The following is a 72,089-nucleotide window of genomic DNA, read 5'->3' as shown; positions in this document are numbered from 1 at the left end:
CCACACTCTCATAAATCCTCCTTTTCTTAAGCTCTTTTCTTGGTAGTTCATTATTGATGATAGGAAAATTTAATTATGATAATATCAAGACCCAGGTGGATAAAGTCTCGAAATTATCAAATATACAAGATTCTCAGAAATTCTTTGGTGAGTTGATCAGCTACTGATAAAAAATAGGAAACTTACAATCTCTGAGTACCAAAGGTCATGTGCTCTGATGCAGCCCTGCAGGCAATGTGGAAGCTTGTAGTATTTCTAGAAAATTGCAACAAAACTTCTATATATTCAGGAAAGCAGCTGTCCTGGGCAAACATAAATAATGAATATGTTGCTCAAAGAAAGACTAGAAAAGTTTAAATTGCAAGAAATGGGGAAACAAAGGCAGAGGAAAAATAATACAACAAGCTGAGTTGAGGCAATGGACAGAGTCATTCACTGAAGGCACATTTTGTTTGTGAATCTTCCCATTTCCATAGAGAAAATTACTTTGGGAAATATTTGTTTCATTTGTTATCAAAGATGCTTTTAAGTTAAAGTGGAAAGATGTCATTTCAGCTTTTAGCCATGTTCTTGAACAGGGTGGTCACATTATGAGTCATTTTCATTCATTGACGGAGTGTGAAGTATGAATATTTAAGGAAGGATTGACAGAGGAGAAGGCGCAAGACAGAGGAGAAGCACTGAGAGAGGAGAAGGCATTGTATTTTTAATTACGTATTTAGTAAAAGGTGCAGAGGGAAAAAAAGACTTGTAAAAGAATCTGAGATAAAAGAAGGTCAAAGAAGGGGCACTTCATCTTTGTCCCGGTGCTCTCTTACTCCTCTTAACTCCGCATAAGATTTTCTTTAGAATGTTCTACTCTGCATTCATAGAGTAGATTGGAACAAGAGGCATAGCCTCCTGAATCCGATTTGTTTACACAATATGTAGTTGCCTAAACTCAAGTATAAGTTGACTTACTGCTATGCAGATTCAGATGTGTGACTTTTTAAAACCTGTGCCTCTTCTCATCATAAAAACTCATTTTAGAATCCAAAAATTAACAATATAAGTGTTACCCATACTTCTAGACACAATTTTCTGTTATATAATACTACCACTGGATTTTAACCTTTTTGAAGGCAATTGTTTTGTCTTGTAATGTTCTATCTCCTTTAACATCTAGTTCAATAGTGGTTAGATGATACTGTCTGCGCTGATACCAATAGAATCCCCTACTGTTTCTCAAAAGCATACTGAGTTGAAAGAGCCATGGAATGTTAGTGAAGAAACCTGAGTTATTGATCTGTCTGAACAATACATTTGTTGAATACAAAATAAGATATTGGGATTATTTTATTTCTAAGTGACTGTTATATGTATACCCATTTTCTGCTCAAGTGATGGAAAAAAATTAGACTATTAGTGGTCAATAGGATGCGGTCTATGCAGAAACTGATATATAGTAATGTACACCTGAAATTACACAATGTTAGAAACCAATATGACATCAATAAAATAATTAAATAAAAAAGGCTTTATCAATTAATATTTCACTTGGAATTTGTGTGCTTTCCTCTCCTCTATAATATTCAAGAATGTACGTAGCTTAGGGAAATAATTATATAAAAATTAAGATTTTTGTTTTCCTTCTAGATAGTATTAATCATTATACTGAGTGGAAATGTAAATGTGATCTATTTAAAGGGGAAATGCCACATCCATAGCATGTCTTGATCACCAAAAGTCTTTGAACAAAATCTTTCATGACATGGGAAAATAGGATAATAGCTTATTGTGAAGTTGAATGCAGCCATAGCTGGTTAAATGGCCAAATACTCATAATATTGATTAATTGAGGAAGGTCTCTAGTGGAATGCCTCAGGACTCTGCATTGAACCAATTCTACATTTCCTGTTGTGGGGGATTGGAATTGGCCACCCCAAGATACGTCTCTTTGGCATGAGGATTATTTTGGGCTGGTTACTTTTAAAAACTGCAGACATGAGAGAAACTCTGAAAAGTAGAATTTACTTATCCTTTGTTAAGAGACATCTACATTTGTAAAGGAAATCTCCATCTCTAAAGGTGTTTCCCTCTCTGTACCAGGAAGAAGGAGGGATGACCTTATCTCTAGAAACTCTTATCAATGTGGAAGGCAAAGACTCAAGTCTGCATAATAACCTTACTCTTGTTTACTGTGCTTTTCTGGTAATCTCCCATAACTGACTCCCCACAGCCTCAACATCCTCCTTTACCTTTAGCTGAGGAGGGTATTGAAGATGAGAACCTCTGCCGCTTTGGCGAGTTACTCAGTTTTTCTGGGTCTCTCCCATGTGTAAACGTTATAAAGCTTTGTTTGATTTTCTCCTGTTATTCTGTCTCATGTGAATTTAATTCATTATCTAGCCAGAAGGACCTAGACTGGGTAGAGGAAATGTCTTCCTCCCCTACACTGTTATCAAGAATTCTCATGAAAATATTTAAAAACTGCATGTCATAACTTGATGTGAGGATAAAGGAATATGTTAGTATCTTGAAGTAAACATTTTTAAACCAGCAGAGATTGTAATAGTGAACTTAAATCAACAAAGGGGGAATTTAAAGAGAGAAATGTTGGGCAACTCCTATGTCTAATTTTGAAGAATCAAATACATAAAGTATAGCAAAAGAATATTTAGCTTTCTAGCATCTTGAAGATAAATAAGACTCAGGGGTTTCTGTTTACAACAAGCTCAACAGAAGTTCAAGACGGCTGGTAGCCAAATACTCCAGTGAAGGATGGGTGAATTTTCTGTCCAGCCACTAGATATGTTTGATTCTGGATCCAGAGAATCCCCCTGGGTTTCAGTATATAGTAACAATTTTAAAGGGATAAGGTCATGTGTTTTTGGTGTCCTATTTCAGAGAGAAAATAATCGAAGTTATCAAATAAAAGTTTACTGTTAATATTTGTGGTAGAACAAAGAACAATAATGGTATATCTAATTTTAGGAATATATATATTTGATGTTACATTTCAAATAAAAATAATTCAATACTTTGTGAAGTAATATTAGGTACAGGGAGCATCTCTAGTGCAATACTATATAGTCAGTTTACCGTGGATTGCATATGGAGACCTGGAAGGGAGTTGATACCATCACATGACTTCACTCTGCACACGTAGAGACATCACTCATGTCTGGTTCTAAATAGTCAAGTAAATCAGGGCTGTTCCTCCATCTGTGCCTTTGCAATTGCGCTTAGAATAAAATCCAAGCTCTGCATGGCCACAAGTCGCTGCCCAGTCTGGACGTGCTTACTTTTGCTACCTTGCTTTGTGCTCTTCTTCTTTTCACAACTCTTTAACCCCAGTGGTCTTGAAGACATCCATGAGTACAACCAGATTCATCTAATGGACCTAAAACAGATTGAAAATACCTGTAATATGTAGCAAGCGTGTACAGAAAGTGCATTTGGAGTAGCACTGATATAGCTTTGTCTAGGAAAGATTAAGAAATTTTATAAATACAACATTTAAGTATTATTTATGCAGCTATTTCCCATAGTCGTGATCATCATCTTTTCCATGGCTTCCTCAAAACCAGGACTTCTAAGTTAACCAGTTTTAACTTTAAAAGGTTTTACATCCTTCTATTGAAAATACAAGAGATCACAAATAATATTTGTTGTATGGATCAGTGAAAAGACAAAATGTTTATTAATTTTTGGTCTATTTTTAGTGAGCATAATAGACCAAACTATAATGTCCACTTCTTTCATTTAAAATAAAATTTTCCAAAATCTCTGGAGTTGGAGGTCTATATAGACTGAAAAGGAGTGTGAGAAGAAAAGAAATTGAAGATATAGTATTGTGGCATGGTTTTGATTAAAGTGAACATTTTCTGAGCTTTGTAGTTAACGAATCTTGCATATGGAAATTACAGTTGTTCTTAATCTGCTTTCAGAAGACTGATGCAAATATTAAAAAGTAATGAACTAACAAGATTGTTTGTTAATGCCACATAAAAGTGCTAATTATACATCATTTCCTGCCTGCAGCTAAACCCAAGAGACATCTTCTAAGAAATTGTTAAATAAGCTTCTTCACTAGAAATGTGAATACAACTGAGTGGCATGATGAATTTACATTTAAGGACCTTGGTGCTATCTCGTCCTTAAAAAAATAAAGAAGAAATAAATACGGGAAAAAATATACCATATTAAATGTATTCAGGTCGCAAAATTATTTTGCTCATGGAAAGTGACTCATTAATATATTTATACTTGATATTCAACATATGTTTTAAAGAGTAGATTTCATGCTGAATTATATTTATATTTGGGGACTTATTATATTGGATGATTGTTGTGAATTTCACTGTTATTACTTTTAATATTTTATTAGTATCAGTCATAGCAGTAACTTTCCAAAATATATTTGAAACACCAGCCTGGTATTTGAGTTTTAGGGTTCTAGCTATATTTATACATTATTCTCATTAAAAATATTCTTTATACAGGTGCCAGAGAAACGCTTCATGGGATTTTTCTTTCTAGAAATATCATTAAAGCAACTGCCTTTTGTCAATTTTATTTTTAATTTATTTTTTCGTATGAATCCATTTTCCATATCTAATGGTAGCTTTTTAGCTGGTAATTTGCAGTTGAGAGCCTGCTGGTCTTTGATCATTTGCCAGGTATGTTGAATGGCAATTATTTTTTAATTCTATCAACATTGAAATTGTGGTTTCTTTGAACTAGGATCATGCTTTTTAAAAATTTTTCAGGCTTATCAGAGATGAAGTTGTTTGGACCCATTGGTTATTAACCTGAAGCACAACTATTGTCTACTGTTTCTACAGACACATTAGAAAACAGCACCCATTCTGGGCAGACCAGTTAGAGAAGTTGCCCCTCCTCAGGTACACTGTTTAGCAAGCAGAGTACAAACTGAATTTCAGTCCTCACCCGTACCCCTTTAGCTAGATACCCTTTTCCAGGGTACAAATTTCATAAGCATATTCTTGGTGGGTCTGCCCTTCGCAGACATTTTAAAGTGTGAGTACCGTAATAAGTTGTAGAAAATAATTTGTGCTCAGTACTCCACAGTCTGGGTTAGGTTATATGCAGTTTTAAATGCTTAAGTCATCCGTGCTTATCTTAACCTCCTGTTTTTAAATTGCTCACATTCAACAGGAAATCGTGTAGAAGGGGAAGATCCTGAGCCAAATATTGTGATAGTCCTAGCTCCTATGTTCCTGCCCAGATCAGAAACATGATTCATCTACATGCCTCTGACATTTTTCTGGCTATAGTTAACACATGCTGGTCCAGGCTGTTAGAATTAAAACTAGAATCATTGTGGTTCAATGGGAAATCAAGAACTCTGAAGTTAAAAAGCATGGATATATAAAAGGGTTGTTAAAGTGAACTTATACCCACCTGTACCATGCTGCTTCAATTGACCTGTCTAGATTTGAACCCTTGCATGCTTAAACCTGGTGGTATAGACCGGATCCCATTTTTTGCTCTGTCTCCTGATGCCTCACCCCATTTGACCAGTCCTAACCCACTAACGCTCAATGTCTTGTAAAAACAAGTGTATAGCCAAATATGAGATCTTGGCTGACACCCCTAATATAGAGTCTTATTTCACCAAGAATCAAGAAACAAAATGTTGCAAAGGCATAGTGCTTCTGAGATTGTCTTACATAAACCTCTGTAACTACTCCCGTCTCACTTGATTTTTTTCTCATTTTCTCTCTCTGAGTACTCATTTATTTAAAATTATGGTTACAAAATATCTATTGCAAAGACTGGCCCAGTGGTGTAGAAATTAAGTTTGCACTCTCTGCTTTGGCAGCCCGGGGTATGCTGGTTCGGATCCCTGGCGCAGACCTATGCACCGCTTGTCAAGCCATGCTGTGGCAGACGTCCTACATATAAAATAGAAGAAGATGGGCCCGGATGTTAGCTCAGGGCTAATCTTCCTCAAAAATAATTATCTATAGCATTCTGTTTTCTATTATGTTATATAACCGTTTCATTGAAATGTAGAGCTGAAAGAGTTTAGAAATCACATTCTATCTCCTTTTTATCACAACACAATTTTCATTACAAAAGTAGAAATGTTTATTATAAAAACTGAAAAATAGGACCGGCCTGGTGGCGCAGCAGTTAAGTGCGCACGTTCTGCTTCTCAGCAGTGCAGGATTAGCCGGCCCGGATCCCGGGTGCAGACGTGGCACCGCTTGGCAAAAGCCATGCTGTGGTAGGCGTCCCACATAGAAAGTAGAGAAAGATGGGCACAGATGTTAGCTCAGGGTCAGTCTTCCTCAGCAAAAAATAGGAGGATTGGCAGTAGTTAGCTCAGGGCTAATCTTCCTCAAGAAAAGAAAAAAACTAAAAAATATAGATAAACAGAAAGAGAATTGGATCATTCTGTCACCTACTTTTGTAACCTTTTTTCATTTAAAATGCATATAAAAATTTTCATCTTAAAAATGATAATTGACTGTCATTGTTCTGATAGTGGCATTATGTTCTATTATTTGAATATACCCTGACTTAATTATACAATTGTCTATTTTGGAATATTTAATTTGCTTCTAATTTTTTGCTGTTATAATGCTAAGATGAGCCTAATTGTAGCTAAAGATTTATCCATATCCATGATTATTTCTTTAGGCTAACTCCAACATGTGCGATTCTTGAATCAAAGAATATTACAATTTTAAGGAATTTGTTTAATATTGGAAATGCTCTCAATAAGTGTACTGATGTTTATATTCCCACAGGTAGTATGTGAGAGCACCCATATGCCAAACCCTCTCTGACAATGGATATAGTTATGTAAAAGAAACTTTACCAATTTGACAGATGAGAAATTGTACTTATTTAAATTTACTCTTATAAACTAATTATTTTATCTTTACTAGCCATTTTTATTTTTTCTATTGTAAATTACCTGTTAATGTCATTTATCCATTTTTTATGAAGATATGCACTTTTTCTATTGGCTCATACATTTTTTATTTATTAATAACATTTAAACCTTTTTTTAGATATGCTACAAATTTTTCCCAAATTTCTCATTTGCTTTTAAATTCTGTTTATGATAATTTTGACCAATAGATCATTTTAATATTTTAGTGTGTTCTGTTATGGTTTCTGACTTTGTTACCATGAGAAGAAAGATCAAGATTATGTAAATGTTCATCTCTTTGACTTACATTTCTTCTAGTGTTTATGAGGATTTTCCTTTTATTATTTACATTCATATCTTTCATACATTTGAAACATATTTTGAAATAAGGTATAACAAGAAGATTCTGAGTCTGCCACAAAGTCACATTTTGTTCTTGGTCAAATCGCTAAATCTGTCAAGTCTCAGTTTCTCCATCTGTAAGTTGAGGACCTATCAGACCAACAGAAGAGGTGGAAATTCTAAACATAGACTCATGAGCATATAAGAACTCAGTCTACGATAAAGGGCATATCTTCTATCACTGAAGGAAAACTAATGTTCTCTTAGGAACCCGTCACTTCCGTAGGTGTTTACTTGGTTTTTATCTTCTATAGCACTCAATGTAGAGCTATTCTTGTAGCACGTGTTCAGTAAATGCACCTTGAATAACTTTAATCTTCAAGCCCATGGATTCCATGTTTTATACTCTGTTCAGTTTGTTTTTTTGTTTTGGCTAGGTGAGACTAAGACTCAAAATAGAACAACATCTTACTGGTTTTCCAATCAAGGGTTGATTGCCCCTTGTAGCCTCCACTGCTGGCTATATTAAAAGGATAACAAGAAAAATAAAGGGGATGACATTTAGCCATTGGAATTGGCATTTTCCTTATATATCTTCACTTCATATTGAATTCCTAAAGGAGAAATGAGCTTTTACACTGTTTTGAAGTGACATGTACATGGATTCATTTGACTGGTGAAGTTAGCAGTGTTAACTAATCATAAACTTAGACAATTTGGGATGTGTATACATTGCAATTGGTTTGCGAAAATGCCTAGCAAGGAAGCAATAAAGTTAAATAAACTCTGAAGAGATTTTTGAAAGCCACATCTTTCTGTTAAATTTGGGATTATCCATGATTTTACTGATAATCTTTGTAAGACTATCTCATAGGTACTTTTTTTTTTTTAATGAAGATTAGCCCTGAGCTAACTACTTCCAATCCTCCTATTTTTGCTGAGGAAGACTGGCCCTGAGCTAACATCCGTGCCCATCGTCCTCTACTTTCTATGTGGGACGCCTACCACAGCATGGCTTTTGCCAAACGGTGCCATGTCTGCACCCGGGATCCGAACCAGTGAACCCCAGGCCACTGGGGGGCGGAACATGCGCACTTAAGCGCTGTGCCACTGGGCCAGCCCCCAATAGGTACTTTTTAAACTATGAAATGTTATTTATATTTGACCGTTTTCCTCCAGATGTGTCTTATTGTTATTATAAGATTTAAAAAAAGATTCTATTTACAGGTAGTCAACTTTTTAGTTAGGACATTAAACTCTGCCTTTAACACATTTAGTGTAGGGTTTATTGCTAATAGCTATTGAGCACCAATGAGGGTTAACACAATGTATAAGCATTTTATACCTAAAGGAGGTATAAATATGCCCCCTGGGGAAAATAATAGATTACTTCATTTCTGGATGAAGTGCGATTAATAAAGCCAGGAACTCCACCTCAGAAAATTATGATTTAGTGGGAGGAGTAAAAGGGAAAAATTAGAAAATAATCAGTCTACCTTACTAGGGAAAGAAAAGATTGGAGTTTAAATTAAAAAAGAGAAAAAAAAATTCTGGGTCTGGTACATTTGAGAACTTGAGAAAATGTTCTTTTGTGAGCCAAATTCATTGCATACCCACTTCACTAATAAAGTGAACCTTGATGATGATGTGTCTGCTTGTCGAGGCCAGTTTGGGAGATTGATGAAACCTAAACCAGAAAGGGCTTCCAGTTTCACGTAGGGGATATGAGATTGGCTGCTATCTAAGGAGAGATGATATTTATAGGAAGGAATGAAGCAGCGGAGATAGATTCATTTTTAGGAAGGATAGTGTTTCTCTAATCACCTCATCCCCACACTCTCAAATGTGTGGCTCCTACACAGACAGAGCCCTTTCTGTTATGAAACACTTCATCTATAACACTTCTTTCTTTTCAAACTACCCCTTTCTATCTTCTCTGTATTACATTCTCCCATATCCAAATTTATTGCTTTTCCCACAGTACTTCTAATTTGCAGCTGCTTCCTGTTCTAAAGTACTTCATCTCTTCTCAGCTGACAGTGGCCCTGCCCTCTCTCTATTTTTAATCCTCTGTCTTTCTCCATCTGTTTTTCTCTTTTTCACATGCACAAACACCATCCATCAACCCCTGTACTCCCTGTATTGCCTTGCCTCTAAGTCAAAACTTTTACAATCAGGATGTTGGATGAACTCACATATAAATGTATATTTTTCCAATTAATTACATGATTAAACAGCCTTAGAGGGATAAAGTCCTTATGGTAGAATCTATGGATTTGTGTGCTTTATATTATCTTATTTTACTCGAGGAAAGGCATTTTCAGAGTTGAATAAAATACGGTCAGTTTACCTCCACAAAACAGTATAAGATACTGGTCCATTCTCAAAAATCAATGACAGAGTCATTTCATGAAAGTAAGATTCACAGATAGGTTCTTTGAGAAATTGAGATACTGAGAAAGCCTTTCTGAGAGGCAGTAAAGCCCCCAAAGGTGGGTGAGAAAGCATATGTCTTTAATCAGCCTTTAGCAAGAGTAGCACCTTCTCAAGCACTTAAGAAAAAGATCCCATGATGAAGCAAAATTTTGAAAAAAATTTCTCCAATCTAGGTTTGATTTGATAAATGTTATATATTTGCATTATTATAAGAAAAAATGAATATTACCGCAGAGAAATAGATGGATTCTTTCACTTAATTTAGTCTCATCACTTGCTCTTTCTGTGGGAATATCACTCAATCCAGTTCATTATAAAGAAGACATGTAAGGTTTTGTGATAGCTATGGAATTAACCTATGACAAGACACCGTATGTTTTATCTGTCTAAAATTAATTTTATCTGTGACTTTGGCCCATTGATATTGAAATAGTCATTTCATATAGTTATGTGTTTAGGGCCTTTCAAAGTCCACAGCTCTGAGTAACACTTGATACTTCAACGCCATTGTTACAGTACAATCTAATAGTTATGGAAGGAAATCTTTCTCCCCCATTATATATATGTTACCTAGTTGTTTAGTGACTGCCACACAATAAACCTCTTGTTGCATGGTAGATGAAGATAGCACTATGATCTCAACCTTAAGACCCCATCGAAAATATATTATTTGGTCCTGCTTAGTGTTTTTATTATAATAATTCTCAGAAGAATAAGATGTAATTTTAATGTCATTCTGGTTCATGAAAGACTATAAATTTTAAAAATTTCATAACTTTGAACTTTAACCTTTTCAGTATGCTGTGGTTTCATTGGCTGCACGTGTACCTCTTCAAGCAGGCTACAGACGTAAACAGTGCAAAATGGAAATGGCTAATGAATCATACTTTGGGACATGGAAAAGGTCAAAGTTGTACAGTTTATTATTATCTTCTAGAGAATATATAGGACATTAAAATTCCGATGCTACAGTCTTGTGACAAAGAATATAATGAGAACTATAAATAATAAACAGTACAACATGAATCTTCTTGTGACAATGATTACAAGTTAGAATAGGAAATACTTAACCCATTCCCATTACCATCAGAAGAAAGGGCTACTTTGTTGATGTTTATCTTCCCCTTTTGCATTTAGGAGTTATTCAAGCCACAGAAAAGAAACAGAAAACGTATGTTCAAGAGTGTTGAATATATGGTGTTATGAGCACTTTCCAAAATGAATATGATGTTGTGGTATAGGATTAATATTGGCTCATATTGCACCAGAATATTTTAAAAATAACAATTTTAAGGCAAATCATCTGTTTAAAAATGGACGTTTTGCTGTCATTGAGGACACTGGCACCTACGATAAGAAAGTAATACAGTATTTCCATACAAAAGCCGTGAATAAACAAAAATATTTACATTTCACTTGCAATTAAGAACAGGATCCTAGGCTTATTTGATATTTGCATTCACTGAAACCTGTTACGTACACACAGAGCTCTACATAAACTAAGGAAAATGTATTTATTCTACACCATAGAGATATAAATAAAGCTTCACTGCCTCAATTTGCTAATAGTTGTTCTTTGTTGCTTACTATAGGCGTTCAGTGTTTAGAAATGACATAGAAAAGAACACATACAGGGTGTTAGGAAAGAGAATAGAGGGTTGAAAAAGAGCAGATTGTGTTGGTGGCACTTTCCTGTTATAGTGAATTTGTAACGGATTGCTGTAATTGTGAGTAAAGTCTTTCTGAGCATTTATTGCAGCTACTTCCTTGGAGAAGGAAAACGCATCCTGTCCTGCTGTCACTTACCACGCCTTTTGGTAACTCTCCAGAGATGCAGCACTGCCATTGACACAACAACTTGATTTCTTGTCAAAATCTCTTTTAACATCTGGCTCAGAAGATATTTTTGACGACTATAAGCATGCCCAGTGCCTCTGTTCATTAAGGCTGAAAATTCAATAAGTGCTTGGTACACTGGGACTAAGCTACCTCATAGTGAGCAGCTGTCAAATGATTTGCTGAATACTTCTGCTCAACCCACCACAGTGAATTGATGAAATTGTACCAGCTTCAGGACATACACAGAGTGAGGGGAATTTTAGCAAGCACTAACCAGATGTTCCTTCTAAGCCTTGCACTGCCACCTGTAAATTTAGAACCATCTATTACGAAACAAATGGAGAAAAAGAAACTTCGTGGATCCATGTGCCCTTTTTGCTGGACTAGCAAAGAACTCTTTATTGGTGCTAAAAACACATTAATGGTTTTGCTTATAGGCTTGATGCCTTTTGGATCTGCAGGTCTGTCAACCTTTAACTGACTGCTCACATTCCCTACATCATCAGTTCTGGGCAGAAAACATGCTCGTTTGAAGACTTGTCCTCGAAACGCATTCCAATTTAGTGGCTGTTCATATACAGTGGCACTGTGTCTTAGGGCACTTTACTATAGAGCGAACTAAGTTGTACAGTGGTCAGAATGGCCAACTTTCCACTCTGCATTATGTGCCCATATCTTTGTCACTTGAATTTGAAAAAGCTCTCATCTGAGCATTTTGATAATCTCTCAGGACTATCATTAGAATGGGATGCTGTAGCACATTGTGAACAGTACAAACACAGCAATATTGGAGAAAATAATTCCACATGAGTAAAATGTTTTTATTCGCGTTTAAAGGTTCTGAGTAGGTAGTGGCCCTTTGTTCAGAGAATGGGTGCAGCCGGCGTGCCCGGTTCACCTTCTCCCTGCACTTTCACTTAGCCAGCCCTGTGTATAATAGGGACTTAGCAACAGTGAAATGTTGAGAGGTGAACACTAGTCCATGCTTCAAGCAATGGTCTAGAACTCTGCTACTTTCTCTGTCCCTTTTCTTTCCTGACCTTTCAGCCTGGTTCTTTCTCCAACTGGTTGTGAGATGTTGGCTCTGTCACTCTCAGTGCAGTCTCACATGGCTACTTTTACTGTTTGTGCATTTTTCTCTATTATCTGGACTTCAGTTTACCTTTATGGACCTTATCTTAATTTACCCATCCTGCTCTGAGCAACCGCTGTAGCCTTAGGTAGGTAGGAATTCTCCACCCTAGCCTTGACCAAGTCTGGCAAGAACCCAAGAGCCCCTCCCCACAGTCAGGCAGCTGCAAGCCAGTAGTAGGAATTCAGCTAAGCTACTTAGAAAACACTGGCACATTACTGCTTTAATTACCTTAAATATAGAAAACAAAATTCAAGGTTTAGACTCCCAGAGTGGCCTTTTAAAAAATAATTTGCAATATTCAAACTTTAAAATCTTTATTGAATCTCCGAGTGTGTAAGGCACGTTAGTGCTAAACAGACTGTACGAGGGTAGGGGGTTTCAGATATAAAACATAAATGAAAAACTTTAACATCTTTCCCCAACCCTTTCTTTTCCTCCTTTTTGGCCATCAGTTGTTCTCTCTGTTTGAGGATGCAGGAGCCGGCATGCCCCAGGAAGGGAAATTGGCAAAATAAGAAGGCAGTGGAGGACCAAAGACGGGGGGAGGAGCAAAAGCGATAGGCATAGCAAGAAATGGATTGAAACTGGGAGGACGAGGAGGTATGAAGCAATGAGCAGTAGCACAAGAAGGTAAACTTGGAGTACTGGAAGACAAGGGAATAGGCCTTGGCCAGTTCTCCACGCAGTGCCGCGGGCCTCCCAGTGGGAAAGAAACATGAGCCAGCCTTTCCTTGCCCGCCAATCTCGGATTTCCTGGAGGCAGCTCCATCATTATCCCCGATCTAACGGTGGGGATGTGTGGAGGGCCTCTTACTTGTGAGCCTCTAGGTGGAAAGAACCGTTGACCTCGTGGCATGGCAGCATGTAGCCTTGCATTATTGCCACCTCTCTCAGTGCCCCCATTGCTGACCCTTGTCCCCCCTATCATTAGTGCTGGAGGGCTGCCAGAGAATTCCTGGGACACATTAATAGAATCCTGTCCCCTCTGCCTCCGGCCTGCCAGCCCCTCAGAGCTATTTACTTCTACTGTTGCTAGGGACTCTTCTGCAACAGCAGGTGGTGGCCCGTATGGGTGTTTGAGAGCTCTCGAGCTGGAACTGTCGACAGGAATGCAGGATCCTGTTCTCTCCGAGGGGCGCTTCAGTTGCTCTCCTGTCAGATCAGCCAGCACATTGAAGGGAGGTCTCAGCGAGACGAGAGGGTGGCCCCAGGACTCTGCATCATCCTTCAGCATGGAGCTCGGACAGTGGAGGGGCAAGTTGGGGTGCAGTTCCTGGTTCCCATGTTCATCTGCAGCTACTACTATGGGTGAAGGGACATGCCCTGCAAGGCTTGCAAAAACAAAAATAGATATGTTAATAAAAATGAAAATACAGTGACCAGAAAATGTCTGAAATATGTGATTGATTGAACTCACTGGAATACACCACTGGAAAAGGGAGAGCCCTATCTCCTCGCATGTGTAGTCAGCAAGCACTTCTTCAGCCCGCTTGCCCCTTGACAGGCGGCATCTTTAGCACCCAGTTTCACTTCGTGATTTCCCTTTGTGTCTGACCTGTGACTCCACCCCATTTCCCATTTTCCCGCTTTCTCAAGGGAGCAAGGAAGCCTTAAAGATTCAGATAGCTTCCTTCAACGCTGCAGTGCGCAAGCACACCATAGAACACACCAGCTCTTTTAGTCCCAGTAGCATCTATGAGCCACTAAGCCCAGCATTCAGATTCTGGCAGGAGCGTTCTGGAAAGTCTTGTGAGGGAAAACATTTGGTATTTTTCTCCACAGATGTCGAAGAAATGTTAGTTGTGTTAACAAACCAATTTGTTTCTCTTTATGAAGCATCATTCAACAATTACACCAAACTTATTAAAATTTTCTTTCATTCAATCCATACCACACCACAGAATATGAATTTCCTAATGTTTAAGCCCCACTATTTAGACTAAGGATTTGCAACTTTTGTTTCAAAATTACATTTAAAAATTGCCACCTTGAGGTCCAATATTCTTAGTCCCTGAGTTTATATCCTTCAAGTTTTGTCTGTCACTCCTTTCTGCACTGCCTCCAACCCACTAGCCCCCATCCCGGTTACACAGGAAAACAATTCAAACTGCCTTTTGCCTTCAAAATTAAACAGTTGTACTCAGTTTTGTACTTACACATTCTCAATACAAGCCATGGAGATATTTGATCAGGAAAGCCTTCCTGAGGTGATGGAGAAAACCAGCTGAATGCCCACGCAGGCCAACTCAGTCTGGAGAAATGACCCCTGCTTCTGCCTTAGAGCAGTGTGGCAACTCGAGTGAAGCCAGGGACCAACTGCTTCTTTCTAGATTTGGAGTTCTCTTTCTGAGGTTACCAGTTGCTAGGGAAGGGAGGGAGAAAAGGAGCAGCGAGGAGGAGGGGATAAATCTGTGACACTGCTTTGAAGCTAAATGTAAGATTCATTTTTTCACAGCGGTAGATTGATGGTAAAGGAATTCGCTACATTAACCCTGTTGCAGGCCACTTGGAAAGACAAATCATTTCAAGAAAATTTTAGATGGATCATGGAGGCACGATCCTTCGTTAAGAGTTATTTCTGAAGTTTTAGTTTGAAAAAGTAGTTGTTGAATCTCCTCTTTGAGTTTGGAAATACAAACTTTGAGCAAAGTACCATGCCTAATCTTGTAATTTAAATTTCCAGTTTTGAGGATGCGTACTATTAAGTTGGTGGGGATCAGAGGTTTGAGGGGCTAAATTGCTTTTTAATCTGAGTCTCTCTTGTGAAGATGAAACAAAATAGCACTATAAAATATCTTCCTAAGGATCATATTGGCTTTGATTTTTTAGCCCCTCAATTTGCAGTTCCTTCTTTCATCCTACCTGTAGGCTTTGTGTGTGTGTGTGTGTGTGTGTTCATATATTTATGTATTTCCGGTGATAGAGCTCTGAAACTTCTCTCTAAGTGGGAGGAGAGAATAAAAGGCATGACAGGTATCATCAATTTACAAATATTAGTTCAGATTTTTCCTTTAACTTTTTTGCATGAGGCACTTCCTGTTCTTCCAGCCTAAATTTCAACCCCCTCCCCCACATTAAGCAAGTATTCTTCCCCAGTTTTTATTTCCTCCCATTGACCTAAGATTAATGCTCTGAAATTACCATGACCGTCCCCTCATCTCAGGTTGTTAATCTTGCTCTAGGATAAAGTCATAAACTTGACCCTCTTCCGTATACTCACCTAAGATTTGTGCTGTGCAGACTAGTCCTTAAAGACCCTAAAATATCTTTCTTTATTCCTAGTATCTGAATATACCACTATATTTCAACAATAATATATATATTTCACTTTTCTTAAGGCAAGATAATAGATTCAAACACCATGTGTTTCAATTTATAGATAAATTGAATGTGTGTGTGTGTGTCCGTGTGCTCGTGTATGTGTGCAATGGATATGTCCAAGATGCTTGACTGGTCACTGCTGGAAAGTAACACAACTCTTGCTAGAAAGGACCTTTTGGGTCTCTAAGTGCACATCTTCCAGCCAGGGTGCCTAGGCTCTGTCTATACCCTACAGTAGTGAGGTTTTTTTCTTTTTTTTTTTCTCTCTCCTCGAAAGATGAAAGTGGCATGCTTCTAACACTTCTCCCAGAGGAATCTATTCACTTGCCTAGCATGGCTCACTGTTAAGGAATCTCTTGATTCCCAAACTTCAGTTTCTACTTTTCTTCAGTTTATTATTTCCTTGTCCTTATGTAAAATAAAACTTATTGGCAATATAATTGTGGTGGAGTGTTGAAGCCCTTTTAACACTTGCCGCATCAGAGGGAAAAAATGCAACTTAATGCCTGCTAGTATCTGGTAAGTCCTGTTTACATAGTTTATGTTTGAGAGCTTACATTTTTGTTTTCTGAATAATGGCAAGGAAGCCCCAGGAAACCTTTTCATGTCTATCAAACTATTGCAATTATTGGCAGCTTTTACCTAGAATGGCTATTTAGCAAAATATCATCTTAATTGGATTACGTGAGAATGAAGTGTAATATATGCACCAAATAGCTGGGCACAGTGACAAATTCAATGGGACCCAAGAATTTTCCAAAACCATAACAGGTATTATAAATTTATGGATACTAGCTCAGGTTTTCCTTCTAATTTGTTTGCTTTTGTGCAATGAATTTTTATTGAATGCCTACTGCATACATTCACTATTTGGTTTATTGTGGACTAAACCAAAAAAATTAAAAAAGCCATCCATAGTGACTTCAAGAAATATTAAAATTTTCTGAGGAGACAAAATAACATCTATAAAAGGATCTAAGAAAGGCATAAAGAAGAATAGACACAGATCATTAGCTGCAAGGTGTAAACTAAGACCACAATGGAAATTCAGAAGACGGAGCTATAATTTTAGGTTAAAGTTCTGTGAAATATTTCATATGGAGTTGGGACTTGAGTTGTATTTTGAAGGATAGATACAATATACATGGGGGGCATTCTGCGTCAAGAATGGGTATAGAGGGGGCTGGCTCAGTGGCGCAGCAGTTAAGTTCACACGTTCTGCTTTGACGGCCCAGGGTTCCCCGGTTCGGACCTAGGCACTGCTTGTCAAGCCATGCCGTGTCAAGCATCCCACATATAGAGTAGAGGAAGATGGGCATGGAAGTTAGCTCAGGGCCAGTCTTCCTCAGCAAAAAGAGGTGGATTGGTGCCAGATGTTAGCTCAGGGCTAATCTTCCTCAAAAAAAAAAAAAAAAAGAATAGGTATAGAGGTAGGAATGCAGGGAAAATTTTGGAATTTTGTAGTTCAGTATTCTAATTCAAACTAAGGCTCATATCAGCAGAAATAGAAATATAAAGAGCCAACTGGACCCTCTAGAGATAGCAAGATCAGCCAGATAGCAAAGTTGTGCTCATCAGGGACTATTTGAAGGGGCTCAGGTTTCATAGTTAAAGGCAAAACTAGAACCATCTCAAAACCTACCTTTTGACAAAAAGCTGATAGGCTACCTCAATTTTCCACTGAACTCTGAAAATTAAGTAATAAAGTGCATGCATTTTGTTTGTTTGTTTGAGTTACTGCTTTGGGGAGGGAAAAATGGGTAATGGAAGTTGAGAATTTGCCAAAAAGTAGCTTAGCTGTAAAAGCAGCTAAGCTATCAATGCCTTTCATTACCCGTGGCCTCTTATTTCATGACACAGCTCCAGATATTACTCACGTATCCTCAAAAGGTTCTGAGAACTTCATTGAAATGCTAAGTGAGGACCATACAAGGATGTATTTACTTTTGCACAGCAATTATAAGGTCATTAAAAATGTGGTTGTACAGCCAAAATCACATTGTTGGGTTTTTTCAAAGAAATTTTGCAGATGTGTAAGTGCAGACAAAGTATCATTTAAAATACATCCTTTCTCTTTTGCTTAGAAAAAGAATCCGGGAGATAGAGACATAAGGATGACTTTCTCTGTTTCCTTCAGGCTAATAAGGAGGTGATGAGGAGATTGTCATGCTGATCTCTGGGGAGACAGTTGTCAAAAGATCCCATCCATTAACTCACTTTCAAAATGTAATGTAGCTATGCCTGTGGAAAGCTCTGCAAGTTTAGGATGTCTAAAAGTACTGCTAGAAGACAGACCAGATATTTTTAGGGGTCTGTTGCTATTTAATTCAGTGTATTAAAAAGCATGAGATTAATGGAAGCGTGATATTATCCCAAAATGGACCAGACAGCACTATTCAGTTGCACAGTATAGGCAGTACTCCTGTCCTCTCTGCCACCAGCTGTCCTGCAAACCCTGCGTGGCAAGTGATGAGGATGAACAGGTGAGAGTGTGGTTATTTCACCACCAGTACTGGCAAAAGCAACTAACAATATATGCCTCATTGCTGGACCTATTTGTATGAGCTTCAATAGACGATTATTGCTTTTCTCAAGTTCTTCGTTCCAGATTTTGTGAAAATTTGTTTGTTTTAAATCAGGTAATTTATGGCAATTACTCCAAAACAAGTTATTTCCTTGTATAAATCAGAAGTTATCATAAGTTCCTTCAACATATATCACTCTAATTTTTCTTGGCCCCCTGAGAATCAGAACTGGAAATTAAGTAGCAGTGGGGCAAGCCAGATGGGAAAAAAGGAAGAAGGAAAAGGAAACTATGAATGCAGAGACTCAGCAAGTGAAGATTAGGCATTTATTTGGTGGTAGCACAGCAAGATGATGAGAACTGAAAATCCCATTCTGGAGCAACTGAGGTTGGTGGCAGAGAAAAGAAGTTAAGCATAGGACAGTACTGGGTGACCAGAACTAATGAACTAATCTTACCATGTGCCTAGTATTACCAATATTAAGATCAAATTAATGTTGAACTCTTGAGCTGCAGACATAGGTTTCCTCATATTATTTCCACGGCTCTAAGATGGAACTGAGCCTATGATTATGGTTAGGTCATTCAGCTCCGGGTTCTGGAGCAATTGGGAGAACATAGAGTTCATTGTGTCTGCGTGTGGATGGGTGGGTGGGTGTGTTGGAGGGGGGTTGAGTTGTCCAGGTGAACTATTAATGTTAACTCTGGAGAATACCTTTCTGAATTAGGAAAATGTATTAATCAAAAAATAAAATTATTGTATTTCATGTTCATATTAGTATATATTATAAAGTAAGATACAAACATGGACTAATAAGTAAAATGAGGAAAGATAAAAAAAACATCAGTTACAGTAGCCCATTAGATCATAACTATAATGGTGTCATATATATGTCTATATTTATGTATATTCACCATGTAAGAATTAATTGCTGGGCAAAGGAGTTGAAGGCATACTTAATTTCTTGAGCACTTTGTTTGAAAAACAAGAAATATTTTAGAATAGTTTCTTCTTGCTTATAATTAAGACATTGTAAATTCATATTGAAAACTTTTTATCAAACTTTATTAAAAATGAATCCTATGTGCCAAGTTGTCAAGACCTTTGGTTCTGGAATCAGAGGAGCACAAACGTGGGTTCAGCTCTCAGCTTTACTACTTCCTAGCTTTGTGACTTTGGGCAGGTTTCTTAACTTCTCTGAATTTCATTCCACTCATTTGTAAAGTGAGATTATGGAGAGACGTATTATAATCATGTGTGAAAAGTGACTGTTACATACCAAGTGATTAAAATGCAATCCCTTTCCTTGTACACATTAGACTTGGTTTTCTCCTATGTAAAATGCGGATGATGACACCTCTCATCTATTTCAGGGCCGTTAGAAAATTAAATGTGATAATTATGTGAAATTGCCTTGCAATCTGTAAATCACTTTAGATTTAGTGGGCTAATATAACTGTGGGTGATATTTCAAGGGCAAGATGATTTTGGGGTACATTTTAAATAGCATGTCGTAGGTGGCCACCTGTTTCACTTACGCCTAAGGCCAGTTTTTAATTTCCTGAATCATCAAGGGAGGGAGGATTAACCACACTATTTTAAAAATCCTGTGGTGTAAAATACTTTAAAATTTTCAATTGGTGCTACATAAATCTCACTCATTGTTGTAGTTAATGCAGTAGCCGTCTTAGAATACAGAGACTGCATTTTTGTATTTGACTATATATTTAATTGGGTTTCAGAATCTCATGTTTCACAGCAGGAATCACTGAAAACTCCTGTGATGATTAGCATGAAAAGCCTGAAAAAGAAAAAGATTGCCTGGCTTCCTAATAGTGAAGATTTGATTGACTGACTCTCTGAACGATTTGTTACTCTAGAAAAAAATAGTCTTTCCTAGTCTAGTCACACTCCCCACAAGTGGGCACCCCTCTCAAGCGGTAAAATAAATAGCTTGCTGGAGAAAGTGTAACATGTTTATAGACTGACTATAATTCAGTGTGCATGAAAATTTGCTGATGAAACTCAAAATTAAAATAATAATGAAGCTCATCCAGAGAGACCATTCTTAATTCTTGTGTGAGTTATGCTGTATGCTTCTATTGCTAACATAAGTGTTTGTTCAAAGATCCTGGATAGTCACAAGTGCGATGGAGTCATCTATTTGCCTTTATTTTTGAAGTATTTTAGATCTTCTACTTCTAGTTTTTAGAGTAATGAATTGACATGTGTGTTTATTTCGGAGAAGAGTTCATCAGAAGAAAAGATCAGACTCTGGAGGACCAGGCAATGGGAAATTGCCTCTTAGAAGATTTCTGGAGGATAATGGAGAAATCTCACTCAGGGAGCAAAGTCTCACCAACCATATGGCAGTATCCAAACCGAAGTGATGAGCCCTTCCAGAGGCACTGGGTCATTCTGCACATGGCCAAACCAGAGCAAGTGGCCGTATGGGCTAGTGCACTATTTCAGGTGACCTATACATTTATTTATATCGGCGGTTCCCAAATTTTATTGAGTAATAGATTCACCTGGGGATCTTATTAAAATAGCGGATTCCTGGGCTCCACCTTCAAGATTCTGAGATTCTCTTTCAGTTGATCTGTAGTGGAGCCCAGTTACCTGTAGTTTAAATGCTTATTGATTCTTATGGGGTGATCTTCCAATCACAAGAGAGAAATACTGACTACTGACTAGATGCATTTACAGCCTTGAAGCCTAGCCTTCTGGGGATGCACCCAGTCTTTTAGTGAGCACTCCTATTCTCTAGATTTAACTCACTGACTAGATACAGGAACACCAGAACATAAAGCACTTTTGACCATACGCCATGCCTCAAGCTCCTTTTTGTTCCATAAACCAACAAATATTGTGATGAGTTTTGAACAGATGTGTTGAGTTATGTTCATCTAGAGCCGCAATTCTGAAAGTGTGATCTGGGCAAAACTGGGGCCCCCAAGATCCTTTTGGAGAGTTCACAAGGTCAAAATATTTCAATGATTATATGAAAACATTATTTGCTTTTTTCACTTTCATTCTCTCGTGAGTGAGTTTTCCAGAGGCTGTGTGATATGTGATGTCATTGCTTTAATGATTAATAGAATATATGCTTGTATATTCCCACATTTTAAAATTTTCTCAATTTTAATTTCTAATATGGCATATTGAGATAGATATAACCCACCTAAACAAAAACTTTTTGGAGTCATCAATAATTTTTAAGAGTGTAAAGTGGTCTTAGACCAAAAAATTTTAGAAGTTACATCTTATTTATCCAAACATAGATTTAAATGTGTATCAGTTAATGTAAATTGATGAAATTGCTCCCAAATCTCAAGGAAATCTCAAAGCTGGTTAAAATATTCAGATTCCTTTTTTTTTTTTTTTTTTTTTTGCTGCCTCTTAAAAATCCTTAGGCTAGAAATGAGTAGTGCAAGACAAGTCAACAATTATTAATTGATTGAATGTCTCCTGCATTCTCAATACTACGTAAGCTACTATTGGTGAGATAAAGATATGTTCTGACTTGAGGAGCTTACATTCATTTGGGGAAAATAAAAGTAAATCATATCAAATAAATGTCTAATTGTGGAATGTTTACATTATTTTCCTTAGAACTTAATCAAAAGCAAAGATTGGTGAGAGTCAAGCAATCTAATCACAGAGGGTTTGCCAGAACAGGTAGAATTACAGCTTAGCTTTGAAGGATGAACAAGATTTGAAGAGGGAAAAACGCCCTCAACTGAAATCTATTCCTAAAAGCTACTACAGATAGAATTTCAGCGGATATTTATTTTCATCCTTGTATCTTTCTACACTGTTTTTTTTTTTAACAAATAACATCATTTTACTAAAAAATAATATAATTTAAAAAAAATTATCTCAGAAATCTAAAGTAACATCCAGACTATTTGGGCCTAAAACACGATGAAACACTTGGCTCAGGGTCTTAGAAATTAAGAAGGAATTGTTTTCCCAGTGGAATTAACACAGATAATTGTCACAGACCTTTTTTTCACCTTTGGCCTTTGGCTATAGCCATATAGAAAACTGTTACCAAGGCCTGGTTTGAAAATCAGATTTTCCCTTTGTTTTCACTCTGTGTAGCCACCTCATTTTTATATGCCTCCGGGTATTTTTTTGTTTGGTTGTTTTCTATCTTTCTTTTTTTTTTTTGGTTCTGTTTCATGTATTTTTAGCTGGTCAGATTATTTCAGATTGAAGACCATCTGCTGAGACTCAAGCGCTCTCTAGAGAGCTTCAGTTAATAGTACATATTGAATGTCCAGTTGCTGGATCGCTTATGCCCAGAGCTTGGTACGACTATTGGGAGCTTTCTCAACTGCTCCAGAGAAGGAACCAATGTCTTTTCTCTATTCAGTGATGACAATGGCTTGCAATTTGCTTTAAGTTCTCTTGATGATCCTTTATATTATATCAGCAGTAAATGAAAGCCATAGTTCCTGTTTTTGCTAAATTCATCACTTTATTTTTATAATGGAGAAAAAAATCACCTACATTACTATGTTTGGGTACATTTGGGTCTGTTGTGAAGGTCCCCAAAAGACTTTCCCAGGGGTCTCTGACTACCCAGTTGAAAGAATATTGTTTCTATGTTTTTACCGTGCACCATAATGCACAATTGTTTGGTTTCCATAAGATTAAAATAATAACAAATTTGGTTTTCTGCCCTCTCCACTCTGTATTGCCAAGAAATTTTCACTGTGATTTCACTGGACTTGAGGAAACAGCAGGGGAAAGAAGTTTTAATTATGCAAATACAAAAAATTATCAAAGAGAGGTGCATACCAGATAGATTTGATGAAAGCTCAGACTGCTTTTCAATATTTACTGCTTGTCACCAAATTAAATTTCAGATTATATTTAGTAAGAGGATTACAACATTTAAACAAATAATAACTTTACACAGCAAAGCCTAATTATATTTGTTTAGTCTTGTGCTTTGGATCACTCACAGGAAAGAGATTTGGAACCGCCAATATAAAGTTCTCAGTATTCATTATATCACACGCTCTATTATTTGCTAACAGAAGCTACATTTTAGATTCCACTACCTTCTAAACATATTTGCAAAGTCATTTTTTCCTATGACTTAGGTGGACTCACAGTTGATGCTACTCAACTTTCTGTTATAAAAAAAAATTACAGTATAAAACTAGCTTAAAGATTTGGGAGAATGTAATATGATTTAAATATAAATTCATTTCATGGCAATTACCTGACAACATACTAGAATAAATGACCATAATAGTGAGGAAATTACAATAACAGAAAAATTGATGGTATAGAATCTTTAAAGTTGAAAGGTGCAAAGAGAACTTATTAAGCAAATGTGCCACTATTTGTCACTTCTGTGAGCTTGCTATGTGCATTGATATAAGCACAAACATATTCCAGATATTTTTCAGATATTTGAAGGGTACAATCTCAGTTTCAGTACCTCACCATTGGTTGGTTTGTTGTTAAGTGTATAAAAAAGTTTTATACACGTTTTATCTAAACTTTAGAACCCAGAAGCAGTGGTGTGAAAAAAAACTTACAAACATCTAGTGTATAGAAAGTTAAACATACTAAAAGAGATTATGATAAGATTATTATTGAACTAAACAATGAGCATCCTAAGAATTCTTCTTTGGGGAATGTGAAATAACGTACGGTATACCAATATTAGGACTATAACCAAATTCTTGAGAGTTGCCATGTGTGTTGATAAAGACCTTCCATGTTTGTAAGTCAGGGAACAAAAATTTAGTGCCAGTTTTGCTGAAAACTTACATTTAACCAAAATGTCTGAAATTGCCCAACCTGACACATATCTATTGAGAAATATTTTGAAAATCATGCCCCTGACCTCTTAAATAGCTCATGCTACATTAAGTACAAGTGAAAGAGTTGGAAATGAACTACTGAGATGGAAGGTGATATTCATTGTAGAGCTTATGCCTTGTTCCACCCCTTCTATTCTAAATATGCACCCAGGGCTGGCCCAGTGGCGCAGTGGTTAAGTGCGTACGTTCCGCTTTTTGATGGCCCCAGGGTTTGCTGGTTCAGATCCTGGGTGCGGACATGGCACCGCATGACAAACCATGCTGTGGTAGGCGTCCCACATATAAAGTAGAGGAAGATGGGCATGGATGTTAGCTCAGGGCCAGTCTTCCTCAGCAAAAAGAGGAGGATTGGCAGTAGTTAGCTCAGGGCTAATCTTCCTCAATAAATAAATAAATAAATAAATATGCACCCATCTTTTGCTCTTTGGTGTGTGAGATCAGGTAGGATCTAGAAGGTAGTGAGAGAAATGGTAAGAAGAAGCACAGAGAAAAACAGGCGCTACTCAGAGAGAAAATGTCAAATACCTAATCTTCTGAAGACTTTGGAGGAAACAAAAAAATAAATGTCTTCTTTGGTATTTCTTGGTAATTCATAAGTGTTTCCACAGTTGTCAGACTTGAAGAGCTGGAGTAAAGAATTCCTTGTTTGGAAGCATGCTTAAACATGGCATCTTCACAGATTTATTTATATTCCTCAAATATTTATTGAAGACAGACTATGAGCCAGGCATTTTTCCTAGTACTGGGACGGTGGACAAGTCTGACAAAGTCCCTGTTTTCCTGAAGCTGGTATGACATGAATATGGATATGATTATGAGTAGGAAGCAGGACCAGGGTAGGTTCCCTCCCATTAACTAAGCTGTGCTGAGAGGGAGCCAGGCAGTTACACACACAGGCTTCCACAGTGAGACTTCTCAATCTATGGGCTTCAAACCCGGGGAGCTTAATGTTGGTGTTGTGAGACAAGGCGTTATTATAGAATCTGGGAAACTGTATGCTCCCCAGCCATTGTTTACACATTAAATAAATACCATACTTTACAAATATATGTACAACTTTTTTAAACATATGCAAATGACATGATTAAGACAACACAAATTCATTTAGAAGTGTCAAATAATCGACCTTAGACTTCATACACTTTATCGGTCAACAATTACTAAGATGTAACTATTATGTGGGATCCCATACAATTTTTAGAAATTAAAAAGTAGTCCTCATTATTAAAAATTTGGGAGCTACTGCTATCAACACCTACGGATATTGTGAGAACAGCTTAGAACATTTGGGCACATGAAGAATTGACACACGTGCCACATCTATATGTCCCCAATCCTAAAGAAATGAATTCTGTGGGATGGAGAATATGAATGTAAAAAAAATCAGAGAAAATTATCCAAAATTGTACCAAAAAAAGGAGTTTTGACAGGGCACAAAGTGTACACAGTGGAGATGAAGAATTAGTTTTGCCTATTAAATGATATTTTTTTCTTTTCTGGATGTTTCTCATTGCGTATATGGATCACTTTATAGACTGAGAAGTAATGATCATTCAGATATAATGAGAATGGGAAAGAATTGAAATTGATCTATTTGAAAGGATTTCACAATGCTTAATTTCTTATTATTTTATTCTGATTAAGCCTTTCATGTTCTTCTAAATTATTTTCCCCTCAGTGAGTTTGAGCTACCCGTCCTTCTCTCTAATCAACCACAATCAATTTCTCAACGTTATGTCATCGTTTGGTGTATCTTGTGAAGTGCAGTATGTGAAAAGTACAGTATATTAATTTGAGTTATGCCCAGAATTGATTAGAACAAATGAACTTGGAGTAGGGGTAGTATGTTCTAGTTCTAGTTATGCCACTAACTCACTTGTGTAAATTTCGAGGAGGCATTTGATCTCTCTAAACTTTAGTTTTCCCAACTGTGAAATGAGGGAATTTAATACAGCGATCTTTCTGGTTGTTTGATTCTAGGAGCAGAACCCAGAATTACTAGGGCTCATTATTAGATGGATTTAGGTATAATGCTCTTCAAACTATGTTCATTGTAGGCCTGATAGCTATTCCAGTAAAGTTTTTATTTAATATAGTCTTTTTATATGGACTTCAGTTCTGTTTGCAGAATAGTAAAATGCTATGGTCTGAATGTTTGTGTCCCCTCCCACCCAAATTTATATGTTGAAAACCTAATGCCCAAGGTGATGGTATTAGGAAGTGGGGCCTTTGGGAGGTGATTAGACCATGAGGGCTCCCTCCTGAATGGGATTCCTGCCCTTATAAAGAGGCTCCGGAGAGCTAGCTCTTCTCTTTTACCATGTGAGAACACAGTGAGAAGCTGGCGATCTACAACCCAGAAGAGGATTTTCACCGGATCCCTATCATGCTGGCGCCCTGATCTTAGGCTTTCAGCTTCCAGAACTGTGAAAGATAAATTTCCACTGTTTATAAGCCTTATAAATAGCACAGTCTGTGCTATTTTGTTATAGCAGACCAAACAGACTAAGACAATAAATTGGTACCGAGAGTGGAGTGCTGCTGTAATAAATATCTAAAAATGTGGAAGCTGCTTTGGAACTGCATAATGGAAACTCTGTAAACTTTTCTAAAGGCTGGAAGTGTTTTGAGGTGCATGCTTGAAAAAGACTACATTGCCATGAAGGGACTGTTAAAAGCAATTCTGGTGAGCACTCAGGAGAAGAGGAGAGCTGTAGAGAAAGCCTCAGTCTTCTTAGAACATACCTAAGTGGTTGTGAACAAAACGTTGGTAGCAATATGGACAATAAAGGCCATTCTGATCAAATCTGAGGCAGAAATGAGGAACATGTTATTGGAAACTGGAGGAAAGGTGACCCTTTTATAACACTGCAAAGTACTTGGCTAAATATATTTATGTCCTAGAGTTTTGTGGAAAGCAGAATTTGTGAAAAATAAAATTGGATATTTGGCTGAGGAAATATCTAAGCAAAATGTTGAGGGTGCAGCTTAGCTTCTCTCTAATAGGAAGGAACGAAGGAAGGTTATTGACCTTCTTAGATTTTACAGGACAGGACCATGGAGCTATTTGGCTGTGAATATGTGCTGTTCTTTAAGACAAGAGAAGAAGGACCCCAAAGGTGATTCGATTCAGAGATCATCAGGGCTGTCTCCTGATTTCCAAAAGGGGGGGCCATCACCTCGATTTCAACAGGCCACATGATCACATGATCCCTGTCCAAAGCCATGGGGGCCACCAGACTCCAGCAGAGCCATGGGGGCGTTGCTACCTCCACTTAGGGTTCTAGTTGTGTGCCCGTGGCTCTCCCAGCCTGGAGTCTAGAACCCCTGAGAACTGCTAAGTGTTCAGCACCCTGCGAAGCTATGGGTGTGAGGAATGCCCCTGCGTCTCTGGAAGGCAGGATTTCCACCCTAGTGGGTCCGGAAGGCAGGGAATCAAGCCAAGGAGAAGTGTTTTTAAGCATTAGGGTTTAGTGTTGTTTGCCCTTTTAGGTTTTGGACTTACCTTAGGCCTGTTACTCCTTTTTTCTTTCCTATTTCTCCCTTTTGGAACTGGAATATCTACCCTTATTCTTATCACACCATTGTGTTTTGGAAGCATATAACTTGTTTGATGTCATATGTTCACAGCTAGAGAGGAATTTGCCTCATAATGAATTGTAGCTTGAGTTTTACCCATATCTGATTCAAATAATATTCAGATGAAGCTTAGAACTTAGACTTTTGAGTTGAAGACATGGGAGAAGATCATGAATTTTGGGTGGCCGGGGTGGAATGCTGTGGTCTGAATGTTTGTGTGCCCCGAAATTCATATGTTGAAAACCTAATGCCCAAGGTGATGGTATTAAGGGGTGGATTCTTTGGAAGGTGATTAGGTCATCATGAATGGGATTGGCACCCTTATAAAAGAGACCCCAGAGAGCTTTTCCTTCCACCATGTGAAGACATAGTGAAAAGTTAGCAGTCTGTAACTGGGAAGAAAGCTTTCATCAGAACCCTGTCATGCTTGGCACCCTGATCTTGCACTTCTAGCCTCCAGAACTCTGAGAAATAAATGTTTATTGTTTATAAGCCACACAGTCCACGGTAGTTTGTTATAGCAGCCTGAGCGGACTAAAACAAAATATATAAAATATGTCACTCTATTATCAAAAGAGAAAAAGCAAAGGGCTAATTAATGTCACAGTCCTAGTTGTTTGAACATAGTCTTCCATCTTCCCCATAATCTTCTCGAATGAAATATTTGATGGATACATTTAAACTAAATACAGTACCTGTGAATAATCTCTTGCCAGTACAAGCTTTAATAGTCCATTCTGATGGATAGAACTTGATTCATGCCAGTAAGTTAATTCTAACTTCATGGATATACTCCTATCTGAATGAACTCAGGCAACAGATTAATATTTCTCTCACAAATGGAAAATCCTCCAGTCTCCACAAACTTAAAGTGTTATTTTACTAGACATCCCACCAAAAAGATGTCTGTCTGCTCCTTGGCAAATTGCTTTCCTATTACTTTGGCTAATATCCTACATGTAAAACAGGCAGCTTAACTCTCTGTCTCTCTTTCTCTCTCTCCCTCTCTCCCTCCCTTCCTCCATTCTTCCCTTCCTCCTTTTCTCCCTTCCCTCCCTTTCTTTCTTTTACATCATGCCTATTTCACTATTGACCTTACACATTTAAGATATACACACTTGTATTTACAGAACCTGAACTTTTGTCCAACTGTGAGCATCAATGACTAGAACGAATGCTTGAGAGATCATCTGACGGTTTTGAGCAAGGTTAATAAATTTGCCACCCCTCTTTCTTTTTACTTTGTTGCTCTTTTATTTCTGAGTATAAGTAATGTTACTCAGATCTAATTTACATACAATAAAATATATCTTCAGTGTTCCATTTGATGTTTTGACTGTTGTATGCATCCATGTAATCACCACCTAAAACGAAATGCAAAAGAACATTTCCATCATCTCAGAAGGTTCTTTTATGTCCCTTTCCAGTCAATTCTCCCTCCACTCAGAGGCAGCTGCTTTCTGATTTTTATCACTATAGAATAGTTTCGACATTCTAAAATGTTATTTAAAAGTACTCATTTAGTATGCAGCCACTTATGCCTGACTTCTTTGTCTTTGAGACTTATCCAGCCACTGCTCATTTCGGTAGTTCATTGCTTTTTATTGCTGAATAGTATCTCGTATGAAAGTAGCAGTTTGTTTATTGATTCTCTTATTGATGAACCTTGGAGTTACTTTCAGTTTGGGGCTATTATTAATAAATGTGTTATGAAGCTTGTTGTACAATGCCTGTGTGTGTATATACGTGCATGTGTTTGTTTCAATGTAGACTTGAAACCACTGCTGGATGGAAAGGAAGTATGACATATCGTGTACAATGCCAACAATAATCAAGCAAAAGTAAAACTACCTATCTTACTTTCAGACAAAACAGACTTCAGTAAAAGAAAAATTATTAGGGATAAAGAGGGAATTGCATAACAATAAAGTGTCAATTTGCCAAAAGCATAGCAATCTTTAATGTGTACACATCTAACAACAGAGCATCAAAATACATGAGGCAAAAGCTCATCGAATTTCAAGAAAAAATAGACAAATCCATTATTATATCTGGAGACTCCAAGAACACTCATTCAGTGATTGATAAATCAAGCAAAACATCAGTAAGTATAGAGTTGACTTGAACAGCACTATCAATCAACTTGATCTTACGGATATGTATAGAATCTCTCATATAAGAACAGCAAAATGAACATTCATTTTAAGATCACAAGGAACATTCACCAAGACAGATCACATTCTGGGCCATAATATTCACTTTAACTAATTTAAGAGACTATAAATTATACAAAGTTCTCAGAGTACAATAGAATTAAACTAGAAATTAATAACAGAAAGGTAAAATATTGCCAAATATGTGGAAATTAAAGAACACATTAATTAAATGGCACATGGGTCAAAGAATAAGTCTCAAGAGAAATTAAAAATAATTTGAACTAAATGAAAATACGACTTACCAAAACCTGTGGTGGGCCAGCCCTATGGCCAAGTGGTTAAGTTCACATGCTCTGCTTCAGCAGCCCAGGAGTTTACTGGTTCAGATCCTGGGCACAGACCCAGCACCGCTCATCAATCCATGCTGTGGCGGAGTCCCAAATAGCAGAACTAGAAGGACCTACAGCTAGAATATACAACTATGTACTGGGGGGTTTTGCAGAGAAGAAGAAGAAAAAAAAAGATTGGCTCAAGGCCAATCTTTTAAAGAAAGAAAAACTTATGGGATGCAGCAAAAGCGGTAATTGGAAATAAACTTATGGCATTGAATGAATATATTAGAAAAGAAGAAGATCTCAGATGAATAACCTCAGCTTCTACCTTAGGAGGCAAGATAAATAAGAACAACTTAAGATGGAAGCAATTAGAAGGAAAAAAATAATAAAAATTAGAGCAGAGATCAATTAAATTGGAAGCAGGAAAACAATAGAGGAAATCCGTAAAACCAAATGCTGGTTCTCTGGAACGATTGATGTAATTGATAAGCCTCTAGCCTGGCTAACCAAGAAAAAGAGAAAGAAGTCACAAAATAGGCATATCAGAAAGCAGAATCATCACTACTACCTTAAAATGATAACACAAAGTGCTATGAACAACTCCATGCCAAGTTTTATAATGTGATGAAATTAAGCTATTCCTTTGCGAAAGACACAAACTACCAACACTCACAAAGAAGAAATAGATAGTCTAAATAGGCATATGTCTATACAAAAGTTGAATCAATAATCTATATATTACCAAAAAGGAAAGCCCCAGTTTCAGATAATTTCATTGAGAAATTCTACCAAATATTATGGAAGAGATAATACCAATTCTCCACACTCTTTTCCAGAGGACAAAAGGAGAAGAAACATTTCCTAACTCACTTGATGTATGAGGCCAGAATTACCCTATGCTAAAACCAGGTAAAGGCATTACATAAAGAAAATGTGTAGACCACAATCTATCATGAACTTAGATGCAAAAATCTTCAACAAACTGATGTGGATTAAGGCTGCCCTAGGTAGAGAAGCCCAAGGTGACTGGCCTACCTGCCGATCTATATGACCCGGTGGATTTTTATGGTATGAATTAGGGCTGCCCCAAGGAGAGAAGCCCAGGGTATCCTCACCTACATGCCGATCTATATGACCAGATTCGTATCTAAAGTTATACGACTGCACAATAACCAGACCCCATCTGCACTGAAATCATGTAATGACTTTTTACATCATCTTTTTTTTTTCCAGTAAAATAAGTCATGTACCCATGCCTTATAAATTTAGCCCTAACCCTCAACTCAGGACAGCAGCAAGAGCTCTGACTACCCATTGGTCCTGTCCCCATGCAGCAGCAGCAGCAGCTCTTCACTGCCCATGGGTCCTGTCCCCACACAGCAGCAGCTCTTTACTGCCCATGTTTCCTGTCCCCATGCTATTCCACACTATTCTCTAAATAAAAGAGCACTACTGCCAGACCTTGAGAGTCCAAGAAATCTTTCTTTCGACTCTTCGGCTCACCGTGCCCACATCAAAACTATTAGGAAATTGAATCCAACCATGTATAAAAATAATTTTACACAATGTCCAAGTGGGATTTATTTGAGTTTTTTGAGTCTATTTAAATATTTGAACACTAATCAATGTAATTCAACACATCAACAAACTTAAGAAGAAGAATCATGTAATCATACAATCAACACAGTAAGAGCATTAGACAAAATCCAACATCCATTCTTGATGAAAAGTCTCAACATGCTAAGAATAGAGAGGAACTTTCTTAATTTGATTTTAAAAAAATAAACCAAAAAACCTACAGCTATCATCGTATTTAATGGTGAGAAACTGATCTCTTGACCCTAAAATTGGGAACAGAGCAAGTATGCCCTATCTCACCACTTGTATTCAACATCATACTAGAATTCCTAGCTAATGCAATAGGCAAGAAAAGAGCAAATAAAGGGAATACATATTGGGAAGGAAGGAGTAAACTGTCTTTTTTCACAGATGACATGAATAAATATATAGAAAACCCCAAAGAACTGACAAAAAAACCTCCCGGAACTATATGTGTGTATAGCAAGGTCACAGTATACAAGGTTAAGATACAAACGAAATTGCTTTTGAGTTATTTTTGCAAAAAAGTATGCCATTAATAAATTGCAATGTGAATTTTTTTAATTACCACTTACAATAGCACCACAAAAAATGAAATGCTTAGGTATAAATCTAATAAATATGTCAAAGATCTATATGCTACAAACTATAGATCTCTAATAAAAGAAATCAAAGATATAAATAAATGAGGAGATATTCTGGTTTATGGATTGGAAGACAATACTGTTAATATGTCTATTCTTCTCAACTTGATCTATGGATTCAAAGCCGTCTAGGTCAAAACCTCAGTAAGCTATTTTTTTAATATCAACAATATGATTCTAAAATTTATATGGAAAGGCAAAGACTTAGACTAGCGAATACAATACAGAAGAAAAACAAATTTGACAGAAAAACTAGCCAATTGCAAGACTTCCTATAGAGTGACAGTAATCAGTCAGTACCAAGACAGTAATCAAAACAGCATGGTATTGGCAAAAGAATAGATTAATGGGTTAGAATAGAGAGCCCAGAAATAGACGTATATAAATAAAGTCAGTTGATTTTTGACAAAAGAGCAAAGGCAATTCAAGGGAGAAAGGTTAGACTTTTTGTTTCGTATTCTTTTATGGATGGTAAGTCAGGCGCGACCACAAGAGGAGAGACTCAGAAAGAAACAGTTTTTTATACTCACAGGTGCTAGAGATAGGAGGCACAGCACACCACACAGGGTCACATGGTAAAGACACCAGAGTGTTCAGGAGGCAGAAGACAGGAGTAAGAGAAAGGTTTAGGCCACAAATTTTATTGGGGTTTTTGCAGGAAAGGCAAAACAGGGCAAGGTAAACAGCGTAGGATTGGCTAGTTTCACCAATTTCCATGGGCTTTGGGCTATAGGTTTGGTCCCTATTTGCCTGGTACCTGGCCCTGAGATGATTAAACAGAGGGATATTGCTCCCTGGGGTATACAGACCAGATAGAGGAGGTATGACATTTTGCTATCTCTACGAACTGGCTAGCCCATGAAGGGCAGTTTCTCCCCAACCTGAAAAGTTGTTCCAAGATGTCAAAACATCATACTATACAGGAAATATACAATACATTTTTAAACAACTGGTGTTGGAAAAATTGGATATCTGTAAGAATGAACCTGGAAACAGACCTACACCTTTCATAAATTTAAATCAAAATGAGGCATAGATGCAGGTATAAAAGAACAAACTACAAAACCCTGAGAAGAAAACATAGGAAAAATGTAGATGAAATTGTGTGTAATGAAGAATTTTTAGATCTAACACAAGAAGCATGATCAAGGAAAAATTGATAAATTGAAATTTATTAAAATTAAAACCCTCTGATTTGCTAAAGATATTTTTAAAGGAATGAAAAGACAAGCCACAGACTAGAAGAAAATATTTGGAAAACATGTCTGATAAAGGACTTGTATCAAAAATTTATAAAGAATAGTTAAAACTCAAAAACAAGAAAATGAACAACCCAATTAAAAAATGGGCAAAAGATCTGAACAGACACCTCACCAAAGAAGATGTACAGATGACAAATAAACACAGGAAAAGATGCTCAACATAATTTCTCATTAAATTATTTCAAATTGTAACAACAGTGTGATACTTCTACACACCTATTAAAATGCCTGAAATTAAAAAAAAAAAATCTGACAACACCAAATGCCAGAAAAGATGTAAAACCACAGAAATTCTTGTTCACTGCTAAGTGGGAATACAAAATGGTACAGCCACTTTGGAGACAGTTTACAGTCTCTTACAAAGCTTAACATAGTCTTAGCATATGATCCAGTAATCATATTCCTAGTTACTTCCCCAACTGACTTGAAAAGTTATCTCCACACAAAAATCTGCAAGTGAAAGTTTATAGAACTTCGTTCATAATCACCAAAACTGGATGTCCTTCAAGAGGTGAATGGATAAACAAACTGTGATAATCCAGGCATTGGAAGATTCAGCAATAAGAATAAATGAACTATTAAACTATAAAAAGTTATGAATGCACTCTAAACATATATTTCTAAGTTAAAGAAACCAGTCTGAGAAGGCTACATACCGTATGATTCCCATTATCTGACATACTATAAAAGGCAAAACTATAGATAGTAAAAATCAGTGCTTACCAGAGGATTGCAGGGCAGTGGGGAGGGTTGAAAAGGTGAAGCACAGGGAATTGCTGAGACTAGAGGAACTATTGGATACAATACTCCAAGTGTGCATACATTACACTGTTCTTTTGTCAAAACCGATTGAACTTCAAAGCACAAAGAGTTAATCTTAATGTATGCAAATTAAAAAACATCTTTTAAAAGGTCAGGGAAATCCAGGATGGAATGCAGAATGTGACAAAACTAGCTAACTATATTACAAACGTATAAAACAACCTCACTGAAGAAGGTGGGGGACTAAGTTGCAGGTCTAAGAAACTTTGGAAATGAGTGGAGTCTGTAAGACTAAAGACAAAAGAAGCTGTAGAGAAACAACAAGCTCTGGTTGATAAAGTTCTTTCCCATGGTGGTATGAGTTAACAATTCTGACATTTTTATACACATACAGGGTAATTGAACAGTTAAGTAAATAGATTGCAAATAGTGGGAGCCAGGCTTGTCACTACTGTAGTAGGAATTTACAGCAAAGCAAGGGAAGGCCAGAATGACTCATATGGTAATTGATTAGTGCAGGAGACATTAGTTTGAACTCACATTTGGCTTACTATAGATACAGAAGTTTACATAGAGAAATATTTTTAGATATTTGTATACACATTGGTTACTATACGCACATGTATTCCCCTACTTTGTTAGCTGAGAGGGCCAAGAAAAAATAACACCCCAATGGCAATGAGTATGGGTAGTGTCCAGATCTTGTTTTCTAATACCATTCTCCAGTAAGGGAACCAGGGCTCCTTGGAGATAAAGCTGAGTTGAGACTGGAACAAGAAATGTATAAGATGAGACGGGAGCATCTTATACTACCAAAAAAAAAAAAAAGAATGTGCCAAAGAGAAAAGAAAAGAAAAACCCACAACAGTGCAACAGTGGGAGTGTGCCAAAGGAACATAGTATTCACCTGAAAGAATTCTCAATGGCTGAAGTTAGAACAATTTAAAGAGCAAATTAAAGTAGTTTGGGGTTATAACCCAAAGTGTAAATTAAATATCCATGAGTCCATGATGATATAAATAAAAGATTCAATAAATAAATAAAAAGGGAGACTGAAGACAAATCTTCCTTGCATAAGAATTCCAAACATTTTATATAGCTACTCCACCTTCAGGGAGGGGGAATCATAACACCCCACTCATTAGGTGTGGGTTGAGCATAGTGACTTTATTCTAAAGAGCACAGTGTGGAAAGGGGGAAAAAGTGGAGAAACCAGGACAGCATTACTTCAACCTAGAGATCAAGGTTTACATCCATAGAGGTGAGCCATGTCAATGGTACGTGCTCTTGAAATGATGTCGTGAAAGTGGTGCTTTGCCTCTTTGTTCTTCTTACACAAGAAGTATATGTATTTCTTTTGGCTACCTCAAACTATTTTAAAAAACCATCACAGATATATACTATTACTATACCATTACTTTATGACACAGTAACATTACATAATGCCATCATGATAGTTTGCATTCTTTCCATCATGGTAATAATAGAAAGATCACAGCTTCAGTTTTAGTTTGCAACAACTTGTTTTGTATTATTTTACCAATTATTTCTCTATTGCATAAAAAGAATGTTAAGAAAGAAGTGTGTTGTAACCTACTACAAAAGCAAATCCAACATTTTCCTAAGCACATGGAAGTCAGTAATTTTGTCAAGTAATATTGAGGCTTAAATATCATCATGCTAATTATAATTTTGTCTTCCTTTTAGCATTTATTAATGCAGGCATACCTCAGAGATATTGCGGGTTCAGTTCTAGACCACTACAATAAAGCAAATATCACAATAAAGCGAGTCACACAAAATTTTTGGTTTTCCAGTGTATATAAAAGTTATGTTTATACTGTACTGTATTCTACTAGGCGTACAATAGCAGTATGTCTAAACAAATACTGCACATACCTTAATTTAAAAAATACTTCATTGCTAAAAAGTGCTAAGGATCATCTGAGCCTTCAGTGAGTTGTAATCTTTTTGCTGGTGGAGGGTCTTGTCTCAGTGTTGATGGCTGCTGACCGATCAGGGTGGTGGTTGCTGAAGGTTGGATTGCCTGTAGCGATTTCCCAAAATAAGAAAACAATGGAGTTTACCAACTTGATCGATTCTTCCTTTCATGAACAATTTATCTGCAGCATGCAATGCTGTTTGATAGTATTTTACCCACAGTAGAACTTCTTTCAAAATTAGAGTCAATCTTCTCAAACCCTGCCACTGCTTTATCAACTAAGTTTATGTAACATTCTAAGTCTTTTGTTGTCACTTTGACAATCTTCTCAGAATCTTCACCAGGAGTAGATTTCACCTCAAGAAATCACTTTCTTTGCTCATCCATAAGAAGCAAATCCTCATCTGTTAAAATTTGATCATGAGATTGCAGCAATTCAGTCACATCTTCAGGCTCCACTTCTAATTCTAGTTCTCTTGCTATTTCTACCACATCTGCAGTTACTTCCTCCACTGTAGTCTTGAACCCCTCAAAATCATCCATGAAGATTGGAATCAACTTTTTCCGAACTCATGTTAATGTTGATATTTTGACCACTTCCTGCGAATCACGAATGTTCTTAATGGCATTTAGAATGGTAAATCCTTTCCAGAAGGTTTTCAATTTACTTTGCCCAGACCCATCAGAGGAATCACTATCTATGGCAGTCGTAGCCTTACAAAATGTATTTCTTAAATAATAAGACTTGACAGTTGAAATTACTCCTTGGTCCATGGGCTGCAGAACAGATGTTGTGTTAGCGGGCATGAAAATGACATTCATCTCATTGTACATCTCCATCAGAGCTCTTGGGTGACAAAGTGCATTGTCAATAAGCAGCAATATCTTGAAAGGAATCATTTTTTCTGAGCAGTAACTTAAAATACTCAGTAAACCATATTGTAAACAGATGTGTTATCATCCAGGCATGGTTCTTCCATTTATAGAGCACAGGCAGAGTAGATTTAGCACAATTCTTAAGAACCCTAGGATTTTCAGAATGGTAAATGAGCAATGGCTTCATCTTAAAGTCACCAGCTTCATTAGCCCCTAATAGGAGAGTCAGCCTGTCTTTTGAAGCTTTGAAGCAGGGCATTGACTTCTCCTCTCTAGTTATGAAAGTCCTAGATGACACCTTCTTTCAATAGAAGGATGTTTTGTCTACACTGAAAATCTGTTGTTTTGTGTAGCCGTCTTCAATAATTATCTTAGCTAGATCTTCTGGATAACTTGCTGCAGCTTCTACATCAGCGCTTCCTGCTTCACCTTGCACATTTATGTTGTGGAGATGGCTTCTTTCCTTAAAGCTCATGAACCAACCTCTGCTAGCTTCAAACTTTTCTTCTGCAGCTTCCACACCTCTCTCAGCCTTCATAGAATTGGAGAAAGTTAGGATCTTTCTCTGGATTAAGCTTTGGCTTAAGGGAACTTTTGTGGCTGGTTTGATCTTCTATCCACATCAATAAAACTTTCTCCATATCAGTAATAAGGCTGTTTCACTTTCTTATCATTCATGCGTTCACTGGAGTAGCACTTTTAATTTCCTTCAAGAACTTTTCCTTTGCATTCACAACTTGGCTAAGTTGTGCTTAGCTTTCAGCTTATCTCAGCTTTCAACATGCCGTCCTCACTAAGCTTGCTCACTTCTAGCTTTTCATTTAAAGTGAGAGACGTGGGACTATTTCTTTCAGTTGAACATTTAGGGTTATTAATTAGCCACTTAGTTAGCTAATTGCAATATTGTTGTGTCTCAAGGAGTAGGGAGGCCCGAGCAGAGGGCAAGAGATGGAAGAACAACCAGTCAGTGGAGCAGTCAGAACACACACATTTATTGAGTTTGCCATCTCATATGGGCAGTTCGCGGTGCCCCAAAACAATTCCAACTGTAACATCAAAGATCACTGTAGGGGAGGAAGACATTTCCTCTTCCCAAATGTGGGTTCGTCTGGCCAGAGAATGAATTAAATTCACATGAGACAGAATAGCAAGAGAAAATTAAACAAAGCTTTATGGGGAACCATGGCCCGGGGCCTTTCTTCCTGAAGGAAGAAAGGGCACCCAAGAAGTGGGGTGCACACAGTGGTTATATACCCCCAAACAGGGTGTTTCACATGTGATTGAAATGTCCCTCCCACAATAGTCACAAGATTGCCCTGTCGGCACAGTGCTTGGTGGACACAGCAGGTAGTGGTCTGCTGTCTCAGAGGGTGTAGCCGGAGGCAAGTCTATTGTCTGGAGGTGGGCGGTCACAGGTGAGCACAGCAATCAGTTCCTAGCCTAAAGAAAGATGCTTAATCCTTAAGAAATGCGAAAGTTGGGAGGGGGAGGGAAGTCAGTTACAGGAGGTTACCAGACTAGCACAATAAAATGCAGATTTAAGTCCTTGCCTTTGGTATTGGTTAAGAGTTTCTAGAGAGAAGGTCATCGCTTTTCTTCTTCCTGGTACAGAGAGGGAGGCACCTTTTACAGATAGAGATTTACCTTAAAAACGTAAACTTGTCCTAACGAAGGGCAAGTTCCATTCCTCAGAGCCTCCTTCCCTGTCCCAGTTTATCAAAAGCAATCAGCCTCAAATAATCCTGATGCCAAAGAGACATATCTTGTGTGGCCAATTCCAGGTCTCCACAGTCCCGCCTTTGAAACTTTTTAAAGTTTCATAGTCCAGAAGCTGAGTGGTAGATTGTTTCTTCTCACTGAACACATTTCTTAGTCCTGTTAATAGATCAGTCCAGTTAAAGTCATTTTAGAAGGTGGCGACACAGGTGGGCTCCCAAAGTTAGGCCTGTATTTTGGAAACAAGCAATCAGGTATTTAATAAGTATTTCTATGGAAATAAAAGAAAAACAAGGTTAATGGTTGAAGCAAATTATAAATTAGTTCCTGAGTCCAGCAGGCAGCCAGTAAAGAAGATTTCTAGATGTCAGAGTCAAAGCATCTCTTGTAGCGTGAAATGTCTCTGATGATGTCATCAGACATTCAGATATCTTTCTGAGTGGCTTACAGCTTACAAAGCAACAGACAGGAATTTTAAGTTTCTATTAAGCTGTTCAGCTTCAGTTTGCAAGGCTTCAGGAAAAAGAGCATGTTCAATTCTCAATGATTCCAAATGAAAATGAGGAAAAGATTGAAAACATTAGTTTGGAGATTTGTAACCAGATATTTCAGTAGAAGAATTCAGGATCCAGTCCAGTTGACAGGTAGTAAAAAAACCTCAAAGACAATTAACAGAACTAGGATCTAATATCCACAAATGTGTATTATAGTTTTTCACTGAAACATAATTCTTCTCTCTAAAATCACCCTCATTTTTACCAAAGATAGCTAAATTAAGACTAATTGGTTTGCAATATAAATTTAGTTTCAAGAAGCTTGGCCCAATTATTTACATAAGTGCAGCAAGAGTAGCAGTTGATCATATAGGCTCTTAAATCTGCTTTGCTGGAATTTTTTATGAGTAATCTCAGATTGAACTGTAAAGGCCTCTCAAGGCCAGGAAAGCCAAGCCAAGGACTTGCCATAAGATTTTGCCTGCAGTACCTACAGATTTGGGTGGATTCCTCTCTTCTTGAGGTCCCCCAAAATATTCTGAGGTTCCTTACATCTGCCAGATAAGCAAGCTTCCTTACTTACCAGGTAAGATTGCCAGAATCTCTATATACAAGGTACCAGGCCTGTATTTCCAAGTGGCTTATTTCCAGAAAGTCAACCTTATTCCTCAAAGGCAGTATTGTCATATCTAAGTCTGTATGTTTCTCTCAAATATGACATTCCATTTGAAGCTTTGGTAAGATAACCAATGTGTCCTGTTATAAGGAGAAGAGATTTTTATTGAACTTATGCAAATAACTATATTGCCACGAAATAACCACACTCACAAAGAGTTTCCAAATTCTGGAGGGATCAGGTAGGGAGAAAAAGATAAATGTTTCAGTGTTACTTACAAAGGTATAATTTCACTAAATTGCTGTAAGTCATAGTTAGCACAAGAAAAAAGAGAAAAAGATTTTCTTGAATCTGAAAAAACAAAGCCAAACATCAAAAAATCAACAATATTTCAAATAAAAGTCATAAAAATTATCATCCTCAGTTCATTCAGTCCTGTATAACAGGTTCTTGATCTTAATCTTCTGTTAGCAGTTTTATGAGGTCATCAGTTTTTCCATTAGATTTCTGTAATTTCTTACCCAGAGTTCAGTTCTATGATCTGAAAGTTTGTCAGAAACCTGTGTTACAGAGTAAGTGTTAGAGTCTTTTCCATGAATCCCTCTGAAGATGAGTCATATTTGCAAAAGCAAAAAGCATCAGAGTAAAACAACTAACCGTAAACAACAAAAGGCTTAAAAATGACAATTGACAGAGAAACTTGGTTATTTCTGTGATATACAACCCCTTATAATAATATTTAGAATTATGGTTGATAGCCAGGACAGATCAGAATTTTAGGAATGTTATATAATTTTCAAACACGTATATCAATAACATTTACCCACATAATACCACCTAAGAAAGATTATCATCACTTATCTGACAATGCTTCCAATGTTATTTAACAGACCAAATAAGCCTAGTTAGTTTAGAATGTTCCACCTTATAGGAAGAGAGCAAATTTCTCTGTGAAGTTCCAGTGGCCCTCTGAAAATCCCCAGAGAAATCCTCTTAATTCATCCAGGTCAAAAGAAAGCCTTTATTCAGGACTTGAATATTTTTGAGGAAGAAGCTTTGTCAAAAATATCAAAAGGTTTTAAAACACTTACTTAAAGTAAACAAGATCAAGAGGTTGCTGATTTTGTCATTGTAAAACAAGGGTCACTGAAACAATGCTTCATTATAGTTAACCAAAGAGACAACAGCAAAAAACCTTAATAGAGAGACCTCTGTCTTTTTCTGAACCTAAGAAATTATTTTAACAAACCAGATTCTGTCTTTTCGGTAGACTTAGAGCAGGCCGAAAGTTCAAGATAATTATCCTTTTGAGAGAGAAAGCCAAAATCTAATTTTTGTACCAGTTTACTTTTTCATATTGAAACCCGTTTACTTAATTAGATTCATTTCAATCTTAGCCAACTTGACCAGGTACAAAACTCTTTTCAGAATTTCTGTAACTTTCTTTTACATTCAGAATTTGTTCCACGCTTTTTTTCTTACTTTCTAGTATATTAGGACAAATTTATCTTTCTTAACCCATCAAACAAAATATTTCCATTCTTTATACCCCTTTACTGAAATATATCTTACTTTCCTTGAATACAGAGCATTTTCCTTATTAATTTCCAGTAGCTTTAATTACATGTTAATTAGAACTTTTAACCCTTAACAGACCCTAATAAAAACTAAAAACTAAGCAATTATGAACTGCGTTTTATATCAGCATTCTAAACACTTTCCCTAATTTCTAGAACAAGCCACTTTACAATAAAACATGAGGCATACTTTCCAATAGACCCAAACACTTTTAGCCTCTTTGCAATAAGAAGCCAAAGGGAGATAAACTTACATTTAATAATTAATGTCTAATATCTTATTTGGAAATAATCTAGATACTCAATGAATTTTATCATTCATTTAAATTAACCTAGCAAAATTTCAAAATTTCGAGTTACCAAAAAGATTTTGGAAGTTATTTTAAATACACATGCCATAAACTATAATTATTGCTAAAAACTGTTATCTATAAACTCTAATTTCATTTATATCTAAACCATTTGTTCCCAATAATGATGTTTAGATTACCCACAAAAACTTTGAGACATTAAACAATTTAGCTATCATTTAAAGCTATTATGCTGACAAATTTCTAACAGACAACGTGAGCCTTTTTTGGCTAGTAAACCCAGGCTGCATGCCTGCATGGTATGCAAATACCGACAACTCTGACAAGAAGACTGTTTTCAATCAAAGGAACAAACTTAAACTTTCATTAACCAAAGATTAATCTATATCATCTTAACTTAAAAGACATTGGGTTAATTTCTATTGCATTTAGAATTTATGTAAGGGCTTACTTTAATCCAATTAAACAGAGCTCTTAGTTTTGGCCATATCACCCGGGGGGAAAAAATATCACACACATATAGACACACACAGACACAGAGTTTCCACAGCTATTGTTTTAAAAATCACTCCATGAATCAGGTACAATACAAAGCTCCCTAGTTATGAATCCGAATTTTATTTTGAGCCTTTTTACTAATATTTGTGGAGAAGACACTCAAGATGCTAGATTTTTTTTCTCGGCAAGGGCACGCTTATGACCTTTCCCCTCTTTTTTGTTTTTTCTTCAGTCTTAGGAATTAGTGATGGGCTAGATAGTAGTTCCTGGAGAGAGGAGATGATAATCCTTTTTGAGATAAAGGAACTGGGTGGAATCCGAACTGCCTCTAGAGCTGTATTTCCAGTCTTGCAAGGATTTTCCAAGGACAGTTGGAAGTTACTGGGTTTAACTTAATGACATTCTAGATTGACCTACCTGTCCAACTACATCACAAAGGCACAGAGAAACTCCTCAAGTTTTCTCCAAGCTGGAGTTTCTGGGGCATAAACCATCTAACTGAAAGCGTTTCCAACTAGTTAAAATGCACCCGGGGGTGAGTCTCTGGGTTGAGGCATTCCTCATGGTGGTAAAGCTGGTGTCCAACTGACAGCAGCCAGAGAAAGGGTGCAAAGGCACCTGACTGCAGGCATCAACATAGTTATAAGATCTAGTCAAATGCCACTTAGCCCAGGGCACTTAGTCCCTGAGCCAGCGCAGGTGAGCCAGGCAGGGAAGTAGGAGGCAAAGGCCTGGAGAACAAAGGAAAAGAGATCAGGCCTCACCCTCATGGCCTCTTCCCCAAGGGTTATCGAGATACAGGTCACACAGCAGTTCCCGTGCTGGGGCACACAACACCATCAGGACAGTTCACAGAATAGATCACAGGTCTCCTATTGTCATAACCAATTCAGTAGGCCACCTAAAATGCTTAACAAGTCAATCGCCAAGAGAGGGCACCCGACGTGGTCGCTGGGGTGATCAGGCCCGGAAACCAGAGTGGGGGCTCCCAGAGGTGGAGCCTTTGACACTTTAAAGATTTCTTTGTTTCTCAGTTGCAAAGCTCAAAAGGAGCCCAAAAATGGTCACTGCCCCCTTTAAGAGAGAGGAAAGAAAAGGTTCCATTACCTTGAAAATCTCCAGAACCTAGGGCAGTGTCCTACTTGTTCTGCCTGTGGGGTTCCTATAGCAAGGGGCGATGGGGGCGTCCCTCTGCATTGCATCCCTTGTACACCTTCCCTATTATTCCTGGCAGTCATAAGTACCAGGTGAATTGTCTCAAAGATAAAAGAACAGAGAAAAACAGTGAGGAATTTTTCTGCTGGTCTGGGGCGCATTCTACCCAATTGCGTCCTGGAGCCATTCTCCCAAGAAGGGGTTCCCATACTCAACCAAAGGTTAGAGTTTGGTACTTTCCTTGAACTGGAGTCCCAGTTGGGACATTCCCCCAGTTCGAGTGGTCAGGAGCCAGAGGGAGGGATCCCAATCCAGCCTTAGGAAAAGAAACCTGTCACGGGAGTCTTGGAGATTGGCGGCTGTCCTAATGACTTAAGTGGCCTATCCGTGCCCATGTAAAATTTGTCTATTAGAGATAGAGTCAGGAAGGAATGGATTAATTCATTCTCCATCACCCTCAGGCTTAAGGTATTGATTCTCTTCATGCCGAATGCCACAATTTGCCCCATAGAGTAGCCATGGGCAGCAAACATGGATTCATACAACTGTCCAAGAAGTTTCCCGAAGGAGCAGTGAATTTAGATCCATCCTTGAAAAAGAGAAAGGCACAAGGAAAACTATAACTTCAGCTCACAAGCTGGTGAAGCAAGCGGGCTCAGCAAGCCAAGGAGTCAAAAGAAAGACTTCCTGGACTCAAGGTCTGGAAGTAGTGCTCCTCTATTCAAATATTGTGGGGACAGGGCCCATGGGCAGTGAAGAGCTGCAGCATGGGGACAGGACCCATGGCCAGGACTTGACAGGTCTTAGTCTTATAATATTGCATAAGGAAGTATTCCCAGTCAGACATTTTAAAACATACTCAAGCAAAGTTGATATAACCTCTTCATAAAGAAAATCAGCTCAAGCATTTCAACCTTGACAATCTTATCAACACTTAGACCTTTATATTTCACCAATTCAATTATAACCTGAGTCAGGGTTTAAACCTAGTCACCATTTTCTGTGTTTCCTTTTTAATTTGGCTTTTTTCATAGATACCAATAAAAATTATGATGAGAGCGCTCACAATTTTTTCCCCAATTTAGAAGTTTTCTGAATTTAAATGATCCATCGTCTGGCCGAATTGACGAATAGGGTCTTAACAGTGACTCAACCAAAGCTTAACCAAGGACAAAGAGGCGTCCCCAAAAGAGATCCAGAAATTCACTCCCCAAAATAGCCTAAGAAAGTAAAGGCAAGCAACAAAGGTTGAGACGACAAAGGCCCCTTATGAAAGCAATTGGGACCTCTTATGACAAACTCCCCAGAGAGCTAACACAGCCGGACAAAGAGAGCCGAGCTCTCAAGACATCTAAATTTTCACGGAACCCCAGTCTACTCGACTGGCCACCAAGATGCGTGCCGGTACATGCATCCACTGATGGCGGAGACCAGAAGGGTCACAAAACCAAGCTCTCAAGACATAGAACAAAACAAAAGGCCCAAACAGGCTTATAGAGATGCCTGTGTCTTCCGACAAACAAAAAGACAGAGACAAGGAAAAGTCTATCTCCGGGAGGAAAAGGATCTACAACCAGTGAGTACTCAAATCCTAGAGTCGCTGAATCCAAGAAGCTAGCCTCACCAACATTTTCTCCTGCTAATCTAAATTTAGAAGAGCAAAAAACTCACCACTCTTGCTTCCATTGGAGCCTGCAGGCGGAGATCCGGGAGACTGATGTGGTAAGAACTCTTACCTCTTGCCGGCTCTTGTCAGGGGTCCGGGATCTCTCGGCCGCAGCAGTCCAGGAGCAAGCAGTGTCCAGCCAGTGAAATTTCATCCTGCCGACTACGCCAAAACTGTAGGGGAGGAGGACATTTCCTCTTCCAAAATGTGGGTTCGTCTGCCCAGAGAATGAATTAAATTCACACGAGACAGAATAGCAAGAGAAAATTATACAAAGCTTTATGAGGAACCATGGCCCGGGGCCTTTCTTCCTGAAGGAAGAAAGGGCACCCAAGAAGTGGGGTGCACATAGTGGTTATATACCCCCAAACAGGGTGTTTCACATGTGATTGAAATGTCCCTCCCACAATAGTCACAAGATTGCCCTGTCGGCACAGTGCTTGGTGGACACAGCAGGTAGTGGTCTGCTGTCTCAGAGGGCGTAGCCAGAGGCAAGTCTATTGTCTGGAGGTGGGCAGTCACAGGTGAGCACAGCAATCAGTTCCTAGCCTAAAGAAAGATGCTTAATCCTTAAGAAATGCGAAAGTTGGGAGGGGGAGGGAAGTCAGTTACAGGAGGTTACCAGACTAGCACAATAAAATGCAGATTTAAGTCCTTGCCTTTGGTATTGGTTAAGAGTTTCTAGAGAGAAGGTCATCCCCTTTCTTCTTCCTGGTACAGAGAGGGAAGCACCTTTTACAGATAGAGATTTACCTTACAAATGTAAATGTGTCCTAAGGAAGGGCAAGTTCCATTCCTCAGAACCTCCTTCCCTGTCCCAGTTTATCAAAAACAATCAGCCTCAAATAATCCTGATGCCAAAGAGACATATCTTGGGGTGGCCAATTCCAGGTCCCCACAATCACTGATCACAGATCACCATATCAAATACAATAATAATGAAAAAGTTTGAGATATTCCAAGAATTACCAAAATTTAACACAGAGACACCAAATGAGCAAATGCTGTTGGAAAAATGGCTCTAATAGACTTGCTTGACACAGGGTTACCATGAACATTCAATGTGTAAAAACTGCAATAACCGTGAAACACAAATAGAGTGAAGCACAATAAAATGAGATATACCTATAAATATTGTTAACTGTTTTAGTTTGAGATGTGAAACATCTTGACTGTGAAGAGAAAATCTGAGGAAAGGAAAAATACCAAAAATACAATCAAATAGAATGTCTTAAAAATACAAAGAATCTCTTCTATCTTACTCTTGGTCCCAGAGGAGCAGCCATATTTGGTAAAGGATGACAAGACTTCAAGTATGAGATGCACAAGAAGGTGGCAGTCAGGAAATAGTCCTATGTCAAGTAGCTGAAAGTAGATGGCAAAGGTGAGCAGATGTTTAGGAATCAACCTGATGGAGAAAAACTGTGCCTTATTCAGACAAAATTGTTTGAGGCACTCTACTTAAAGTTTTCATAAGAAATCTTTTTTTCCCCCAAAGTTTGGTTTAAACATACAAGTGCTATTATAGACATGCGGGCACTTTTAAAGACAGCCTGGACTAGGGTGAGGCAAGTGAGGCAGCTTGGGTGCAAAACTTCAGGAAGTATTTGCTCTCAGGGTCACAAAAGTGGCAAACCTTCACTAAGAATGAGTGTCTCCTTGAATTTGCACCCTACACATCTCATGTGCCTCACTCTAGTCTGGGTCTGGTTTAAAGAATTGACCATTATGGGCTGGATATTATAATTATTATTTAAGTATGTGTATATATGTATATGAAACATGATGGGGTTTGGGGCGGACGGCCCCAACATGCACTACTCTGGTATGTGGATTATTTTGTGCTGAAGATAGTAAAGGCTCAGAGGGCTCAGGAAGAGCATCTGACCTCCCCCACCACAAACTGCCTAAAAGAATTTAACATAGAAGGCCTGTTCCAGGAAGGAGCTCATACCATCTGATAGCTATAGTATGATGGAAAATAGGTGCAATAAAAGGACACCAACAAACCCATTTTTTTGGCCCAGCAAAACCTGTTTAACAAACATTTGTATTCCATCTCTATGTAAATTGTCTTCCGCCCCTTTGAAGTGCCAAATCACCATCCCCAATGTCCTCCTTGTCTGTAGCTGAAGATATTTACACAGGCAGCCTCATCCAGATGGCTGAGTTACTCAGTTTCTCCTGGGTTTCTCCCATCTATACATGCTGGTAAACTTTGCTTGATTTTCTCCTGCTAACCTGCCTCTTTAATTATTTGACAGGCCACAAGAAACTTACGGAAAAGCAGGGAGGAATTCTCCCACTTCTCCAACAAAACATATAGGCAGCATGTAGGAAAAAAAACCTCTAAATATCACATGAAACAAACGGAGAACAACAGTAAATTTACATTTGGATATGGGCAAGCTAAATCTCCACATGGCAGTACTTGATAACAGAGATTCCCTGAGTGAATGGGCATTTTAAACTTATGTATCTTACAATCCTGTGTATTTTATTTCTGTATCAGCTCAGGAATGTGTGTAGAACTTCAAGTGAATTTCTTGTTTTAAGATAGCTGTGAGTTTGTTTACTTTTTAAAAATTTCAAATTAAAATTAATGCATGTATGGATTTTATTTGCTGTCAATAAGGATTGCATTGTTTAGCTATGTCCCCATGAGAAACAGTAATATTACACAGAGAGTGGAGAAATATTTGTATTAGTTTCACTTGAGATGATACTTCTTTATTGGGTAGGCAAAAACTTTGAATCCAAATCTTTTTTGGACATTGCTTACTGACGATTTCAGTCACACCATTTTGTAGGTCTAAGGCTGAGCTTTATAAAAAAAATCATTAAAATTCCAAATGAATGTTAAGAACATTAATTTAAATATTCCTGGTAGAATGGGTATAGAAAATCAAGTAACCTAAAGAAACAAGCAGTTGAACAATAGAAGGAACAGAGAAGTGAAAACTCTTTGTGTGTGTGTCTGTGTGAAAGAGAGACAACCAAGAGACAGAGACAGAGAGAGACAGAGAGAGAATGAATTTAATTTAAATACATTGGTTTCTCTTCCCCTGAAGTCAGAAACCTCTTGTGTTGTAACTTCTTTGGAAGCCCACGTTTCCAAACGTTCTTTCTTCTTTTTCCTGCACGGTATTCATGGATAACTTCAAGCAATATTTAGCCCTTGGAGATCTGGAACTGTTTGTATTTCTGGATTTGTTATTGGTCTGCTGAAAATCGCTCTCATTAGTCTCTTCCTGTTCTTTCAATGCAAATCTTCAATTAGGTGCTAACCCTAATACTATAGCAAATATTCTTATCTGGAAGTGCACTGTGCTTGATATGGCAAGGCTTTGCAAGACTATTTTACTCAGATATGGTTGCCAGTTCAAACACCCAGTTATATTGAATTTTCAGGTAAACTGGTCTCCTTCTGCCCCAACTATTGCAGGGGATGTACTTGTATTAAAAATTATTCTTTGTCTGAAATTCTAATTAAATTGGGTGTGTTTTTTTATATTTTTTTTTTTTTGCTAGGTCCAGCAATCTTACTTCCAGATAAAGGAAAAGGTCATTTATGCAGCATTTATGTACTCGTCCCACTTTCACAAATCTTATTCTATTTAATCCTCATGACAACCCTGTGTTGTATGAATAATCATCCCCATTTAATAAATGAAGAAATAAGCTCAGAGATCTGAACAAGGCCATAAAGCTAATAGCTGGCGCATTCAGGATTCAACTCCTGCACTGATATGAAACATAATAGGCCTTTCCCTCCACAATGCTGTCTCTCCCTCAGCCTTTCCTATATTCCTTGCATAATAGAAAACAGACAAAAGGGAGGTTAGATCTTTTTACCCAGAGTGTTCTAAAATCCTTTTTCCTTGTTTAAAATTTAAATTATAAAAAATGTGAAGCACTCACATAGATAAAGAGAATAGTATAGAGAACTCCCGGGTACTCAACATCCAGCCTCAATAATTACCAACATTTTTTTCAATCTTGTTTCATCTATTCATTGTCTCCTTACTTTTTTCCTAGAGTATTTTCAAGTAAGTCCAAGACATCATGTCATTTAAACTCTTACTTTACTATTTTCACAAACTTGATCCATAATTAGTGGAACAAGCATTCTTACTTATGTTATACTAGCAACATCTTTATTCTTAATTACTCTGTGTTCTTATCTGTCAATTTAATTACTGAATTTAATTTGGGATTAGGTCTCCTTCCTGAAAGTGGTACTCTCTAGCAAAAACTTTACTACAAATAGTTTTGTTTTCTTAGAATTTCATAAATATTCTTAAGCATACAAAGCCACACAAACAATAGGACAGTTACTAAAGAATTGTTTTTACCAAATCATCAAAAATAACAGAAGTGGTTTGGGGCTACCCCAGCACAAAATCTATTGAACATTCTAGGTTTGAAAATAAGTTTCTATTTTGCAAAATGTAGTGAAGTGATTCCTTTTCTTTTACCTTTACAGAAACGAACTCATCAGAGAACTAAATGGTATATGGATTTTGGCCTTAAATGTAATATGGAAGAATTTTACCAACCATAGACAGTTAGCAATAGTGCCGGGAAAAAATATTCTCCATCCTTAGTAGAGCATAATTAGAATGACGTCAAAGTGGAATGGACTTAGCCATCATATAACTCTTGTACTGTATAACCTTCCACGGTGCTTAATCAAAAAAAAAAAAGATGGGGGAGGGGGTAAAATGTACATTTTGCAAAATGCCTAGACATTCTTTAATAAGTTAATGCTGTCATTAATGGCAGCTCTAAGCAAAACTTTTATCTTTTTTTCCTATGGATAAGCACTCTTTGGGGAGATGAATATTGCTACAGTCATATTGTGCTTTCAGTTAATGAGATGTGGGTTCTATTTGTTAGAGTTTTATGGTAATGAAGCTTATAATTTACTGACAAACTGGCTTGCTTTCAAAACATTCTCTTATTGCACTGACTTTTTTTCCATCAGAAACATTGATGTGCTAATTTGTGTGTTTATGGCAGCAGATGTGTACCTTCACTAAAAGGCTGCCAGAGGGAGGGGAGACGACAGGAGAGAAAAGGAAGAAGGGGAGAGGTGTTCAGAGTATCATTTGGTAATAAAATCCATACACAAATGAAAAAGTGGCACAGTTTATTTGAAACATCCATGAGCTCATTAAGTATGTTACCTGAAATATCAAATATTTATCACTAAAATTTGGTTGAGTTACAGATAAGCTAAGTGCCAAATCCCTTTATCCAGTGTGAAAACTGAAGGGCAAAATTTGTCATTTAAAATTCAATGGCTGTAACAGGAAGTCGTTAAATTAAAACTAGGTGAAAAACACTTTCCTCTCCCAAAAGGTCAGGAGATATTTTCTTTCTAAGTAAGGCACATTGCAATTATTACCAGTGGCTTTACAGTACACACCTTTTGAGTTCGTTTTTTTCTCCAGCTCTGAAATCTTATGACTCGTAGGGGAAAGAACCTTGTTCTCACCATCCAACCCCACTTCTGATAAACTGCCAGCTAAGTGAGGTGTGTAACAGAAATCATGGCATCTTGAGGTTTCCTTTAGTAGGAAATTGAAATTTTCTAATCACAGGCTTATAATCTGTAATAGAGGACATAAAACCATGACGACTTTTCAAATACCCTCATTAAACACAAAACAAAGCACAACCTCTATGTAACACATGAAATGAGAAAAAGATGAAGGGAGAGTAAACTGTTTATAGTGCTTTCCAATGGGGGTTAGGATACAAGAAGGAGACTGAAGTGGAAAACATGGATTCACTGATGCCTAAAAACTACAGGTCGAGAGGCAGTTGTTGATAATCTCAGTCGGTTGAAAAGTGGCTCCCAGAAGATGCATCATAGTCACTTGAGGAAATTTAACACAAGGATCTCAGAAAAAACACCCTTGTTCTACCTTTATGGTGAGATGCTCTTGGGTACATGTTCAACCAAATGCTACACTCTTATTTTCAAGAAATTCCTGGACATTTCAAACTCAAAGAAAACAGAGTGATTAAAAAGTTCCAGAACATTTATGATAGGTTTAGTCCCTCCCCTCAAAGACCTTGTTATCTACCTGGAGAGGCAAAATAATTGTGTAATAAGTGCACATAAGTATAGTAATAATAAATGTCAATAATTTGAATAAAAATTTTAAAAATACAATTTAGTCAAAGTAGAGCATTTGATAATATGAACAGCTTTCATCTTTTTGTTCTTCATCATCAACTTCTTACTAAGACCCCATCCAAATATGTGCATTTATTGCATAAGCTTTTTAGAGGTCCTGTTTCATATAGTGTTTGGCAAAGAGCAGGCACTCAACACATATTTATTAAATGAATACCATTATTCTAGAATTTGGAGTATATTCAAAGAGAAGGCACTATTCCAACAGTTAATGCATCTTAGCTCTACACAAAAATTGAAGGAGAAAAAATTCCTGCCCTCATAAACCCTAGGCAGTTGAAACTCTTTGAATGGGATGCATCTTTGCTGCTATGTTGTGAAAGTCTTCTCTTCCTCTTTTTTCTTTCCTTTTACCTCCTTATTCTTTCTAAAAAGTTCATCTTACCCACTTGAGCAAGAGTAGAGTCTTCTCCACTCCCATCCCCCCATTTAGGGCTATTGATTGCAAAAGAACAACAAATAGTCATATGGAGTAATTAATTTAATATATTTAAAATTATGTTCTTAATTACATATTATGAATTCAACACATGCATTTTACAGTTAAAAATAGAAACCTGAACTTAAATGTAATGGGTAAAATTAAAATGAAATATATCTCTCCATTCTACATCATGCTCAGATAGGGGTTGCTGGGAAATAGTAAAAATAATAATCATGTTAGTAATGATGATGACAAAAGGAATAATAGTTAACACTTATTGAAAACTTACTATATGTCAAACATTGTTGCATGTGATTTATGTTCAATCCTCATATCAATTTTATGGATTAGGCATTATTATTGTCATCCCCGTTTTAGAGATGATGAAACTCAGGTTCAGAGAAGTTAAGTAATATACTCAGAATTGTTGAGGAAGATAAAGAAGAGAAATACTTTATGGAGAGAGTAGTATATGCAAGGAGGAAGAGAGAGGGAGATCATTGGGGCTCAAGGTGAGTGTTATGGGTGTTGACTTTAACTGAAAGAGTCCGAATGCTGTCACCCAACGTCCTGCATTTGTTTTAAAAATATTAAGAACTAGAGGTATTCCTGGAGTGCTCTTAATGGGTCCTGTTAGCTACCTAAGATAGCCTGAAGTCCCCATGGCCACTTGAGGGATAACCAGGAAGCTAATACTCCTTATTTGTGGATAAGAGTACCCTCCCCTGGACAGTGCTGGAAATGCACTGGGCTTTATGATGCTCAAGCAGAAGAAAAGCTGAGGAAGGACTGGTAGGGACAGATAGTGAGGCATTTGAATTTAGATATTGAGGAGCAACCAAAAGTAATATCCTGAAAACTGGGCTTTAGACAGATTAATCTAACAGCTGAATTTAGAATTAGAAGAAGAGAAATGAGAGGCAGTGAGATTGATTACAAAACTCTTGCAATTACAATAAAAAATATATAAAAAGAGAATAGAATAAGAACTTGGGGAACAGTTGTAATATTATCTAGACATCATATCTCATGTTAAATGTCTGAAGCCCTGATGTCTCTGTTTTGTAGTGTATGAACAAATGCAAAGTACGTGTCAATTGTTTTTTGTTCTTTTCGCTATGTTGTATTCTACCACATAAAATGCTTTTATGTGATGCAAGGTAAGCTAAATTATTTTTGATTCAGAGCATGCAGTGTGATGGCTCTAAGAAAACATAAAGGTATTCTACCCAATCAGAAGGTGGGACCTTCATTTAGTGCCGAACATCTCATCTTAAAAAACTCATATTCTTAAATGTTAACCTTATAGGTCATAAGTACCTATAAGGTTTCTATTCATGTAATTATTGAGAAATAGTTCATATTGACATGTTCTGATAATCACAAATACATTAAATGAATTCCTGTGGCTTCCACAGTAAAAACAACTAGAGAGTGATGCAGAATTAGAAAACATAATAACGTAATTTGTCACAATAATAATGTTATTTTTACTAGTGAAAAAGTATTGTGAATTCATATTATTAAACATAAGAAGAAAAAATCATTTTATTTGGGCACTGATTTTATGCAATGATTGTTATTCTGATATTAAAAATTAATATCTATTTTATTCAAACGTACATTTTGCAGTGGAGTGAGGAGAAATTTAGGAGATCTGATGGAAAGAGATTTAACTGGGACGCAAGAAAGCAGAATTGTATTTCTAACCATACCGCTAACTGTGAGAACTTGGGCAAGTCACAGCACCTCTGGACCTTATCTTCTTTTTTTGTAAAAATAAGCAGTTTAGAGTAGATGCTGTCTGTGTTTTCTTTCAACCCTAACATTAAATAAGCATCTTGAAACTCTGCCTGGATGGATTAAATGTTTATTTAAAAAAACACTCTACATAGTAACCTTGAAAATAGTAAGATTTCAATGACACTTAAGCTTTAAAACAGAAATGAAGTCTTCAGCTTTGATGTCTTATGAAATTTCTGAGGGTCCTCCTTCCTGTCTTAGCATTGATTCTTGGAATATTCCTTTTTTCACCAATGTTAATTATATGGCTGTGGTAAAACCTTCTCAAAGTATTTGTTAAGGGCTTATCGACCAACAGGAGGATATGTGCTGGCAGAGAGATGCAAATTATGAATATTTAAATTAAAATTGACATTTTATATAATCTGTACAGACCAGGCACTCAGCTAGGCATTATGACACGCATTGTTATCGCTATGAAACTTGTGAAAGAGAAAAAGCTAGTAACTATTCCCATGACTGGTGTGAAAAAGAGAGTGGGCACCCATGTCATGGTTTTAACACCCCTCTACCTTCTTCTTTGGTTCTTTAAATTATTATTTCTTAATGTTGTATAGGAAAATAAGCATTAGATCTGGAGTCAGAAGACCTGAATTCAAATTCTCTCTCTGCTAGCTACTGACTAAGCCCCAATTTTCTCAACTATACAATGGCAATGGAGCTTATGAAGCTAGCCTTACCTACTTCACAAGATTGTTGTAAAGAAGAAAGTGTTTTTATAAACTCGAAAGAAACAACATAATGCCAAATATTAGTAGCTGTCTTGTTGTTGTGTGTTAAGGGATTATACCTTGACTATATCACAAGGCACAAAGAGTTTTTAACAAAATGCTTTGATTGTCTTGAAAGAAACAAGTTGTTGAACTATCATCACTACTTGATATAAAGCATCTCTGAAGAATTCTTTATCTGCCCATGACTTTTTTAACATCCTAATATATAGACATTCACTTGGAGATTTTGGAGTTTATAAAACATAATCTTGAAACAAAGCAGATTTAAAATTTTGGAATAAAGTATTCAAATGTTTGCTTTTTCCAGAGCCACTCTGGGGTCAAGCATTTAAGAAAGGCTTCACTTCTCTGGTTAAGGAGCTATCTGTGAATGACCATGCAATAGCACTCACATCAGGAAAAAAAAATATGAGTAGTTGACATTATTTACTTTATTTTGTTAGTTTTCCAACCTTAGGCTAGGTCACAGACAAACAGAACATTATTGGTTTGAAAAAATAGGTATTGATGCAGTCAAGTAAAGATAGAATGTGTGTCTTTACAAAGGATAATATTAGGATATGAGAGAACTTTTAAATTGTAATTACGAACTTAGCACCCTCTAGGACAAACATCTCCCAATTATCTCATTTTGTGCTTCATCCATTATGCAACTCTGTCAAAAGAGCTCTCTGTTCCTCCAAGGCAATTGATTAACATTGACTAGTTTTTCCTCACTTTCAGTTCAAAGTAATGTAGTGAGATTAACAATGCAATTATTTGCAGTGGGTTGAGTCTGTTATTTAATTAAAATAAAACCTATGTGTGAAAAACAACTTCTTCGCACAAAAACAACAGAGTAGAACTGATTCTTGAATTTTAATTTATGGAAAAGTGATTTTATTCCTTTTCATACAAGATAAAAGAATGTTCCCTTTGCCATCAATGTGTCTTTGTGTGTGTGTGCGTGTGGTGGTGGAATCAGGGGAAGATAGGGTAATGCTGCTTCATGAACTTTTTTGTAACACAGAGAATTTGCTAATTTGACATAGTAGTAAAAGCTTGAAATTGTCCTAAATTATTGTGATGTGAGCCTGCAGTGTCTAATTATTCCTTTAATCATTATGCTACTAATTGCATTCTGCATTTCTTGAGGAAAAGAGGGGCAAAGGAAGGATAAAATAGGAAAGAAATCACTGAAAAGAAATATCTCTTTACAATTTCAATTGCCATTCTGTTTCTAAAGTTAAATTAGCATTTATGGAGAGAGTCTTTTCACCCATCCTCTCAAGTCACCATCAAAAATCTGCGTGTTACCTGTGTTTGTGCATATTTATCTGTAACTGTGAATAGAAAGTTAGTATGTACAGCTTCCCAGAAAGTGGACAGATTCCAGAAAGTTTTGGAGATGCTTTGATGAGGTTTCTTTCTCAGAAGTTAAATTTAAAGTTGAATTGTATTTTTCTACAAATGCAATCACACATGAGCAATGAAAATCTAGCTGTTTGAGGGGAAATAATGCTTTACAATAACTGCCTTTGGTTGACAAGTTAAGCAATTGATACATTTTTAATTATAACACCTTGGAGCTTTTAAAGAAGTATTGTAGCTTTAAGCAATGAGAACCTCTGAAGCAAGACTTTCTATTGCTTTTTGTCAGGTTGATATAAAGTTGCCTCAGGCAGTGCTACTGGCCAAAAAACAATTTGAGTAGATTAAAAACCAAGGCAGATGGGCTTCTATAAATTGAGAGTGATCAATTCATAGATAGTTTCCATTGTAACTAGTTTTGACCATTATTTAGAATGTAATGTATTATTTAACTAAGCTCTTTTATTAATAGCTCACTTTTATGAATTCCTTATTAATGACTCAGGAAGAGCTGGGTGATCCTATGGAGAAGCTACTATTAACAAGTGAAAATAAATCCTAGGTTTTGCTTGCTAAATGTCTCTCTCTCTCACATATATTATATATATTTTATAATATATTAGTGTGAATGAATATGTATATATGTATTTAACTGTATTTACAAGGTATGCATACATTGCACATCTATTTTTCCACTGGGCAAATGCCACTTTACGGCACAATCTTGGTTGAATCCATGACTTTCTTAAAAGCCTTAGGGACTGTAAAAAGAATTGTAGCGAAAAGGAAGAAATAACCCAGTGCAGTAATGAGGAGGCAGTCATGCTTCAATGATTTCCTTAAAGTATGGACACTCCCTGGATATACTAGAAAGGGTACCTCATATCTTAGGAAATATAAGAGAAAGAAGGCTGTGTCACAAGGAATGGAATTATAATTGGAACACCATTTATTAAGGTAGTAAATCATAATGTATACCACTGGCCTAACTTAGTATCCCGACTCTAGGAGTATTTATGAATTAACCAAAATTTACTTAGAGCCTACAGCATCCTCTTCTAGCGTCTCTTCCTTGTCTTTCAGAGCAGCCATATCCTCAATGGACACTCAACATCTTTATGCCCTTCAATCAAGCCAAGCACTTATCAAAACTTGCTATCAAGGAAAGAGTTCATTAATCTTTTTATTCTAATGTATTTAAAATATTCACTCATTTTTATTCTTTCATTCAAAAAACATTTATTAAGGGCTTATGCCTCTCTCCTCCAGCCGCCCAAGATGCCGAAAGGGAAGAAGGCCAAGGGGAAGAAGGTGGCCCCGGCCCCTGCGGTCGTGAAGAAGCAGGAGACCAAGAAGGTGGGGAACCCGCTGTTTGAGAAGAGGCCCAAGAATTTCAGCATCGGACAGGGCATCCAGCACAAACGGGACGTCACCCGCTTCGTCAAATGGCCGCGCTACATCCGGCTGCAGCAACAGAGGGCGATCCTCTATGAGCGGGTCAAGGTACCTCCCACGATCAACAAGTTCACCCAGGCCCTGGACCGCCAGATAGCTACTCAGCTGCTCAAGCTAGCCCACAAGTACAGACCAGAGACAAAGCAAGAAAAGAAGCAGAGGCTGCTGGCCCGGGCTGAGAAGAAGGCTGCTGGCAAAGGGGATGTCCCCACTAAGAGGCCACCGGTCCTTCGAGCAGGGGTCAATACTGTCACCACCTTGATGGAGAACAAGAAGGCTCAGCTGGTAGTGATCGCACACGACGTGGATCCCATCGAGCTGGTCGTCTTCCTTCCTGCCCTGTGTCGGAAGATGGGGGTGCCCTACTGCATCATCAAGGCCAAGGCCCGGCTGGGGCGTCTGGTCCACAGGAAGACCTGTACCACCGTCGCTGTCACACAAGTCAACTCGGAAGACAAAGGAGCTCTGGCTAAGCTGGTGGAAGCTATCAGGACCAACTACAACGACAGATACGACGAGATCGGCTGTTACTGGGGAGGCAACGTCTTGGGTCCAAAATCGGTGGCTCGCATCACCAAGCTGGAGATGGCAAAGGCTAAAGAACTGGCCACCAAGCTGGGCTGAGCGCACGCGGTTGAGTTTTCTGTACATAAGTAATACAAACTCTCCTTCAAAAAAAAAATTTATTAAGGGCTTATGAAGTTCCAGGCACTGGATGCTAAGCAGAGGTTAGTGGGATCTAAAGCTTACACAATGCTGATAGACCCACTTTGCAAAGACGACTATGAAATTATAAATCAAAATTACATGCAGGACATTGACAGGGCCCTATGCAAATGAGACTCCCTAAAGTTTAAGTTTCATTAGCTTTGTAGCAGTAATTCTCACTCTGGAGCTAGTGATACAACAGTGACACAATCGACAGAAAGTTCCGCCTTCATGGAACTGATATTCTAATGGAGGAGGTACAAAATAAACAAATAAATATATTCAACAATGTCATGGACAAAGAAAAATAGAGTAGTAATGGATTCAAGAGTGGTGGGTTGCTATTTTAGATAGGGTTCTCAGAGAAGACATCACTGAGAAGGTGATACTTGAGCAGAGGCCTTAATTAATTACAGGAATGAGCCACAGTTGTAGGCACAGAGTACAGCAACTCCAAAAGCACAGAGATGAGAGTGAGTTTGGCGTGTTCTAAGGAATATCAAAAAGATGGGGTAGTGGTAGGGCAAGTCAAGGTAAGCCTTGTAAGCCATGGCAAAGAGTTTAGATTTCATTCTGAGTGTGATAGAAAACTGCTGGAAATGTTGAGCAAGAAATGCTCTGATTTATATTTAGAAAAGTCACTTTGGCTTCTTTTTCATACCAGACGTATATTCTGATGAGTCTTCAAGTATTACTTCTGAAGTAGTTATCCCAATATTACCTGGACCTGAATCCCTTTAATCTTGCAATCAGAGTCCCTTTTTGACCTAAGAACATGGCCCCTTTTCAGACTTGAGACTACCCTGTTGCTCTATCTGCTTCCAGGTGCTGCCATGCGTTAATTATGGATTTTGTTATAGACTCAGATCTTCGAACCCCACTTCTGGCTGCCATATTTCATTGTCTACCTATGTGCCAAGACCTTTCAACACTAACTATCCACCTAAACGTCCCTCATTCTGCTTCCTTATGCTTGTATTTCTCACAGTTATCAATCTATGTGATCTTTCTTAATATGAATCCCCACCACTGCCTCTCACTGTCTATGAAATTCAAATAATGAAACAATTATTTGAAAAATTGGAGATCTAAAAGTAAGACAAGAAACATGTGTGTGTGTCTGTGTGTGTGTCTGTGTGTGTCTGTGAGAGAGAGAGAGTAGGATGTGTCTATGTAAAGGTAATATTAATCAATTAGCATTATGTATGCTAACTACTTACAATTTATGTCTACCTATACTGCAAACAATTTATGAATGCAATTAAATATACATCAGATTATGTTGATTATAATTGTAATTTGGTTGAAATAGTAAGTGGTACATATGCATGGTCAGACTTCTTAGTTTCTTACTCATGTACTAACGTTGCTTTTCCATAAGTTAAACAAAATAAGGGAATTAATGGTCTAAAACAGTGTCAATGTAACTGAAGGATGGTACATTTTCTTTTGGGGGCCCAAACTGGATTGTGTTGATTCTTTCAGTGAATAGTGAGTTCCTTGCTTTGGTTGGTGCTAGTCTATCTTTAGTTGTTACGAAATTTTAAAGAAAACAGGTTGCATAAAAGGCACACTATTTTGTTTCTCTGGAGAGTGCTTTTCTGGAACTTGTTTCATGATTTTGTTTCAAGCTGTTTTACATTTTATGTGGAGATTCTTTTCTTAATAAAAGCAATAATTGTGTAAATAATTCTGGGGATCTTGCTATGCTAATTGCATTATTGATTTGTAATAAAAAGAAAATAGAAATGCAGTTATTATCTGAAGTGAGAGAACAGAGTACCAATTTCTACTGCCATCACCGAAACAATATCTAAATTAACAAAAAATGTGAATCTTACAGTGGAGGAAAGATAGTCTCTTCAACAAATGGTGCTAAAACAATTGTACATACTCATGCAAAAAAAATGAATCTAGATATAAACTTTATACCCTTCACAAAAACTAATTCAAAATGGATCATAGACCTAAATATAAAATACAAAACTATAAAACTCTTAGAAGATAACGTAGGAGAAAACCTAGATGACCTGGGGTATGGTGATGCCTTTTTAGATACAACACCAAAGACACAATCCATGAAAGAAAAAATTGATAAACTGGAATTCATTACAATTAAAAACTTCTGCTCTGTGAAAAACAATATCAAGAGAATTAGAGGACAAGCCACAGATAGGGAGAAAATACTTGTAAAAGACACATCTTTCATCTATAAAAGACTGTTATCCAAAATATAAAAAAAAGTCTTAAAACTTAATAATTAAAAAAAAAATTAAAAAATGATGCAAAGACTTTAACAGATACCTTGCCAAAGATGGCATTCAGATAACAAATAAGCATATGAAAAGATGATCCAAGTCATATTTTATCAGGGAAATGCAAATTAAAACAACAATGAGATATTACTACACACCTATTAGAGTGGTCAAAATTCAGAACACTGGCAACACCAAATGCTGTCAAGGATGTGGAGCAACAAGAACTCTGTTACATTGCTGGTGAGAATGGAAATTTGTACAGCTACTTTGGAAGACGGTTTGGTGGTTTCTTACAAAACTAAACATATTCTTCCCATAGGATCCAGCAATCATGGTCCTTGGTATTTACCTAAAGGAGTTGAAAACTTATGTCCATACAGGAGCCTACACATGGATGTTTATAGCAACTTTATTCATAATTGCCAAAGCTTGGAAGCAACCAAGATGTCTTTCAGTAGGTAAATGGATAAATAAACTGATACATCCAGACAATGGAATATTATTCAGTACTGAAAAGAAATGAGTTATCAAGCCATGAAAAGACATGGAGAAACCTTAAATTTCATATTTCTCAGTGAAAAAAGCCAATCTGAAAAGTCTACGTACCATATGATTTCAACAATATGATGTTCTGGAAAAGGAAAAACTATGGAGATTATAAAAGGATCAGTGGTTACCAGGGATTGGGGTGGGGGATGAGTAAGCAGAGCACAGAGGATTTTCAGGACAATGAAAATGTTCTGTGTGATATTATAATGATGGATATATGTCATTATACTTTTTTCCAAACGCATAGAATGTACAACACCAAGAGTGAACCCTAAGGTAAACTATGGACATTGGGTGATTAGGATGTATCATCCTTAGTAAAAAATGTACTATTTTGGTAAGTGATGTTGATAATAAAGAAAACTATGCATGTGTGGTGGTAGTGGTCTATGAGAAATCTCTGTACCTTCCTCTTAATTTTGTTGTAAATCTAAAACTGCTCTTAAAAAATAAAGTCATTTTTAAAAAGGTGAATGTTATGTTGATCCAAACAATGTGTAATAAATGTGATAATAGTCTGCTTTCATGCATAATATATCTACAAAACCCCTTATGAAACCCACTTGAAAAAACTAATTTTTGACTATTCTAGCCCTAAATTATCAAGTTGGATAGTTTCTTTAAATTTTTCTGAATTTATAGAAAAGGCTCAATCATCTGGTGTATTGGTTTCCTGTAGACACAGCCATCAATTTAGTATGGACCAAGAAGTGTGCACTTTGACACCTCAGTCTTTTCTAAGTCTGACAGGGGAGCAATAGATTGCTTTTTCAGATCTGAGCTGCCATAAAATTTAATTAAGTATGGAATCAGTTATATCAAGGTAAAAGCTACAAGTACTGCCCTGTGAGCTATTTAAAATTAGAGTATTTAAAATAGGATTAGGCAAAGTAGGTAAAAACATTTTGCTAAAAAAACACCATACCATGGTCTTAGAAAAGGTCTGATTTCTAACTCTGAATTGGCATGACTTTTCTACTGATTAGCATCTAGATTAAAAAGGCAGAAGGAATGCAAAACTGAGAATCTCTTAGCCTACAGTGCCACTAGGTTTATGTTTTAGGAATGTGCATAATAATGCAAGAGAGAGAACTAACTATCACACCCACGGTTTTGAAATATTGTGATGCCAAGAAGTGTTTAATGCTATATTATCTTAACATTCAGATCATCTATTATTTTATTTTAATGTATTATTTTAATTATTGTAATTTTAATTATTTTAATGTATCATAATGACCAGTCAGTACAGTTTCTTACATTTTCCCTCAGGAAAAAGATGCTCAATTAAAAAAATCTATAAAACCAGTTGGAGGGATATTTCCCTCCACAATGTAACTTAATTTTATAATTTAGTAAAAAGTTATCAATTTAGTAGCCCAATATAGAGACAGCTTGAAAAGTGATAATTCAATAAAGTATTCCGCACCTTCCTACATCATGCATTTTGAGTGTATCTGGCTGCTGATACAGATCTTCTCAAATGTTTTTTTCTATCAAAATTCTTCTAAATAGAAGAGGAGGATTTATATATTTAGTGATCCAACAGCATAGCTAGAACTTTCTCTATGGCAAGCTTCTATGGATGGATTTTTGATAGGATGTCTGTTTTCAATTAGTAAATGCCATGTAAACATGAATGTCTCTTTGTGTGTGGCCCTATTCATAACTATATTAATAATCCACTTTAGGACTATAAATTTGAGGTATAGTCAGCTCAGTTTCTATGAGCACCCTTTGTGTTTGGCCATCTAACATTAGTGCCTTATTGTAACTAGTTAGCAACAAAGTCAGTCATGTACTAATATGAGATGTGACTTTTTAAGAGAAGTATGAGATATGATTTTTCAAGGTAAACTAAAAGAAGAATGGTTAAATGTGTTGTAGAGCTTGACTCATTTTTCTATATGTCTGAGTCACCCTTGAGCTTGGTTTTATTCAAGTTTCTGTTTTAAGATAGTGCCATATTTGCCACTATTTGGTGTTGTTTCATGTTAGCTCTAAGAGGATGAAGTGGAAATAGTAGTGCATCCAGTAGGAGACAAGTCAGAATACATGCATGAGAATGTCAGGCAATAGAACTGTTACCAAACCTCTTAATCTCAAGTTTGTGTCCTGATGCACAGTGAGCTAATCACTGAGGGACCAGTGCTTGGAGATGGAAGTATTTGAATTGTCCAAAATGAGAAGGCAGGAGGATAGGTTCTCTCAAATCCATCTTAATGAAAGAAGACAGAAGAGGGGTCTTTATAGAGCTAAGGGGTTTGGGAAGAGGAGTTTCAGAGAAACAAAGGGGAAGTCCGGGTTTCTTTCACTCCAGATAAGCCCTTGGGTAACCAGACTGCTGGGAGTCAGTGGCAGCTGGGGGCTGGTTATCTGGTGGTAGTAACTTCCTTACAGGCATTATAATGAGTAATTATTTTCACTAATCACCAGCACTAACCCATGGTCATAGGATATGTTTGTGTAGTCAGTGTGCAAAGGTTTGTAGTTCAACCAAAATATGAAGAGATTTCAAATCTGGCAATAGAAAGTAGATGGATCATAGCCCTTCTATAGAAAATAACCTATTTGTTCATAGACTTGCCAATCATTCTGGTCAAAATGAAGAGAGAACTTAAGGGTCATATTAAACCATTTATTACTGTTGGCCCTAATTTCAAATGAACTGTGGTGGCCCGGGCACAAACCCCTATTCAGGTGGAAATCCATTTTATGTCCTTTCTCTTCCTTTCGAATAATCAAAACCAAGTCCTCAAAGCCTGAATGTTTCACACATACTTTCTAATGGATTTTAGTACTTTGTTTTGTTCACTGGAAGTATAGCTTCACATTTGTAAGACAAAGAGTGTTAGCAATTCGGGTGGCTTTGAAATGAGTTTTTGCATATGAAGTGTCTTTTTGTCCCCCCCATCAATCCATCTTCAGATTGCTCACCTGGCTGTATGCACGGTGGCTTCAATACAGTCACCTTAAAACCTGCAGTAGCAGTCTCAGACACTGACATTTTCATATGTAGATTGTTTACAAGATTCCTAGCAAAATGTGTGGCTTCTGCAAGTACATATTACACCAATACATTTAATTTAGCCAGGATAGACTGTCTTTATGCCTAAAACACTGACTATTTATTCCTACTTCCAGTCTCCTTTTGATCTCATCTACTCCCATCAATACTCTACATGGGGAGGAATAAAATTAAGTCATCTATGGAAATGTGGGAATAACCACTGAAGATATTTGAAAAGTTTGTACCTCTGGAGTGGCTGAAATAATATTAAAGTCCTCCGTAAGTTCCATTCTGTTTGCTTACATCAAGTGCTGAGTAATTATGCTATTATCGCAAGCATTATGTAATTTTCATTCCTTGAATGTCATATATAAGCATTCTTCATGCCAGTTTTCACCAAAAGTTAGACTGGTCACATTCATTATTGGTAGTTTTATTGATTTAGGATCCAAAAGGATGCATGTTACAAAGGAAAAGGGATGTGATAAGGAGAACAGTGCATAGAAGTCTAAACTTTCTTAAGCAAGAATTTTCTAATGCACCTATATAATGAGAAATAAGAAATAGAACATGGGCATACTATTGCAACTTAAAATCACTAGTACTCAAGGTATTTTTCTAGAGAATGAAATATTTAATACTTGTTTAGAAGTCCTAGTTAGGTACTCGGGTTTGGCAACGGCAGATTGGCTCTAATCTAGTGGCTCCTTGGGAACTTCGAAACTTTGGGTCTTCTGAGTGCATTAAATATGAACCTGAAGGAGATATGCAAAGCAGTCAACTTGATATGCAGAGGATTTTGCCATGACTAAAGAAGACAGGTAAAAATGATGTCTCACGGTTGGCTCCCCAAATTTAAAATTTCAAGCATTAAGTATGTCAACGAAAATAATCCAAAACCAACCTATAAATGAAAATTTGGGTGAGTTTATTCTGACCTTAAATCTGAGGATTATAACCCGGGAGAGTCTTTCCACAAAGGAACAGAGCACTCCAAGTGATGCGGGGTCAGTGAGCCCAGAAGTCGAAAGAAAGATTTCTTAGACTCTTAAGATCTGGCAGTAGTGCTCTTTTATTTAGAGAATAGTATAGAATAGCATGGGGACAGGACCCATGGGCAGTCAGAGCTTCTGCTGCCCCAAGTTGAGGGTTAGAGCTAAATTTAAGGCATAGGTATGTGAGTTATCTCTTTACGAGACAAAAAAAAAGTTAAAATGGTACCAGTGCCAGTAGGGTCCGGCCATTGGGCGGTCCCACAACTTTTAGATAAGAATCAAACCGGATTGAGTAAACGGCAGAAGTCACCTCTCAAATATTATCTTCAGCTAAAGACAAAGGAGGATTTTGGGGTGGGGGGTCAGTTACATGAGGTTGCCAGACAGCAAGCAACCTAAGTTCTTGCCTTCCCCATTAAGAGTTTCCTGAGATAAGGCCATCCCCCCTTCCTCCTGGCACAGAGAGGGAGGCATGGAGATTTCCTTCAAAAATGCAACTGTCTCTGATCAAAGGGCAAGCAAATTCCACTCCTCGGAGCCTGCTTCTCATCTGCAGTTTTAAAATTAGACAGCCTAAAATCCTCATCACAAAGAAGTGGGGGTATACAGGGTGGTTATCTACCCTCAAAGAGTATGTTTCACATATGATTGAAATGTCCCTTTTACAATAGTCATGAGCCTGCTCTGTCAGCACAGCGATTGATGGAAACAGCAGATAGGCCTGTTGTCTTGGTGAACCCCACAGGGTGGCAGGTCTGTTGCCTCGAGTTGGGCGGTCACAGATGAGCGCTGCAATCAATTCCCAGCCTAAAGCAAGATGCTTAACCTTTAAGGAGATGCCAACGTTGGGAGGGGGAGGGAAGTTGCACCTTTATCTCATAAGCAGATATACAATGCATGCTCAATGGCCACAGTCAGGCTCTTTTGGAAAAACAAAGTCAGGCCGAATTAGGTTTATACCAAATGGCTTCCTCATATACTCCAATATATCCTATTGCTTGTCATTTTTATTTGTCAAGTAAGACAACTAATTTTATAGTTTCTTTCTGTACTGTGAATTTCAGGAAAATTTGGATATTTCTAAGTTTGTATTCTCATCTTTTATAATCAATTATTTCACATTTTAACTAAAGCTTTTATCTATTCATACTGTTTTTAACTCACACTTAAACATGGATCCTTAAGAAATTGATTTTTTTTGGCATAGGAAGAAATGTTAAATACAGACAGTGGTATTTGATTTTTGAAATCCTTATGATTACTGTTATAATTTACATGAGTATCATCTCATCATCACTATCTATAAACGTCAGGAAGAACACCAAGCACTGGTAACCAATGCCTGGGAAAAACTTTAACTACATGAAGGAGTATCAAATATCATCACAATACCAGCCACCAGGTATAGAAAGTCCAACACCTCTGCCTGCTTTATCTTGGTATTGGAGTCGCCAAGTAAAACACAACATAGCCAAGCCCTGAATAGACAAAGCTTTTACCTACCTAGAGAAGAGACACAGCAAGATCAGTTCCACTAATGGACATCAGTCCCTCATGGCTAGTAGGTGGCCCCAGTAGCCAACATAAAACAATTAGCAAGGCAATTGGCCTACAAGCACCACTCTCATGCCACAGAACAAAGACCTCTCTCCCTCCCCCAGGAGTCTGAAACACTGAAAGCTGGGAGTGTGCCTGAGGGCCTTTGAAATACTTGCTTGAGCATAAGAAAGGAAGAACCATTGAAATGGTATTAAAGAAGGAAGGATTTTCTCACACAAGGTGATAAGCCCAGCAGAGGCTGTGTGGGCTCTTTATCTCTTGGTAAGGAATTGTTGCAGGCCCAAGGCCCATTCTTATGTGGTTGAGTGGGGGTCAAAAGACTGTGCATATAAAGCTGCCTTTCCCAACTGTAAACAACCCTCCCTCAATGTGGAAGATTCAAGTCCAGATATTTGTAGAATATCACAAATTCAAACACTTCCAATATAAGTTATTAATAACTCACACATAAGTTAGATAGATAACCTTTTTAACTACCTGTGTAGAAAAAAATATTTTCTGAGTAAATTAACTGTGTAAATTGGATTTATTTGAGTATGTTTAAAATAGTCAAGAAACTTTCGAGGGTTCTTAGGTATGTCAGTGTGTTTTTAGACATCTAACATATTAATTATAAACACATCTTATGTATTCACTAAAATTCAGCACAGTATATAACAGCCAAATTTTTACTAGCTTTGAATCCTGAAAATGCAAGTACTTCTTTATTGATTAACATGACAGCATTACTGCCTACAGTTTATGAGACTCTATGCCAGATACTCTGTAAGAGACTATGTGGTGATACAAAGATAAATAAGATACAGTCTCTCGAATCAAAGAACTTGTGGCCCCAAACTGAGACCATGACCACCAACAAGCAGAACAGGCTTCTTTCAACTTTCAGATTCATATGTAATCTCCTCTGGCTGCAGATGCTACATGACTCAGTTATTTTACAGCTGAAGACTGAAACTAATTAATCTACCCTCACTGAGCCCATTAGTGCAGGCAAGGAGTATATGTTTTTGAAAGGTCTGCCTTAAAGTCTTTTCTGTTCAGGACCATAGTGCCAGGCTAAGGAAATGCCTAGCCCTAGCAAAACATAAGCTTGTACGTAGACAAGTCTTTCGTCTATTTAAGTGCATCCTCTTCTTCTATTTGTGTTGTAGGGGAGCAGAATTTACCACCCCGAAATATGTCTCTTTGGATTGAGAGTTATTTTGGGCTGATTACTTTTAAGAACAAAAGACTCAGGAAGAAATTTTGACCTTCCCTCAACCGTCTAAAAGATTTTAAGATAGAAAGCCTGTTTTAGGAAGAAGCTATCACCATAGACAGCTGTAGCATAGTATGAACCAGGTGTGGTAGATGGAGGGGAATCTAGCAAGGCTTCTTTGATCAAAGTCCTCTCTGTGTCCCATTGTCTGTAGATGGCCCAACAAACATTTGTTTACCAAACTTTAACTCTTTACATCTTCCTGTAAATTGCCTCCTTTCCCTTTGAATGCCCAGACCCCCGCCCCTTCTCCATAATCTAGAGTGACATATATACCTCATTTTGCCTGACTGTTTTTGGAATTCTTCATGCTTATGTGAATTCCTTGTGTGCACGTATTAAACTTTGATTTTTCTCTTGTTAACTTGCCTTATGTCATGTTAATCATTAGACCAGCCATAAGAACCAAGAGGGGAAGGGAGGAATTTTCCCCTCCTTCACAATGTGTATGACTTTCTAATCCTCATCTTAGTACACTGAATTGCTGAATCTCTTCTCATTAATTGTGATTACCAGTTATCAAACGACCATAATACAGAAATCTGTAGTGCCTCCTAGTGCATGGAACAGCAGAGTTACTTTTTTAATATTAATAGTACATTTCTTTTGATGAGCTAATTTCAACATAAAAGAGATATTTGTAGAATCTCAACAAATCTCATTTGTACTATGGTTTTTTTTACCAATGTACACTTTTTATTGTTTGTTTTTTGCCATATTAAAGATGGTACTTTTCCTGGCTGTTGCTTGTACTACAGCTTGCCCTTTGATACTTATATTTTTAATAGGGCCATAGGCTCATATAACTTTATATCTAGAAGAGACCCTAAAGAACATCTAATTGATTCTCTTTATTTTACAAAATGTGAAACTGAAGCCAAAAATGAGGGAGAGAGAGAGAGAAAGAGAGATTGAGACATATGCTTGAGGCAGAGCAAGGGTCAAAATATAAGTCTCCAGATTTATAGCCCAGCGCACTTTTTCCAGCACATGGCTGGCTTTCATTTGCTGTGAGATTTATTAATAATGAACAAGCCTCAGATTCTCAAACGCCTTAAATATAATCATTGAAATCTGAGTTACAGTTATTCTTTGGGTAGACAAAATGGTGAGAGAATGGATCAGAAGGCCTTTTAAAAAGGTACTGAAAAAAAAGTTAAGACCTTAACAAGAATCTAACCACAAGGTAGATGGTATACAGATTTGCTTATCTCTCTCTTTTATTTGCATATCATAGAAATTAGAGTGTGGTTAATTCTGAAATTCTAAGATGCAAAGGGCAGTTTCACCTCTCCCTGTTTATTGCTATCTTAGATGTTACAAAGTCTAATTTTCATGGCCCCTTCTATTTTCCTATAAACTGCGACTGATCATATTATACAGCTCTAGCTGTGCATTGGGATCCTTGGAAATTTGTTGAATGAACTATTTTCAAATGCAAGTCCAGGGACCTGCCTCTCTTACCAACAGAATTTCTAATGAGCTATGGCTAATCCTTGAACCACTTAAAATTCGTGCTTCAAGGCAAAGACACAATTTTTACATGAGGTATTTTAAGGTCCCATTATGATCATGAAGGCTTCCTTGGATATGCTATACTAAAATAAAACCTGCCACTTAACCATCAGAACAGTACAAATTCTTCTCTCCAATTACCACCTATTCCACTCTTCCCTTCCCCACTACTAACACTTTCAAATTGTATTCCACCTGTTAAAAGAACCTCATTCCACCTAGAAACTCTTCTTTAGATAGCCTTGGGCTGTACTAATATACATTGTCCAAGAGGCTGCCATCTTACTTTCTTTACTGATATTCTGCTTCCAAGGAAAATCTACGATGAAGTACTTCATTTGGTAATTTTCAAAGCCCTGGTTGCTTTTAAGTTCTATAAAAGGAAAAATGCCTCAGTGGCTTGTGTAGGGCCAACCAAGAGAACTGCTGACCAATTTTCACATCTCTCTGTCGAAGAGGTAGCTGGACTATTTTCCTCTCTGTTATACGGATTGAAAGAGTGAGACTATCAACATTAATACGAATTATTCCAGTGTCTCAGACAGAACTAGAAGCCCGCTGAGGAAATGAAATCTTCTGACTTTCCCAAGACTCAAACTAGTCTTGTGTGAGTTTTACCTAAATTAGATCTTTCTGGAGTCGTCTTTTTGCTGTGTTGTATCCTTAATAGAAAATACAAGCTGAGGTTTTTCTATGATCTTTTCTGGGTTTGAAATGGAAAATGGAGTATAAGGATTTCAGTCCTTGAGATCTAGTCATTTTCCCCCTCTCTGTTCCCCTTCCTGACTTTTTTTTCCCTTTGGAGACGAAATGAGAAATTTAAGGCAGTTGACCAAACAAGGTTGGCCTGAGAAATGAAAGAAAGAATGGAATTGGAAGCGGGTAGGAGAAAAAGGCGTCATAGCCAGAAGAAAAATATAGATAAGAAAAGGAAAAGCTCCTCTCAGTCATCAAGGAGGAGGGCTCAAAGTAGCAATCTAGCTGCCCCTAGTCTTTACACTGACATTCACAACAGGAAGTATGCAATAGGGCAGGAGCGCTGTACCTCTATGTATGACTTCATAACACGTTTGTGCTCAAGGTCCTGGTCCATATTTAACATCCCTAACATGAGCCAGAGATGCAGCATCCTGAGCTAGCTGGAAACTTTACAAAAAAACAGAGACTCTTAGGGCTGGCCCCATGGCTGAGTGGTTAAGTTCGCGTGCTCTGCTCCAGGCGGCTCAGTGTTTTGTTGATTCGAATCCTGGGCGTGGACACAGCACTGCTCATCAAACCACACTGAGGCAGCGTCCCACATACCACAACTAGAAGGACCCACAACGAAGAATATACAACTATGTACCGGGTGGGCTTTGGGGAGAAAAAGGAAAAAATACAATCTTTAAAAAAATAAACAAAAAACAGAGACTCAGATCTTTTATATTAAAGATTTGGTAATATAGGCCTTAGATGCAGTTGTCATCTCTATTATTTTTCATTTCAGAAGGCCATTTAGGAAGTAGATCATCTCTTCTTTTGAGTAATATACATATTTTAAAAATTACAGTATACTAAGAGCAAGAAGCTTGCTTAGGGTTTGGAGCTTTAATCCCAGCTTCAATATTTACTAACTGAATGGGCTTAGACAATCCATTTGAGTTTCTGAGCCTCAGTTTTCTTATTTGTCAAAGGAGAATCTATTTTGTAGTAATCAGTTGAGATAATGAGTGTGATACTGCTATGAGAACTAAAAAATGCTAGGAAAATAAGAGGGGCAGTATGTAAGAGAGAGAAACACCTTTCTGAGAACCTCAAAGATTCCACATATATAGTCATTTACTCTGCTGGCTCTGGCAACATTTAGATGGGAAAAAAACTAACAAGGTGATGTTGAAAGAATTGGAAATACAAGAAGAGAATCAGGATATGATTATACTATGGACGGAGAGATACAATTTCCATCACAATAACCCACAGCAACCCACAGAGAACTTAATATGGGAAGATCACTGTGTGTAGTGTTCTCCAGAGTTGAACTGGAATGAGTTCCTTTGGGGGCTGTGATCCTAACAAACTTAAAGTGTGATGAAGACAAAAGGTAATCCAAATAAGCAAAAACCTAAACACAAATAATAGATAATAGTAAATAAGTAGAGAATATGTAATTAATTATACTGGAAGGGAATCATAGCTAAAATTTATTGAGCACATACTATAGGCTATATTATTATCTTCCTGGTCTCTCTCACATATGTAAAGACAAATATTTTTTAGGAGTCAACCAATAGCAGTGTATCTAAGCCATCTCTTCTTTTTTGTGTAGGTCTTTTAGAGGGCAACTCTTTTCTTTGTCATCTAATATGGGTCCAGATACCAAGAACATGACCAACAAATACACACTGAACTGGATTATCAGAGACCTTGCCAAATGCAAATTTCATACACAAGAGAAGGGAGAAGAAAGATTAAAATTGTCAGAGAAGATCATAAAGTAGAAGTAAAAACGCATACAAGAGTCCCTGTCTACATAGGAAAAGAATGTAATATTGTAGATGGAAGAAAGAAAGTTTTTACAAATGTATGGCTTTTACGTTATACCTACACTTTTCTTCAAAAGTGTTTAAAGAAGGTATAACAACTCTGGACACAATGATTTTAAAATGCTTCACACTTGTAGAGTAAGATTGGAGGAACTTGATGGAGGGACTCTCACTTGGAGGGTTTCAAGACTCCTGTTGAAATCCAGACAAAACTTA

General features: G+C 37.3%; 2 protein-coding genes across 2 annotated transcripts; one reads left to right on the top strand and one right to left on the bottom strand.

Annotated features, from left to right (window-relative positions):
* Nucleotides 1–12,938: 12,938 nt before the first annotated feature.
* Nucleotides 12,939–14,980, bottom strand: PRR32 (proline rich 32). The gene is made up of 2 exons (XM_070257102.1): nt 14,798–14,980; nt 12,939–13,972 (listed from the first exon to the last, which is right to left on the bottom strand). The coding sequence occupies exons 1-2, from the start codon at nt 14,815–14,817 to the stop codon at nt 13,090–13,092; spliced, it is 903 nt and encodes a 300-aa protein (XP_070113203.1). The 5' UTR covers nt 14,818–14,980; the 3' UTR covers nt 12,939–13,089.
* Nucleotides 14,981–57,293: 42,313 nt separating this feature from the next.
* Nucleotides 57,294–60,480, top strand: LOC100059927 (large ribosomal subunit protein eL8). Its single transcript, XM_001500572.7, has one exon. The coding sequence runs from the start codon at nt 57,322–57,324 to the stop codon at nt 58,120–58,122; it is 801 nt and encodes a 266-aa protein (XP_001500622.5). The 5' UTR covers nt 57,294–57,321; the 3' UTR covers nt 58,123–60,480.
* The last annotated feature ends 11,609 nt before the right edge of the window (nt 60,481–72,089 follow it).

This window comes from Equus caballus, chromosome X (assembly GCF_041296265.1).
Source record: "Equus caballus isolate H_3958 breed thoroughbred chromosome X, TB-T2T, whole genome shotgun sequence".
NCBI lineage: Eukaryota > Metazoa > Chordata > Mammalia > Perissodactyla > Equidae > Equus > Equus caballus.
The sequence above is the reverse complement of the archived record's forward strand: the minus strand, read 5'-3'. Positions and strand labels throughout refer to the sequence as shown.

What these genes read in the sequence shown, in the direction of transcription:
- LOC100059927 (XM_001500572.7), top strand. Translation starts at nt 57,322, where the DNA reads ATGCCGAAAGGGAAGAAGGCCAAGGGGAAGAAGGTGGCCCCGGCCCCT.
- PRR32 (XM_070257102.1), bottom strand. Translation starts at nt 14,817, where the DNA reads ATGGCTTGTATTGAGAATGT. An exon ending in ATGGCTTGTATTGAGAATGT is followed by an intron (nt 13,973 to 14,797) that starts GTAAGTACAAAA and finishes TGTTTTTGCAAG; the next exon opens with CCTTGCAGGGCATGTCCCTT.